Source organism: Mesocricetus auratus, unplaced genomic scaffold (genome assembly GCF_017639785.1).
Source record: "Mesocricetus auratus isolate SY011 unplaced genomic scaffold, BCM_Maur_2.0 Super-Scaffold_100028, whole genome shotgun sequence".
Taxonomy (NCBI): Eukaryota; Metazoa; Chordata; class Mammalia; order Rodentia; family Cricetidae; genus Mesocricetus; species Mesocricetus auratus.
The window spans coordinates 5,720,107-5,792,195 of record NW_024429209.1 but is presented as its reverse complement, the minus strand read 5'-3'; the positions used below and the strand labels follow the sequence as shown (position 1 = coordinate 5,792,195).

General features: G+C 40.4%; 1 long non-coding RNA gene across 2 annotated transcripts; it reads right to left on the bottom strand.

Annotated features, from left to right (window-relative positions):
• Positions 1-12,796: 12,796 nt before the first annotated feature.
• Positions 12,797-43,488, bottom strand: LOC110343264. Of its 2 annotated transcripts, none has more exons than XR_005871649.1 (4): positions 43,313-43,488; positions 21,214-21,393; positions 18,655-18,687; positions 12,797-13,137 (listed from the first exon to the last, which is right to left on the bottom strand). It is a non-coding gene; the product is annotated as an uncharacterized LOC110343264 (long non-coding RNA). The 2 variants fall into 2 exon arrangements; XR_005871648.1 differs by having other exon boundaries at positions 21,214-21,367; positions 43,313-43,478.
• Positions 43,489-72,089: the final 28,601 nt, after the last annotated feature.

The following is a 72,089-nucleotide window of genomic DNA, read 5'->3' as shown; positions in this document are numbered from 1 at the left end:
CAATGCTTCTATAGCCCACCCAAACTAGACAGTTCTGAGACTTACTAAACAAACCTTTGCTTATGGATGGTAGTAGCAGAGAGGGATGTGATGGACAATTCTGGTACAGAATTTCAAAAGACATTTAGTTTATTTGGATTGGTTGCTTGGTTTGGGTTGGGATTACATATTGTTCATGGGTGTGTGTGTGTGTGTGTGTGTGTGTGTGTGTGTGTGTTTGCACATGCAGCTGTGCTTGATGCAGGATACCAAGCCTTTGAAACTGTGTGGCTTGTGAAGGAGGCAAAGTGATGTGGTAGGTATTTCCCTGCTCCCTCCAATCACCACACAGTGGGAACTGTTCAATGTCACCTCCCAAAGCCCCTTCTCTCCAAGTGACTCAGCATGCCTGTCTTTCAGCTGTGAGGTGAAATACCCTCCCATCACCTCTCTGCTATGATGACACATTGACTAGTTTTCTAAGTAAACACCAAATGCACTGTGCAGAAAAAGGAATGGAGAGGGCTGGGGAAACTCTAGAACTGTGAAGATCAACTATAATTGTAGCAAGAGCTATTCAAAGGAAGAACTAAAAAATGGAGGGATTGAGATATGAATCAACTTCCTATGAAGCTCAGTTTTATAATTGTGAAATAGGCTTCCACCAATGGGACCAGCGCCTGGGAACCACCATTGAGCCTCCCTTCTTGGCAGGAGCCTAGGCACCCCAGATTCCTGGTCTTCTTTTCCACCAATGGGACCAGGTAAACCTGGTCCTGTAACTGGGCCTGCCTTCCAGTGCCTGGGGACTGCCTGGGGACAGCCACCAAGCCTCCACTCCAGGCAGGAGCCTACTCTCCCCAGTTTCCTGATCTTATCTAACCATGGGACTAGTGCCTGGGAACCACCATTGAGCCTCCTCTCTAAGCAGGAGCCAATGCACCCCAGTTTCCTGGTCTTCTTCTCTACCCACGGGACCAGGCAATTCAGGGTCTGTATCTAGGCCCATGTTCCAGTGCCTGGAGGATGCCACTGAATCTTCCCTTCAGTGGGAGCCTATGCAGCCCTGATTCATGTCTTCTCCACCCACGGCACCAGGACTAGGACCAGGAAGAGTAGAACTACCAGAGGACTGGACTTGCTTGCACCCATCAAAAGGGAACTCTCATCTCCAAACCACCAGGCCAGGAAGAGGCTCTTTCTGCACCCACTAGAAGAAGGTATGGGAAGGAGACAATGCAAAAACACACTCAGCAACAGAAAAACAAATATGACATCACCAGATTCTAGAGACTCCACATCAGCAAGACTCCAACATTCCAATGCAAATGAAGCAGAAGAGGATGGCCTTAAAAACAACTTCATGAAAATGATAGAGACCCTCAAAGAGGATATGGGAAAATCCCTCAAAGAAATGGAAGAAAAAAACAAACCAAAAAATTGAGAAATGGAAGAAAAAGCAAACCAAAAAAAATGCAAGAAATGGACAAAAAGACAAAGCAAAAAATGCAAGAAACAATTCAAACAGTGCAAGGGTTGAAAACTAAAATAGAGACAATAAAAAAACACAATCTGAAGGAAGGCTGAAAATAGAAAAGCTGGGCAAATGGTTAGGTACTACAGATGCAAGCATAACCAACAGAATACAAGAGATGAAAGAGAGAATCTCAGGTGTTGAAGATACACTAGGAGAAATTGATTCATCAACCAAAGAAAATCTTAAGTGCAACAAATCCCTAACACAAAATATCCAGAAAATATGGGACACTATGAGAAGACCAAACCTAAGAATAACAGGTGTAGAAGAAGGTGAAGAAAACCACCTCAAGAAAACCTCCTCAGTGAGGAGGCCTAGGTAATCTATTGAGCCTTGGGCAGTAGATCAGTATACATCCCGAGTATACACATGGACTTTGGACTCCCATCCAACAATGAACTCTCACCCTGAACTCTTGTGGGGAGGGTCTAGGCCCTGCCCTGGATGAAATGACAGACTATGGACATCCCCATGGAGGGCCTCACCCTCCCTGGGGAAATGAGGGGATAATGAGGGAGTTGGGGCGAGGGCACTTGAGGAGGGGAGGGAAAGGGAGAGGGACCTGGAACTGACTTGTGAACCAACCATGTTTCTAATCTAAATTTAAACTTAAAAAAATTAATAAAAAAAAGAAAACCACCTCAAAGGGGCAGAAAATATATTCAACAAAATCATAGAAGAAAACTTTCCCAACCTAAAGAAACACATGCCAATGAAGGTACAAGAAGCTTACAGAACACTAGAGTGGACCACAAAAAAAAGTTCCCTCGCCACATAATAATCAAGGTCCCAAATATACAGAAGAAAGAAAGAATATTAAGAGCAGCTAAGGAAAATGGTCAATAACATATAAAGGCAAACCTATAAGAATTATACCTGACTTCTCCATGGAAACTGAAAGCCAGAAGGTCATGGATAGATATTCTACCAACACTAAGAGACCATGGATGCCAGCACAGACTAATATACCCAGCAATGCTTTCAATCACTATAGATGGAGAAAACAAGATATTCCATGACAAAACTAGATTCAAACAATATATATCCACTAACCCAGCCCTACAGAAAGTTCTGGAAGGAAAACTACAACCCAAGGAAGTTAACTACAACCAGAGAAACACAGGCATTAGATAATCCCACCTTACCAACAGCCAAAAGTAAAAAGGGGTGGAATTCCACATGTAAATCCACCACCACTAACCATTCCAAATCAAAGAAGACTGAGAAATCAATAGTCATGAATATCCCTCAATATTAATGGCCTTAACTTTCCCATAAAAAGACACAGGCTAACAGAATGAATTTGAAGACAGAACCAATCCTTCTGCTGCATAAAAGAAACACACCTTAGCCTCAAAGACAGACATTACCTCATAATTAAAAGTTAGGAAAAGATGTTCCAATCAAATGGACCCAAGAAACAAGCAGGGGTAGCAATCCTAATATCTGACAAATAAGACTTTAAAATAAAATCAATCAAAACAGATGAAGGAGGTCATTTCATACTCATCACAGGAGAAATCCATCAAGATGAAGTTTCAATTATGAACATCTATGCCCCAAATACAAAGGCATCCATGTTTGTAACAGAAACATTACTAAAACTCAAAGCACATATAAAGCCCCACACACTTATAGTGGGAGAATTCAACACCCCACTCAACCTCTAGACAGAAATACCGGACAGAAACTTAACAAAGAAGCAAAGGAATTAATAAAAGTTATGATCCAATTGGGATTAACAGACATCTATAGAACATTCTGTCCAAATTAAAAAAATATACCTTCTTCTCAAAGCCACATGGAACCTTATCAAAAATCAACCACATACTTGGCAACATATCAAATCTCAACAGGTACAAAAAAAAAGGAATAACTCCATGCATCTTATCAGACCACCATGTGTTAAAATTAGAATTCAACAACAACACAAATTGCAGAAACCCTACAAACTCATGGAAATTGAATAATGCACAATTACACCATTCCTGGGTTAAAAAGAAATTAAAGACTTCCTGGAATTCAATAAGAATGAAGACACAGCATACCCAAACCCATGGGACACTTTGAAGCAGTGCCACAAGGGAAGTTCATAGCAATAAGTGCCCACATGAAGAAACTGAAGAATACTTATACTAGAGAATTAACAGCACAGCTGAAAGTTCTAGAACACAAAGAAGTAAGCTCACCTAGGAGGAGTAAACACCAGGAAATAATCAAAGTGAGGACTGAAATCAATAAAGTAGAAACTAGGAAAACAACACAAAGAATCAATGCAACGAAGAGTTGGTTCTTTGAGAAAATGAACAAAATAGACAAACCTTTATCCAAACTTACCAAACGGCAGAATGTGAACATGCAAATTAACAAAATCAGAAAAGAAAAGGGGGACATAACAACGGACATTGAGGAAATCTGGAGAAACATCAGGTCATACTTTGAAAACCTGTACTCCACAAAATTTGAAAATTTAAAGGAAATGGACAATTTTCTGGATAGCTATCACTTGCCAAAATTAAATCAAGAAAAGATAAGCAATTTAAATAGACCTATATCCCCTATGGAAATAGAAGCAGTCATCAAAAGTCTTTCAACCAAACGAAGCCCAGGTCCAGATGGCCCCAGTGCAGAATTCTACCATAAATTCAAAGAACAGCTTATACCAATTCTTCTCAAAGTATCCCATGCAATAGAAGCAGAAGGGTCTTTGCCAAACTCTTTCTACAAGGCTTCAATAACCTTGATACCCAAAGCCAAACAAGACAAAACTAAGAAATAGAACTTCAGACCAATAACCCTCATGAACATTGATGCAAAAATACTCAAAAAATACTGGCAAATTGGATCCAAGAACACATCAAAACAATATTCATCATGATCAAGTAGTTTTCATCCTAGTGATGCAGGGATGGTTCAACATATGAAAATCCATCAATGAAATCTTCCATATAAACAAGCTGAGAAATAAAAATCACATGACCATCTCACTTGATGCTGAAAAAGCCTTTGACAAAATCCAACACCCCTTCATGATAAAGGTCTTGGAGAGATGTGGGATAACGGGAATATACCTAAACATAATATAAGCAACATACAACAAACCAACAGCCAACATCAAACTAAATGTACAGAAACTCAATGCAATTCCGTTAAAATCAGGAACAAGACAAGGCTGTCCACTCTCTTATATCTTTTCAATATTGTACTTGAAGTTCTAGCTACAGCAATACAACAACAAAAGGCTATCAAGGGAATACAAATTGGAAAGGAAGAGGTCAAACTTTCACTATTTGCAGATGATATGATAGTTTACATAAATGATCCAAAAACTCTACCAGGGAACTCCTACAGCTGATAAATACTTTCATCAAAGTGGCAGGATACAAGATCAACTCAAGAAAATCAGTAGCCCTACAATATGCAGCCAATAAAAGGGCTGAGAAAGAAATCAGAGAAACATCGCCCTTTACAATTGCCAGAAATAACATAAAATATCTTAGGGATAATGATAACCAAACAAGTGAAAGATCTGTATCACAAGAACTTTAAGTCTTTAAAGAAAGAAATTAAAGAAGACATCAGAAAATGGAAAGATCTCCCATGCTCTTGGATAGGTAGGATCAATGTAGTAAAAATGGCAATCCTGCCAAAAACAATCTACGGATTCAATGCAATCCCTGTTAAAATACCAGCACAATTCTTCACAGACCTTGAAAGAACAATAATCAACTTTGTATGCAAAAACAAAAGACCCAGATAGCCAAAACAACCTTATTCAACAAAGAAACATCTAGAGGCATCACCATCCCTGACTTCAAGCTCTATTTTAGAGCTGTAGTCCTGAAAACAGCTTGGTATCGGCACAAAATTAGACAGGTATACCAATGGAATCGATTGAACACCCTGATATGAACCCATACATGCATGAACATCTGATCTTTGACAAATAAACTAAAAATATACAATGGAAGAAAGAAAGCATCTTCAACAAATGGTGCTGGCATAACTGCATGCTGTCATGTAGAAGAATGCGGATAGATCCATGTTTATCGCCATGCACAAAAGTTAAGTCCAAATGGATCAACCACCTCAATGTAAATCCAGCCCCACTGCACCTATTAGAAAAGAAAGTGGGTGGTACCCTTGAATGAATTGGTATAAGAAACTGCTTCCTGAACATAACACTAGTACCACTAGTAGGCACTGAGGTCAACATTTAATACATGGGACCTCCTGAAACTGAGAAGCTTCTGTAAGGCAAAGGACACAGTCAACAATACAAAAAGGCAGCCTACAGAATGGGAAAAGATATTCTCTAACCCCACATCTGACAGAGGGCTGATCTCCAAAATTTACAAAAAGCTCAAGAAGCAAGTCTACAAAACACCAAAGGATCCAATTAAAAAGTGGATCTAAATAGAGAATTCTCAATAGAGGCATCTAAAATGGCTGAGAGGCGCTTGAGAAAGTACTCAACATCCTTAGACATCAGGGAAATGCAAATAAAAACAACTCTGAGATACCATCTTACTCCTGTCAGAATGGCTAAAATCAAAAACACCAATGACAGTTTATGCTGGAGAGGATGTGGAGAAAGAGGAACACTCCTCCACTGCTGGTGAGAGTGCCAACTCATATACACCCACTTTGGAAATCAGTATGGAGATTCCTCAGAAAAATGGGAAACAGCCAACGACAAGACCCAGCAATTCCACTCTTAGGCATATATCCAAAAGATGAACATCATACAAAAAGGACATCTGTTCCACTATGTTCATAGCAGCATTATTTGTAATAGCCAGAACCTGGAAGCAACCTAGATGTCCTTCAGCTGAAGAGTGGTTAGAGAAATTATGGTACATTAACACAATGGAGTACTATTCAGCAGAAAAAAAAATGGAGTCCTGAAATTTGCAGGCAAATGGATGGCACTAGAAGAAAACATACTGAGTGAGGTAACCCAGTCACAAAAAGACAAACATGGTATGTACTCTCTCATATATGGATTTTAGACATAGGTCAGGGAAGTGCCAGTGTACAATCCCATGGCCAGAGTCTGGGAAACAGAACCTTCATCCAATGACTGATGGAAGCAGAGACAGACACCCACAGGTAAACACTGAGTTGAACTCAAGGAACCCAGTGACAGAGAAAGAGGCCTGATTAGCAAAGGGGTTAAGACTGGGCTGGTTTAACCCCCAGAAACAGCTGACCTGAACAAGGAGTAGCTCTTGAATCCCAGACTGATGGCTGGGAATCCAACATGAGACTGATAAAGATCCCCTGAATGTGGGTGTCAGTGAGGCGGCCTAGGCAATCTATGGGGCCTTAGTTAGTAGATCAGTATTTATCCCTGGCATACAAGTGGACTTTGCATGCCCATCCCACAATGAGAGATTCACTCTTACCCTGGACTCTTGTGGGAGGGTCTAGGTCCTTCCCTGGATGAAATGACAGACTATGGACACCCCCATGGAGGGCCTCACCCTCCCTGGAGAAAGAAAGAGGTATGGGGGGGTTGATGGGAAGGCATGGGAGGAGGAGAGGGAAAGGGAGAGGGACCTGGGATTGACATGTGAAGCAACCTTATTTCTAATTTAAATTTAATAATAGAAATAAAAAATGTGAAACAGAAGCAACATTAACCATATAGCAGCCTCCTCAAAACTTAAGGGACAGGTTCTAAGGCTCCGTTGAATGCCTGAAGCTTTGGCTGTACTTGGACTCCATATAATTCTTTATTTCCTGTATATAATTACTATGTTAAAGTTAAATTCATAAATTAAGACATGGTAAGAGACAAATGACAATAATAATATACATTACAACAATATGTGTACTTTAATAATATAGCCAACATTGCTATTTTTGTGATTTGAGGTCATTAAAATTAAGACAATCACAGAAGACTTGAACACAAGCACTGTTAAGCTGTGGTAGCTGATATGCTGGGAGAGTCACAATGGAAGATAATGTATACATCATGGACAGACTGGACAAGGGGGCAATTTCCATTCTGGGAAGGGCAGAGATTTCATTATACTACTCAGAACTGTGCATAACTTTAAAATTAAGAATTGGTTTGGGAATTTTCCATTTAATACTTGGGGACTATGGTTGAGTACAACTAACTAAATTAGGAAAAGCAAAATCATGAATAATGGGGCATTACTCACCTTCTTGTCTTCAAGTGATTCACAAGTTTGTTGTGAAGGAAAAAAAAGATAATTTGTGACCAAGTACTTGATAGATTGTGAAAGTTTTGAGCAGATGTAAGTTATTATATCACACCTAGAGTTCAGAATGACAATCAGGCACCTACATTAAACCATAGATCCAACTGTGATTAATGTATTCACTTTGGAAATGCTAGGAATTAATAACCATTTGCCATACATTCATTATTATCACATTAATCATTATAATTGATTGGTTAATTAGCTAATTATGGCTATAATGTAGATGTCATATGCATTTCCATAGGAATTCTTTGGTAATTCAACATTAATTAATGCCTGACCTTATCTTGATGCTAACCAGATCAAGGGAGTGACCTTCTAGCATTATTTTGATCAAAAGGCAACATGACAGAGAAGTACAGTGAAGCAGATACTGTGTTTGCCTGAACATTTGGCCTCAGCTTCACAGCAATAGGATTGCTTGAAGAGTAAAAAGCATGAAGCCTATCTTTTGAGTACTTTCAATCTGTATCATTCACTCTCTATGGGAGATTCCTGCAGGCCACAAGGTTCTAGCTCTACTGTCCATACTCTTTACAGTGATTTTTCTGCAAGAGGAAGAGCATGGGAGAGAAAGCCAGAACCCCGATAATGAACACCTACAGCTTCAGTAGAATTGTATTCTAGTTATCTGCTTCAGACATGAAGTAAAATGTGTGCTCTTCAGTTTAAAAAAAATAAACACCCAAACTATTCATCTGCCAGGATTCCCTGGATATAGAAACTTCAATAAAGTCTAGATGGCAAAGATAAAGATACTTGAATGAAAAAAAGCTATTTTGAAATGATCTGCTTTGTGGATGTGTATGTATAGCATAAAGATTTCTCTCATCCATTTATCTCCTTCTCTTAAAATATAAAATAAACCAGCGTTTACATTGGTACATATCACTATTCAAACACATGTGCATGTATACACACACACACACACACACACACACACATAAATAAATAAAACTAACTCCCTGGTTCCCTGCCCTATTTTGTGCATGGATGACAAGAATCACAAGAAAAAATATTGATTCCCTGCTCTTAAGAATCAATTATTTGGAGACCTCTAGAGTCACAAAAGTGCAGGGGGCATACCTCCATTGTAGAAAGAGGCAGCATGATCACCTAAAAGGTGCCAGGCAGAAAAAGAAAATAAATGGAGAAAAGCAAACAAACAAAAAGAGTTGTACAAGAAATGTCAATGTAATCAAGTATGTTCTCAGGAATATGTGAAGGAAAAGGTTTATCAACTTTGTTTTGCTACCTTGATAGACATCACTCTGGAGAGTAGCAGAAGGAAGTGGAGTTGGGAGTTGTTTCTTATGGTGAATTCAGCGAAACACTGTTCTTTGGAAACCCTCAAACATTTGAGGTTAGCTAGACTCAAAGTAATTGACAGCTCATAAGCACAGCAAATAAGGCAACTACATGTGTTTTATGGCTCCCTTGATTGATGCTTAATACCACTGGGTGTTTATTTTCCTTAAGTGAAACATCTTTAAAACACAGAAAATGTAACAGGGAGACACTTTAGTATTCTGGTTTTCCTAGAAGGGAAACTATCAGCTCAGGCTTCATTGAAACTCAAGACCCATAACATTTGGAACACATTACCAAAGCCTGAAATACGAAGTCACGGAGGATTAATGTCTAAAACTCTAACTGCTACTATCACAAAATCCAGTTTTTTAAAATAAGTTGAATGTGTCCATTAGTACATTTTTTTAAAAATCTCGCCTGAGCCAAAAGTGTAATTGTAGCAGGCATGTCAGAAAGGATCTGTGACCTTACTAAGCCGTCAGGTGATCCAAGGCATGTTGTTATCTTACTGCGTGCTGTCTAAAGAAAGGAGGGCATTCTTCTCCATTGATACATCTGGCATGATACATCTGGCATAGTCACAGTTAGCCTTGTAAGGAGGGTCACTCAGGGTAATAAAAGGGCAGAGGTCAAAATGCAGCAGCCCCTGGATCCTGGAAGCTCTGGACACAATGCAATAGGGCCAGGGTTTGTGTTCATTCCAGTCCTCCAAAAGGCATGTGCTAGCACTGGATTCTTAAAGAGTTGGAAGAGAGAGGGCTAGAGAAGGTGTAGAGGGCTTTCTAACTATGACACAGAGCTGGTCACTTCAAAGGGTCAGAGGAAGAAAGGAAGGTTAGGAAGTATGAAATTTGACTTAGCAGTTTGAAGATGATGTTGTCCATCCTAGGAAGCTATAAGGACAGGAGTCTTGTTCCAACACTCATTGGAAGGGCACTGTGTCTGTTCAGGATCATCTGTGAGTGTGATGATGTGTGGAATCCTACACTTGTGGAGCAGGCCCTCCCTAAGCCCATTCAGAATGATGACTGAGGCCCTGCAGCCAAAGAGGGTATCTCACAGTCAGTACGTCACCCCTTAACAAGGCTACTTGCTTAGCTCTCTAGCATAGAAAGGGCCACATGAAGCCAACTTGCTAACAAATGGCTGGGTTGTTCCCCCAAAATAATGTCATACTGGGTGTTAAATGTTGGTCACCTTTGTTGACAGGGGTGGGGGCATCCAGACTAACATAAGTAAGTGGAAGTCCATGCTGTGGTATGCATAGTAACTTCTAACTCTGCAGGATGGGCACTCATTCTAGTGTTCATCTTGTTACTGTGATGCTAACCATGGTAGCTGCCTGATATCAGCTAGATAGGTAGTGGAGTAGTCTCGGTTGCATGGTGCCTTCTCCATGGTTGATGCTTTCCAATGGAATGAGAGCGGAGTGCCTTTAAAAATAGTGAGGAGGCCCTGGCAATCTTTGGGCCTCGGGTACTAGATCAGTATTTATCCCTGGCATCTGAATGGACTTTGGGAGCCCATTCCACATGGAGAGATGCTCTCTCAACCTGGACACATGGGGGAGGGCCTAGGCCCTGCCCTGGATGATATGGGTAGACTCTGGAGATCCCCCATGGAGGGTCTCACCCTCCCTGGAGAGTAGAGTGGGGATTGGGTGGAAGGGCTGGGGGGGTTGGTGTGGGACAGGGGACTAAGGGATGAGGGGAGGATGTGGGAGCTGAGATTGACATGTGAAGCAAGCTTGTTTCTAATTTAAATTTAAATAAGAAAAAATAAAAATGAAAATCCACCCTCCTGCCGGACCCCAGACTCTCAAACTACCAAGTCAATTGCTGAATAGCTATCACAGCCTAAACTGTGTTCCCTCCAAATGCCTATGCTAAAGTTCTAATTCCCAGCTTCTCAGAACAGGGTCCTATTAGAGGTAAGGTTATAAAAGAGGGAATTAAAACAAGACCATTAGGGCAGATTCTAATATAACCATACCTTTGAGAGGAAATCTGAGCACAAAAGACACAGCGGAGCATGAAGAGAAGGAAAAGCCACGTGATGATACACAAATAGACGAAACAAGGAGAGAGGCCATACTCCATCTCAGAAGCATGGTATTCAGAACTCTTGGGATTTCTGCCATTTAAGCCACCAATGTATCACTTGCCTAGAAAATAAGCCAACTATTTCAGGCTCAAGTCCCTGTTTCCATTTTTATTTACTAAACTATTGTTTTTATTATTTTTTTAATTTCGGCATCATTCCATTGATGGTTTTCAAATGTATAAGTTATACTGCAAGTATTTTCCCTCTGTACCAGGTAACTATAGTATATGTATCCTACTATGTACCAGGGCTTATCTCTGTCCCCTCATGCCATTCAAGATGATATCCTCTGGGACACCTGGAAAACAAATGAGATTGTCTTCAAGCCCTATCAGATAGCTTAGAATCACTTTCATTTGTTTGGGTTGTCTGAGAAGGCAGAGTCTTATGCACAGTTATCTGTTTCACAGGGAATGACTGTGGAAAAATAAAAGGAGGGAAGGAGGAGAGGAAAGAAGGGACATGAGACAAAAGTTTAGACTATAGCACAGTCCTGAGAAAGTCTCAGTCAAACTACTTCACACACTGAAGGGCCCTCAGTCTTCTGTATGTAATTAGTATTTTCTGTGTATATGAATTAGTATTCTTTGCTGTATGCAGCTATCAGCATATCTGGGAAGCATAGCATAGGTCCCAGATTGCATGGCCAACACAGAGGCAGTCAAGACTATCAACAAGGTGTCACTTTTCAAATGACACTTACCATCAAGCCTCAGTGAGTTTGGGGGAATGGGCTGACTAACAGAGCAACAGGAAGAGGACAAGAATTGAATCTCTGAAATGCTGCTCCCTTTGTTCCTGTGGGCTCTGCTGAGTTGCTCCTCGGGAGTAAGGGAAAGAGAATGAATGAGAATGAACCATTGAACTCGCTCTCACCTAGCTTAGGGAAATGTTTTATCGGATTTGGTTCACTTTGATGCCTATTAAGCCCATGGGGTAGAGAGGGCCAGAGAGTGAGCATGTGGGCTGAGTGGAAAAATGTAGGGTCTCTCCATAGTTGCTACAGCCACGTTTGTAATTTATTATTAACTGTATTTTCTGGACCCTTCCTGGGGGCCAGTTCCTGGGGCCAAGACTTTGGTTCACCAAGGCAGATCAGACAGAACATTTTATTGGCTTATTTTTCCCCCTAAACCCAGCAAGTCTCTACCTGACTACCTGCAGAAAAAGTTAGCTTGATTTTGATTGAAACAGTGAACTTGGGGAGAATTCTGTGCTTAGTGTACATGCCATGACAACTTTCCTCATCATCTTAGAAGTTAGCAAGTACTTGATGAGACAGTCACTTCATAAGGATGCCAGGACCTTGATCTAAGAACTTAAATGAACATATTTAAAATGAAGGCTAGTTAAGCAGTCCTGACATAGGTATGTCCCCAAATTTGTTGATATTTCCTACATGGAGGGCCTTCTCTGTGAACAGTGATGTCCTTAGTACCTTGAGAGGTACTGAAAAGACATTCCCTCTATGTGACTAGAAAGCAAGCAGTGGCCAGTATTGGAAGTATCAAACTGAAGCTAAAACACTATCATTTCAGACCCTGTTACACACTAAGAGGATGATTTTTTAAAAAGGACAAGACTTGCTTTATATAAATAAATCCCAAATCAGTGAACTAAGCAGTTGTTAATGTTCTGTACTATTTATGAGGGAAGGGGCATCCAGGGGGGTTAATTTACGGAGTTCTATAGTTCTCACACGCCAAAGGAATAAACACAAACTTGGACTACCAGACACACCAAAATCAAGTAAAACCACCTCAGCTAGGCCTCTAGGAGCTCAGGAGAGGAATCTCTGCAAGAGCATTCCCATATGAGCTCCTCCAAACAAATGGCTGTCTTGTTGTTTGTGAAGGAGATCCTGCATGTCTGTTTCCATTTTGTGCAAGTTGCCCAGGGTTTTTCAGCTGTGACCAAACTTTATAAGTGGACTGAAGAGAGTGGTTGATTCTTGAGAAACACCAACTCCTGTAATAAGAAAGAGACAGGTCTTTATGCATTCCTTCCCTCTGTTTCTAAATATATGGAGGACACAGCTTGGTTTTAGACAAATACCACTGAACTACTGAACATTTGTAAATTTCTCTTGAAAAAAATCCGGGACTGGGAAATGATTCTGCAGTGAAGAGCACTGGCTGTTCTTGCAGAGTTCCCAGGTTGAATTTCCAGCACCCATACAGAGGCTCACAATTGTATGTAACTCCTGTTCCAGTGAATCCAGTGCCTTCTTCTGACCTACACTGGTACCAGGAATATACATAAAATTAAATAGATAAATCTTAAAAATTGCTATTTGTGTAACTGATATAGATTAAGCTTAAGAGATTTAAATCATTGATATGTTTGAAAACATGAATACATTTCTGAAACTCCCAAATCCCATAAAGTCCAAAATAAATACATACATCAGCCCAGAAGTCATTTTTGTCCTGATTCCTTCTTTTTGCAAACTTCAATCACCACTTCACATCCAAGCAACCTCAAGTTTGCTTTCACTCACTCTGAATTTGTTCAGATTTTCAAGAAGTTTATGGGTTTTATCTGTTTATTCTATTGGGAGGAGTTGCTTCTTTCCCTTAGCATTGTGATTTTGACATTTACACTAAGTTCCTCATCAATGGTGTATTCCTTATAATTGCCAAGCAGTATGCTTGGGGAGGAAAGAGGAAAGGGAGGAGTAGGGTGGATCAAGGGAAGCAAGGAGTGACAAAGATCTGAATTAACTTACTGAAATATTTAGGGTTCCATATCTCTATTTGTGAGCAAAGTTGCTGTGAGTCTCCTTTGGTGCCTGGCTTTGTGTGCCGAGTAGCACTGGCCTCACTGCTCTCACAGAATCATGGAGAAGCATTCTTTACTCTGCAGTGGTTTGGAGCAGGGTTCTTAAAAGTGTTCCCACAACTTGTGTGTGCTCTGTTCCCTTTGGATGGTCTCTGTTGCCATGTCTAAGTGTTCATTGTGGTTTCGTCTGCAGATACTCTCATTCAAAGTACTATCAATCCAACAGAGCTTTCTAATTATAGAATTCTCATTTGACTGGAAGAATAAAGCTCTCATAACTAGTGTATTTGCTTGGCACAGTGCTTGTGTCAGAACTGGACCGTTGTAAACTGATTGCTCTGCCCATCATAGTCACCCTTGGCTCATTTATAAGCCTGGTAATCTCTGATATGATTTAAAGCATTGCTGATTTTATCTTAGATGTTGTAGGTTTTTCTGATGTTGTAGATTTTATTCTTTCCCAAAACCATTAAATATTTGTTTATATATTTTGTATGTGTGTGGGAAGAGTTGCTTGTGTCAGTGTGCTCATGTGGAGGTCAGAGGTCATCTCTGTAAAATGTGATTCTCTCTTTCCATCCTATGGGTCCCAGGAATCAAACCCATTTTGTTCAGCTTGGCAGCCATAGTCTTTATGCACTGAGCCTTCTCACCAACTCCAAATTGTTATTTATTCTTATAAATATTCTTTAGTTCCAATCTAGGATTAGGTTAAGTTGTTTGAAACATGTGTGGACCTTTGAGGGTTTGTTCTGAGATGTGAGTTCCCATGCGTGTATTTTGCCTAATGACCTCTGAATCTTGAGATCTTCTAGCTGATTGGTGGGAACAGACCTTGTTTCAGCCTGTCTCAGTTTAGTATACTTTTAACTGGTTTCTTGATCACATCCATGGCTCATCCCTACCAGATGAATGCCTGAGGTCAGCCTTCTGAGGATTACCTGGGGATTTTTTCTCCTCTCTTCTCTTCTCCTCTCCTCTCCTCTGTTCTCTTTTTTCCTCCCCCTTTCTCTCCCCTCTTCCTCATTTTCACTTGTAGCAGGAAAAAAAAAGACCCAGAGATTGATACTGGGGTTCAAACTTCAAGATGAAGTTCAGCAAAGCAAATGTAGTGGGCTGATAGCTCTTACCACGACCTCAGGCTGAAAGGACTGATCCATGAGCTCTTCACCAGGCTTCAAACTGCTGCCTCTCCTCAGAGTGACTGCAGAATGAATGCCTGATACTGACTTATGAAGACCCTGCTTCTATCTTTTATACCCTTCTAGTGCTGGGATTATAGGTGTGTGATTCCAGGTGCTGAGATCATCTTTGTATGAGGTGTTTCTCTTTAGGACTGGATCAATCTTCTATTGATCCTTGATACTCAACTCTGTGTCTTCAGCTTGGAGAGTTCTCGGAACCCACCTGGACCCCTCCTTCCTATAATGCAGTACAGTGGTTTAGAAAATATATCTATAAATATTCTTCACCTTTGTTGTGGACTGAACCAAATTAGTTGGAAATGGCCTAGTCCTCTTTAACCTTGCTTCTTAGGTTTGTTGGGTTTGATCAGAGCAGCACTCACTGGAGGGTCAACTCTCCCCAAGGTAGGAAGCTGGGGCAACCTTAGAGGTTACCTCATTTGTTACAGCCTCTTAGAATACTGTCTTCTGGTGCCTCTTTCTTGTTCACATCTTGAAAACTATCACTTTATAGGTGTTGGAAATATTTTCCAATTGTTTCCATTTCTGAGATAAATACTCCCACCCCAGCTCCATCTCACATCTCAGCTCAAAGCAGAAATGTCCTCTTTGATCTATCTCTTTTTAAAAACAAAACAATGACAAAGTACATGCCAAATCTAAGCATACATATTTAGGGCTTAACAACTTTGCTGTCTATATTTGTATATTGATTTATAGTTAATGTATTTATAACAATCAATTCTACTCTTCTATTAATGAGAGTATCAGAAAGTTCCAAGGATTAAGTAAAATGCTAATAAAGTTAGAAGCCAGGGAAATGGCTCAGTCAGTCAAATGCTTGCCTCATAAGCATGAGTTTCTGAGTTTAATCTTGAGCACCCACTTAAAAAGCCAAGAGCAAGGGTCTGTGTCTGTTATCTCAGCTCTGGAGAGGCAGATAAGGAGGGTGCTTATAACCAGCTGGGCACCCACTCTAGGTGACTCAGGGAGCTCTAGGCTCAGTAAGAGACCCTATTTCATAAAACAAAATGTAAGGTAGAGACTAAATAAGGCATTTGGCATCATCATCTTGAATCCTCACACACACACACACACACACACACACACACACGCATGCGTGCGTGTGCGTGACTGCAGTAGCTCAATTTCAATAAAATAATAAAGAGAATGAGTGATTAAGAGAGAAAGAGCATGCCTGGAGTTAGGAGCACACCAGCCTGCTCAGATGAGTTCCTGATCTGACTCCCTCCAGTCTCCCCTATTTCACCTGGTGTGCATATATTCCTTCCTAGCTTTTGAATGTCCCTGTACATCAGGTTGATACCCATCTAGTGATTAGCTATCTCATGCAAATGTCACACCCTAGTGGACAATTTCTTCTGGGGCCATTTTCCTCCAAAGTTTGCTTATAGACCTATGACATCTATCTTGGCCCATAGCCACTAGCCACATCCAGTGTGTTTCTAGTCTGAGCTTAAATATGTCCTATGTATTAAATGAATACCACCTTTAGAGAACAGTACAAAAAATTATGTGAAATATCATTAATAATGTTCATACTAAATAATAGGTTTAAAGAATAGTTATGATATGTGGGATTATGTGAAATATTCCCTTGCAATTAACTTCATTACCTTCCTTCTCTTAAAGTGATATGACTACTAGAAGATTTGGAGTTATATGTGGCTAATATCTGTCATTTGCCTGCCATTTCTGTTGGATAGCCCTGCCACACATGTGTGATCTGCCTATGCACCCTAGCTCTCAGTGAAAAGCTTGACACACAACAGCAGTAGACCAATACTTTTGAATCTTAGCATTTGAAGGATTTCTGGGAAGAGTGTCTTTAACTAGTTTGGGAGTTGAAAGAGAAAATAGTGAAGGTCAGAAGACACCTCAGTTTCTTTATCTCCATGAAATAGCAGTCATAAGAACACATGTCCCATGTAGGCCAGGAGGAGGCAATTAGATAATCCATGGAAAACTCTTAACACTGATTCTGGCTCAGTAAGCATGCTCAAAATTATCTAAAGGAAATATCTTGATTTAGGCTCCTTCTAAAGGCCTTGTGAATCAAAGAGGAAAATCATTGATTCTTAGTGTGTTTTCTCGTGATTATTACGACATGACCTCCACATGCTCTGAGTGGCCCATGTGCAGGGACCCCAGTACTATGACTTCAACCCAACTCCTCCACATACACACTTATTGGTGTTCTAATACATTGATACTTATAAGCCACACTCTGTGTGTGTGTGTGTGTGTGTGTGTGTGTGTGTGTGTTCTTCCAGGTCTTATGGCTAAAAATAATATACTTGTAAATTGCTTTATAAATTATTTATCCTAAGAGTTTTCATCATTGAACAAGTGCTACAACATACTGTGAAAATGGGGGGCTGGGAGACTGGCAGAGAATGAGAGGGAGAAGAAGGCATTGGAATCACTTATAAATAATATATTCATTGGTCAAAGAAAGTTATCGTCTTTTATGAAGTGTTCAGAATTCATCTTGCATGCTAAGTGGGGTCCTCTCACTGACTTAGGGATGAGCTTCTGCAGCCTCCTTGTGACTCTGTCTCTGCAGTTGATGGTTGCGGTGCCATTTGTTTATTTGAGCTAAAGCTACAGTTGCCACATCCCATCACCTGAACACAAACAACAAACGGGACTGACTGGTACTGCTGAGGAAACACAAACATGTGTTGGCAACTCATGAGAGGGAAGACTGTGTCCCCGAGTTGGGCTGTGCATTTGGTATTCAGTGTGTAAGGGCAGAACCTAATGAAGGCATTTGGTATTCATGTGGGTGTCACATGTATTTCCCGAGACGAAGAGCTCTAATTTAACACGGGTTAATGGACACCTCTATTAAAAGTGTTATCGAAAGTTTGACATTCAAATAACCCAGTTTAAAAATCAGACAAATCTAGATGTTATATTTGAAGGGAAGGAAACAGAGGAGTCAAGTATATCAAGTCTATAAATGCCAGTCCTACACAGAAGCATTAATCTGCCTGTGAGCAGAACAAATGGCTGACCAAGTGCTTCTTGTTCTTTTGCCTTCACTAATCCCCCTGTGCCTAAGTTTCCACTGGATCCCTCATGTGGACCAGTATCTTACAGTAAGTGGAGGTGGACAGGAAGAGATGGAAAGGCAGAGATCATTCACTTTAAAAGAGAAATGTCACTTGTATCTGTAAGTCCCCCCCCCCAGCCCTTTGTCTTTCCTTTCTCTGTCAGAGGTACATTTTATTATCGCTACATAAAATAAAATTGCAAGTTCATGAAACTTAATTGATTTGTGAAGGCACATACCTCACTAGTATGATAAGAAAGGACTAGAACATTTATTACATTGATATTACTTTTCCACATTTATTAATGTAGCAGGCATTATTGCATATGTAAATTGTACCAAATGCACTTACTAGGTGGTTGATGATTGGAAGCTAAACAGACTCTTGCTGCAACTACTGTGAGAAAAGATCCAGCATTCTTAATTCAGGTATATACTTACTTTTTGACTGCAACTTCATTCCTGTGATTCTGCCTAAGACAAAGCAATATAATAAAACGTGATATAATGTTCATTCTATCATAATGGTCCTTTATTAGCAATAAACAAAAGACAAGATAAGTAAGCCCAAGAAGAAAATGTCATGGGATGTTCCTTATTTATAACACACATACACACACAAAGTGCAGACACACACACACACATACCACAGACATACACACACACACACAACACAGATATGCACATACACAACACAGGTATGCACACATGCACCACAGACACATATATACACACATGTACAACACACACACACATACACATGAACACAATAAATATAGTAAAAAAGATTGTTACTTGAACAGGGGTGTTTTTTCCCTGGGTGACCTTCTGAACATCTAGCAGGAATATAATAAATGTCAATGAAGCTAAAACACAGACAAGCAGCCGTGGGACTGCACATTCTGTTGAGTGCTGTGAACAGCAAGGGTAGCATAAGGTGCAGGAGATTCATCATTATTTTCATGGACGATCAAAAACACTTTCTCAGGGAAGTGATGTTTTGAAAAGCAGGTTATGACAGAGGAAAAGGAGGAAACCATGGAAAGTGTATCCATCTATATGGAAAAGCAGATCATACCCCAAAGAAAAGTTCCCTTGTATAACATCTCCATGGAGTTTGTCATAGACAGAGAACTGGAAGCTGGTCAGTGTGCTTGGGACACAGCTCGTACAAGAAAGGACCAGTGTGAAACTAATATAGAGAAGCAGGCAGGCCCTTGCTTTTTCCATTGTTTATATAGATTCTTCTACAATTCGGGGTTTCTTTTCTAATAATTTTATCTTATATTTGTGTTTTGATGTCTGTGAACCATGTGTGTTTGGTGTTCAAGGATGCCAGAAAAGGGCATCAGATTTCCTAATACTGGAGTTACAGACAGTTGTGAGCTGCCATATGGATGCTGGGAGCTGAGCCCTGGTTCTTTGAAAAGTGCGCATCTTAAATCCTGAGCCGTCCCTCCAGACAGCCTTTCAGTAACTTGCATCTGATGTGTCCCTAAAGGTCCCTGTAGGACTGGTCACCAGTTTGGGGCTATTAGAGGACTGGTCACCAGTTTGGGGCTATTAGGAAGTAGAAGAAACTTGGGTCAGAAATTGTGGTTCATCATCATGATATCATAGATGGGAGACAGGCTCATGAGGCTTCACCCCTCCCTCTGTATCTATTAGCTGGTAATGGCTGCTGAGAGAGGAAGAGTCAGTTCCTTCAGTAGCTCCTGGTGAGGCACCTGAGTTCAGCAAATAGCCATGCCACCCCCCCCCACACCCGCTTGTGTTCATGTAAGCAACCGTGATTAAACTCAGTGGGTTGTTAAAATAAGACTTGAAAATAGGATAGGGTCTTGTTGGGAAGAAGTGGGTGGTTAGAAAGGGATAACTAAGGGTAATGTGAGGCGAACATAATGAAAATACATTGTGTACATGCATAAAGTGTCAAAGAATAACTTTTCAAACACTTTTAAGAGGGTAAAAGTGGTGAGAAAGAAAAAAAGGAAGTGGACTTTAGTGGACTATTTCCTGATTTTTGAGGATAGGGTCTTGAAAGGTGTAGTGGGATCCCAGGCCTTTTCCTGTTCCTCACTTCCACACTTCCACATCCTGGTTATGAAGTGTGTTTGCTCCCTAAGACATTCCCACCATGATGTGCCACCAGAGCCAAACAATCATGGACTGAAATGTCCATAAATGTAAGATAAAAAATATAAACCTTGTTTGTTCACTCCTGAAAACAGATGAGCATGTCCCAAGTAAGGAGTATGTGTTGGTCCTCTTTGAGTTAATCACAACACTTCCAGAGGATTGATTGCCCTCACAGCAATGACACAAGTTACCATAATAATCTCTGATGCTTATATTTACTTGGTACCTACCAAACACAGTGTCAAGCATCTAAAAATTGGCTATTTAAACTTCATGCTTTCCCAAACCACAAGCTATCTAAATTTTGTTTCTTTAATTTATTAAAGAAGGGGTGGGGGAGTTGAAACAAGAAAGAAACAGAGACGAAAGACAAAAAACACTTTTATCCTTCTACCCAGTGGGTTCCAAGGATTAAACTCTGATCACAAGGCTGAAGAGGCAAATGCTTTTAATCCCAGAACTATCTTTCCATGACTACAAATATTTTAGGTAAATATATAAATATTCAGGGCTTCCAATTTATGTATGAGGAAAGTGTACTTAGCTCATTGAAGAAGGCTGAAGACCCGATCCAAAGTGGAACTGGGATTCAGGTCTGATCAAAGAAATGGGCTTATCACACAATTGAGAATACCTGGGAGAACAGGTTTTGCCTGCATATAGAGATCTCCATAAACCCACAATTGTCCTGTTGAAACCTGGAAAACTATCGATGTGCAGTGAGATTTTTTTCTTGTATTCATAATCACTAGCCTCTAAATGAGCAGCACTGAGTGGATATTCTAAAATAGACGAAACAATCAAAACATTACACAGAGACAGAGAAGCCATAGTAGGAGTCAAGACTGGACATTTCCTTACTGTCAAACTTGTGGAGACTACGCTGGTCACCATAGGACAGATGGACTCAATCTCCAATGCAGGTTGAGCCTGTTGCCTTTGAGTGCCTCCCAGTCCGGAGATCAGTCCTACATGTGGATATTCCAGCAGGTTGGCAGTATCTGTCTTCCCAGAACTGTATTAATGACATCTTCATTGACGCTGAATGCACATACAACATTTTTCATTTAAACCACATTCATCACTGGCCTCAAGAGAAAGGCTGGTGAGACTAGAGAGCTGGCTACACAGAAAAGGCTGCACCAGCAATGCAATCAGTTACTGCTCACGAGGCTAATTAACAAGACTCCCAAGAGTGGAATTGCTCTCTGAGACCTGTTAGTTTGTGATCCTATAATATGGGGTCTAAAATCAGGTAACCTAGATGAGCCGGGACCCATGGGTAGATCTTGGAGGATTCAGAGATTTCTCTGGATTTGGACATTTTAGATCACAGGCTCTAGATTCTAGGAGTTTAAAACAAATAGAGGAGAAAATGTTCATTTCCGCTCTTCATTACAAAATCCCTAAACCTCGGCCCCAAGGGCCAGCATGGTCTGTGATTACCATTCTCAAGATGTGGATAGATGTTTGCACTCTTCTCCTCTACCAATATCCTAACTATAAGTGGATCAGCAATGAGATGATTTGAGAGCTTGTTGTAAGCCAGACACTATGTTAAGTACTATATTATGTCATCTCCCTGAATCTGTGCACTGACTGCGAATTAGCTTTTACTACAGTCCAAGCTTATGTGTAAAGAGAGAGGTACTGAGTCATTTCCTCCATTCACATAATTATACTATGGAAGGAGTCATATTCAAATCTGCCCAACTCTGACTTTAAACCTTTTGGTTTTAAGTACTATAGCTTATGTGTGAACAAATAAATGAATGAATGACTGAATAGCATCTTCCATACAAGATTATGAAGTCAATAAACCTGACTGAAAAAATTAAGGAAAACAATAATCATAATAAAGCAAAAGAAAATTATTTTCTAAAAAACAAGTATTACAAAAACAAAAGAACCATGTACATATTTCTATGTGAAGATTCCTAATAACTGAGGTGAAGAATAAAAGAAAGAAAAGAGGACCCAGAAGTCATTTAGACTAGGTATTTTCATTTCCAGAGCTCTGAGCATCCTTAAGCCAGTTCCCATGTGTAATAAGCATCTTTAACCAAGGTACCAGCTGCAGATACAAGCAGCATTCAAGCCTAAAAATTATGAATCTGTCCATTTGCTCCATTAGACAGTCCTTCTAAATGATTGCGCTTTGAACATGAAATATACTATTTCTGATGTGTTTATCCTTGACATCAAAGGTCACTGAGCTAAATGATATAAAATTATCATTATATTGTCTAGAAAGGAAGCTGGCCTATGTTGAAGAGCAATTGTATTCATCTGTGTGACAAACCCTGGTGCTATAGTCCCATGTCCTTATGTCCATGCTGCTCAGATAAGAAAACCAACAGTCATTGATCCTACAGTGGAAATGACCTGGCTCTGAGTGTTATGCTGAATACTAATCACACTCTCCCATCTGTTCCATAGGTTTCAAAGCAGGCCTTAGCTGCTGCATCACAGCTCTTCCCAGCTGTGGTAGTTTGTGAGCTATCATCCACAGTCTCAGGCATTTGAACACTTGGCCTCCAGTTGGTAGCATCGTTAGGGAGGCTTAGGAAGTATTGTTTTGTTGTAGGAAATGTGTCACTAGAGGTGGCCTTTGAGAGCTTAAAGATAACTACAGTTTCACCCGTGCCTTCTCTGTTTCTTGTATGAAGTCCAAGATGTGAGCTCTCAGCTACGATACTCCAGCTTTCATGACTTCACTCCACTATCTTTGATTCTAACCCTCTGGAACCATGAGTTCAAATAAAATCTTTCTTCTGTAAGTCATCTTGGTCATAGTGTTTTATCACAGCAATTGTATTGTTATCAAGATATTAGCAATAAGTACTGCATCTATACTGCTATTCCAATAAGACAATATAATATCAGAGTTTTCTCATTATGCTAGAGAAATATTTACATAGTTAAAACAAAAACAATTTTATTCACATGCTGGAGAAATAAAACTGAGATTTAAATAATGAAAACTAATGTTCCAAGTTCACATAAATTGTAAGTGATAGATCTGAGTTTTAAACCCAAGCATGTCACATTCAAATCCCTTTCTACTGTACCATACTGTCTTCCTAATGAGGACAGTTGATGGCCCACTCTTTGCTCAGAGTCAGTATAGTGACAACCCGGTGTTATGTGTTGAGATTCACATTTTCCATGTGGTTTTAAGTATATATGAAAATGAAGAATTTGATCATTCCCTAAAATTCATGAGTCAGTTTGTGATTGCCTTCATTGTAGTCAGATTTCTCCTAAAGAATAATAAGGATACTTTCTTTTTGTGCCTTTATTAACATTATTGTGCTTTTGACAAAAGATGAAAGCTGCCACTCTAAAAGCTAGAATGTCTTGGTGTCCTGACATGCTGCAAACCTGGCCAAAGCCTCTGATTAAAAATGAATTGGTGGACTGTTCACTTACTTGTGATCCTTTACTTGGAAACCCCATTAGTAAAACATGGCTAAGGAAGGCTAGAGACTACCCAGCCTATTATATATTAATTCTTAATAGACTGGCAGTTCGTAATGATACCTGCATGATGAAAATGATGGGTAGACAGGATCCTGTCTATACCTAAGATTCAATCTGAATGAAAGCCAAGAAGCTAAAATGATACCCAGACATGTTAGGAGACATGAAATAGTCTATCTGTATAGGGCCCAGACATATCCAAGTGGGGGACACCCTGGCCATGTCTGATGGGCAATATGCTCCCACAGTATATGACTTAAAGTACCAGCCTGAATATCACTGTTACCAAACACTTCTGAAACTTTGTCTGGGCCTACAACTTTTATATCTGCCTCTGTCTGTCTTTTCAGCTCCTAGCACTTTATTGTCTGTCTTAGAGCCAAGCCTGACACCAGTTTCTATGTAGTCATGGAGGGTACTAAGACTGAATTCTAAAATATACTGTAGATGAGATAACCCAAACGCTCATCTGGGAAATTATTTTTTGTCCTCAGTGCCATTATTAATGGATTAGTCCTTCTATTTGGAAGTCTGTGTTGAGGACTCTGAAGTGATGTCTGAACCCAGTGGGAAGGAAGCTGTAATTGGTAAGTGATGTTTTCCACAGAGAGTATGGGAGTAAGAACAGAAGTGTGTCACATATTTGTGACATCTGAGAGAAGTTCTCTGCCTTTCTAATGTGGACAGGAATTTCTTGTCTATGTAATGAGATCCCATGCCTATGACAAAGCTCTGAATAAAGTGAAGTCTGTTTTAGGCAGTCAAGCCCTGAGGATATTCCATGAAAGAGGAAGGACGAGGGATCTTAGGAAGGAACTTGGAAATTCACTGTGATACATAGCCCTAAGAGGACCTGTGTGGCTCTGGACCACACTGCAATTCAGTGCTGTGATCCAAATCAGGGACATCCTATACTCTCCTATCAGTGCCCCGAACTCTTGCCTCCCAAAGCAGCGTTCTGTCCTGACTACTTTCTGTGCACCTTTAACATAATTCCTCAATATTCCCTGTCCTGTTCTTTCACAACATAGAAAATGCTCTTCATATACTATGTGATGGGCAGCAGTGGTCAGCACAGAAAGGAAGGAGGCATAGTTCCCTGCAATGAGGCTCATTAGAATGAAGTAGCTGCAAGACACCACTGGGCACTGAGGTGAGGAGGAACGTGTTAGACAGAAATAACGCAGCATGGAAATATGAACATGATGTGGCAGAGAACAGCCACCAAAACACCACTCCTAGCAAATCCCCCCACAGGGAATTCCTCTGGATTAAGTCCCCAGACAAAAGAAAGATCTGTTTTCAAATAGATAAATAAATAAATAAAAACTTTTCAGGGTGGTAGAAACCATCATAACCCATGATTTAGTTCAACATTACACCAGTGACAAACAGCACTGAGGAACTGTGTCCTATCCGTTGAGGGCTTTCAAATCATAGCACAGAGTGTGTCTGAACTGTGTTCCAAAGAGAGCTTTTAGAAGGTGTACCCTGATGCAGGTTGTGGGATCAGGCCTGAAGTCACCAGTCTGTGTTGTAACGGTTCATGGCTTCTTTGTTCCCCAGTCTTGACACAGTGAATAATGGCCCTTCATGTTTACCTATGTCAATCCATTTACTCTACAGAGGTGAAGTTTCAGATACAGAGAAGCCAAATTTTGACTTTGCAGAGACAATTCAGAGTTATAGCAGTTGAAGAGCTTTTTTGCTGACCTTTTGACTTCTTGGCCAAGGCTCTTCTTCCTGTTTGAAATATCTGCCTCCTAAAACCAGCTCCAAAAAGCAATGCCACCTATGCAAGCCAACATCTGGTGTTTTAGGTACATTATATATGTTCTGACAGGAATGGCTAGAGTGGGAACCCCTAGGTAAAAACCTAATTATATTCCATGGAGAAGTCTAATGCGAAACAACCATGTTTTAAATCACACACAATAAAAAACTCAAAAGATTATACAAGCCAGAACTTTGAAATGAAGAACTAATATTCATAAGAAATGATCCCTAGGCTTGTGCATCCTAAGATTTAATGCTGAAAGAAGGATGCTCAAAACATTTTAATTCTTTAGTGAATTGCTTGTGTAATTGTTCAAGGTCTCCCTGTATTGGCAAGAATAAGATGTATTTTCTCAACTGTGTATTCTCTACTCACAATCCCAAGTACCTTGAAACCAGACATGTGGATAGTGTCTGCAAATTCTATATGAAGAGGCAACACATGAATGATCTTTGGGAAGATGGGACATAGAGGACAACATCCAAGATTAGCTTGGAGGGTGATTACGGGATACCTACGACTTAGCAATGACCCTGCACTCTGTCTCTCAGCATGCAGAGTGTGATAGGAGCAAAAATGAATTCAGGAGCCATTGGGATCTCACCTTCAATGCAGACTCCAACAAGTTCCTTAATCTTCCTCCACTCAACTTCGTTGTCTGAAGAATGATCAGAGTGACAGTACCTGCCTCATGCAATTACACTAAGGACAGGCTGGTTCGATGTGTTAACATTTGGATTAATTAAACCAGTCCTTGGATTCTTCAGCCAAGCTATGAGAGGATATTTAACATGATTTGGCCCCAATGAGCAGTGGAGAAGATGTTGCTAGTTCAACAACAGAAAGGCAGTTATAGGGTGTTTAGCATCTTGTCTCCATTTTGGATTAATGGTTCTCATTTTGATTTGAGGACCCGCTGTCCCTCCCTAACTCCCACGCTCCAAGGGTTTAGACAAATGGGTGCTGGGGTAGATGACCCAAATGTCTGTTCTGGGATGAAGTTTAGAAGAGGCACGTATATGTCTTAATTCTGTCCAAGCATGAAAAAAATTCCAGACTCTGTGCCTATGAAGTCCTTATGCTCTTTTCCAGCTGAGGTAAGTTTGGAAAGAAAGGATAACGTTCACTTTAAAAGAGAAGCTGAGTCTACCTAAGAACAGAAAAAGCTCAGAGGATAAGCTATTTAAGACCAGAGACCAAAGAGTCCTTGATGACATCATTTTCCCCCTATAAAGAGCCACATCTGAAGGAAGATTACTAGTAGATTTGGCAATTATATGAGTCAATAAATTCCCTTTTTGCCTAAGTCAGTTTGGACTGGGTTTTCCCTGACTTACACCCAGAAAAGTCTCCCAGATACCTAAGAGTTCAAGCGGAATGTTTAAGAGAGTGAGGCCTTGGGTACAGCTTCAGAAGAGCAACTGTTACTTCATTCACTCCATGACAGTCCAGTTGTTTTAGGAAACTGTGAGTATAAAGTCTAACATAGAAGCCACTTTAAGAATTAAACAATATGAATATAAATATAATTGACACAGTGACTCTTTATTTTGATGTCTCAGTCAATGTTCAAGCTGGGAGCCAGGCATGTGGGGTGTTTATGTAAGAATTCATATGAGAATGTATTTATAGTTTGATTTGTAGTTACTTCAAGGAGAGCTATAAGTGGCATAATAACCACAGGGCATGCTGGCAATGGGGGTCACTTCACAAAGGGGGCAAATTTTCAAAGAGACAGAATGAACACTGTTTTCCTTCCAAGGAGCAGCAGAATAGTGCCATTATACAGGAGGTTCATGAAGCTTCATGTTCTGTGTGTGTTTGAGATGCAGGGCTCCATGCAGAGGCTAGAGGAAGATGTCACATGTCCTGCTCTATCGCTCAGCCCCTTAGTGCCTTGAAACAGGGTCTCTCTCTGACTCTGGAGCTCACTGTTTCAGTTAGGCAGGCTACTTACTGAGCTCTAGGAATCCGTTTGCCTTTGTTTCCCAATTCAGGGGTTATGTAGGGCTATGTTTACATGGTTGCTAGAGGTTTGAATTCAGGTCCACTGATCGATCTCCCTAGCCCCAATCTTTATACTCTTAAGGTATGTTGTTCAACCATCCCTTAGAAATGAGAACCCAGCCTGTCTCTGTTTGCTCCTGTGAGTCATTTTTAAGTCTGTAGCCATGCTACATTTTTGTTTACTATAAAACTTGAGAGTTTCTGTTCCTCAGAACTGGGCTGTGCCCCTACCCCAAGAACCATAGAATGTGCCATAAACTAACCTCCTGGACCCACCTGTTCTCAGAGATGTTCTATACCCATTGACCCACTTTCCTTAACTGCCTGGACTCACTGCGGTATGCATGCTTACATGCAAAAATCCCTCACCCTATGGTTTTGCCCTATTAAAAAGGTCTTGAGAAATTGGCCCTAGGCCAATCTCATGAACCCCACCTTAGAGGGTGACAGCTGCTGATCTGACTTTTCTGTGCACAGGAATGAAGCTTGCTTTAATTTGGCCATGATTTGGGTAGTTGGTCTTTCTCCTCAGTGGGAGTAACACTAAGAGTTGGGTAGTTTACTGGGTCACTATAATTACACAGAATCCACCTCAGGCCTGCTAGACTAAGATGGCTGAAGAACAAGTCTGAAACTCAGTATTTTATACTGAGCGACATTCAGACTAAGCCTGAAGTAAAGCTTTACAGCGTGTAAAATATATTGTGCACATGCTCAGTTTTCCTTTCCCTTGTATTCCTAATTAGCCAAAGTTGATTTCAGCAACTCAGAAAACAGGGAAGCAAGAGAGAAATGGAGAAACTCGGGCTGGTATCTGAAAGTACTTCAGAAGCAAACTTGTCTGTCTTTCTGAGGATAGAAATTCATGATCCTAACCTTTGACCTGTGTCCCTACTTCTCCACATTGAGGGAGCCATGACACAAGCTGTGCCAAAAGTCTTCCCTGCATTGATTTTTAAATGACAGAAACTGGAAGCCAGTCTCAAGCTGACAGCTGTATGAGGGCTGCTTTTGAGGTGACTTTAAGATGTCACCAGAAGTCTGTCCTATTTGGTACCTTGGGGTAACGCTAACCAAACAAGTGAAAGACCTGTATCGTAAGAACTTTGAATCTTTAAAGAAAGAAATTAAAGAAGCCCTCAGAAAATGGAAAGATCTCCCATGCTCTTGGATAGGTAGGATCAATGTAGTAAAAATGGCAATCCTGCCAAAAGCAATCTACAGATTCAATGCTATCCCCATTAAAATCCCAGCACAATTCTTCACAGACCTTGAAAGAACAATAATCAATTTTGTATGGAAAAACAAAAGACCCAGGATAGCCAAAACAACCCTGTTCAACAAGGCAACGTCCGGAGGCATCACTATCCCTGACCTCAAGCTCTATTATAGAGCTATAGTCCTGAAAACAGCTTGGTATTGGCACAAAAATAGACAGGCAGACCAATGGAATCGAATTGAAAATCCGGGTATTAACCCACACACGTACGAACATCTGATCTTCGACAAAGAAGCTAAAAATATACAATGGAATAAAGAAAGCATCTTCAACAAATGGTGCTGGCATAATTGGAGACTGGCATGATTCCCTGAGCTAGAGAAAATGTCATGGCTTGTGCTTCAATATACAGTGACTGGTGAGTGTTAGCAGGAGTAAGGCATGTTTAAATTAATCCTCAGATAATGAGAAACCAGCCTGTCTCCCTCCATTTTGTTCCTAGGAGCCATTGTAAGCCTACAGCAAAGTTAACATTATGTTCACTATAAAATTTAAGAGTTTCTGTTCCTCAGAGCTGAGCTATACCCTACCCTAGTAATCATAGAATGTACCATAAACTAATGTCCTTATGTTAAGGTCTTGCCTTAACTTAAGACAATTCTTGAAGGCCACCCCAAGCTCCAGTGTTCTTCCTGGGGTCAGCTAAGTTTTTATTGTAACTGCATGATAATTTCATTTCTTCCCCCAGTTTCCACAGGTTCGGACCATCAAAAGCACCTTGTCATGAATGCTTGCCAGCCAGTCTGTCTAAAAGCTTTCCTCCACTGTGATCCAACAGGATCAATCCTCTATTTCCCAGAAAAGGGAGACAGGAGCAGTATGCTATTGTAAGTCAGGACATTGGATGGTCTATGAAGAAATTATTAAAACTTCATGTAAGAAGATGACTGAGGAAAACAGGAATGAAATTTAAATAAGATGAAATAGATAAAATCAGAAGACAAAATCTCATGTAGGCCATAATGACTATTACATAAGATCTACCTATTAGGAAAGGCTGGGAAGGAATTTGCAAGCACTTAGGACTTATTTGGGCTTGGGGGAGGTGGGTTGTCTGTTTTTTCTTTGGAGAACATCATTATTATGACATCATTGCCACAGCACACAGAAAACCTTATTGGATGATAAGCTTGGTAGTAACCCAATAAAGAGCAGTTTCAACAAAAGCCAACTGTGCATATGAAGCTTAGAGAAAACACTTCCCAAGAAAGAAATTTCCAAGAAATTGCATTCCTGTGGCTTCCTGGGTAGAACTGCACAGGCAGGAGCTGACTCAGAATGTTAGACAGAAGAGCTCCACCCATGACTGTGGGAAATCAGAACGTCACTCACCTTGCTCACTTCTAGGCCCTAGAAAGACTCTCTCTTTCTCTATGTGTTCACAGTGTTAAGCAAGGTTCTCCATCAGCATATTATCTTCATCCCAAAATGTGAAGGGACCCAGGCTTCAAGTAATTCTTGTCTCCAGTTCCTTGTCCCAGAGACTATACTAAGTCAGGAAATTTAACTCAACAGGAGAAAGTCTCAAGAAGGGTTGGGAGTCTAACCATGAACTACCTACCACCTGGTCTAGCAGTGAAACTTCTGGGTCTACCGCATGGGAAAATCAGAAGCAGAGGAATGTTCAGACACTTGCACAGCCGTGTTCAAAACAGGACCATTCACAATTAGTAAAAGGTGAAAACACCTTTGAGTCCATTGACAGGGATGAACATATAAACAAGATGAGGTATAAAGATGCAGTGGTTTACTTGGCCTTAGAAAGGAAAGCATATCTGACACATGTCACCACATGCTATAAAGTGAAGGAACACTGAGGACAGTTCGCTAAGTGAAATAAGCCCACCAGGACAAATATTTTCTGATTACACTTACAAGGTATCCCCACAAAAGTCAGACACTTAGAGAAAGTATTAGAACATAGTTGTCAGCTGCTAGGGTAGAGGGGGGTGAGAAATTAATGTTTCTTGAGCACTGAATTTTAATTTAGTTCAGGAAGGTAAGAAGGTCCCGAGATAGCAGTAATGGCCGAACAACAGTGTGAATATGCTTAATGCCACTGAGCTGTACATTTAAAAAATGGTTAAAAAGGAAAACTGTATGTTAAATATATTTATCCACAACTTAATTTTTTTATGAAAGAGAGGGAGGTGTACACGCTCTCTCTGCTTCTGTGCCTCTGTTAGCTGGTGACCAAAAATAGAGCGGCGGCATTAGCATCCCGCCTGTCTTCTTGTTAATTGTCTTGTTTTAGATGCAGATGTTTTTCACTTACAGACAGTGTGTTTGGGGGAACAGGCATACAAAATGTGCTGGTTTGGCATTTCTGAACCCAGGAAAAACTTTGATTGGTGTGAGTTGTATCACTCTGTGGAGATAAACATCAAATCCAGGGAAGCTGTGGCCCCTTTGTGTTTCCACAAGCTCTCACTTATCAAGATCTCTTTTAAGCAAGAATGCCTGTGGAATCAAGCATTTTCTTTGTTCTCTGAAATACTATTTTTTTAATGCTTATGAGGGGTGGGTGAGTATGTATGTGTTCTTTCTCTCATTCCTTCTCATTTCTTTTTCCTTTTTAAAAAATGTGTTTTGCCTACCTAAGGTGAAAACACAGCAACAATCAGTGAGCTAGTTAGCTATTGGGCCAGCCTCAGAAGGGATAAGGAACAGGCCAGCCTCGCAAAATTTGTACCTAAGTAGGAAAAAAAGAGGAAACACCCCAGGGCTTGCTCTCTTGCTTTAACTCTTGCTCTTGATGGTAATTGGCGGTACTTCAAAGAATTTGTTGACCAATCAGAACCCAAAGAAAACCTAAACTGGAGGCCAGAGGATGTGGATCTTAGGAGACAGCTGAGTCTCTAAAATAGAAAACTCTGGCACTCACTCTCCTAGTTCTATCATCTTCATTGCTATCAACACCACCTTCATCATCATCGTTATTGCCATTGTTGTTGTGTTGTTATTAGCTGTGTGACTATGGTAACCGGTTAAGGGCAATCTCATCTGTACATTGGGTGTATTAAAGCTTGCACTCCTTAAATGATAAGAGACAACATAAACTTTTCTATGACTGCCTCCCTGCTGACATTGGGACATTTCTGTTGGGGACCCAAGAAAGCTGGAATGCTGGCCAAGGCCAGGAAGAGAGAGGAGTACAGGCTGTTTCACTTACTTTCTAGGCTCTGTGGGACCAACTGGTACTAGAGAAGTCCAGGCTCTGTTGGGGCACTTTATGAGGCTGGACCTTCTGGGGCTAGCCACTTGGCATCCCTCTGGGATGCAGTTTCTGAGGGAACACCCGGGACTTGGGGCAGTGGTTGCTCTTGGGTTGTCACACGGTACAGCATTTAGTCTTCCGTTATCATACAGAGCAGCATCAGCCTTATGTCAAGCCCAGAATGTATGAAAGATTTTACATGCAGAGAAAGAACTTGGGAATATTGACCTACCTTGACCTAGGCAGAGTAAAGCAATCAACATAACAGTGTCCACAGTTTGAGCAGAGCCCTGGTATCAGGAAAAGGCATGGGGCAGTTTAGTCCATTGGTTAGCATTATCACAACCTATGTGGCTTTGTCAGTGTCCCATTGTCGTCTTAGGAGACCTTAGGGTTACCAATAGGAGCTGGCATTTCTGCTTATCATGGGAAACTGTTTTATTAAACATCTCAGGTGACATATTGAGCAGATATCTGAGGAGATTGAGGACCATCTATTAAGTATAACTGAGTTAAACAAGCTTTACTGTTTTTAGTTCCTTGCTTTGGAACTTTGAAAAAAACATTAATTTGTATATCTTAACTACCTTTAATAGCTTATAACAAGTTGGTAGCTTATATGAGACTAGGATTTCATAGCTTTATCCCTGTTAAGTTTGAGCCTTAAAAATTTGAGTTGAAGATTTAATTGGAGATCCTTTATCAAGACAAAACTTTAAACTATAAATAAAGTCTATAGGGAGACTGGGAAACTTCCTAATCCTTTTTATGGTATACAATTATAGGCTATTATTGTTTCTTGTATAACTCAGTTTAGTTATCTAAATCACTAAAATTTAACAAGTGATCAAAGACAAAGTGGTTAGACATATATTATTGTGAATCTGATTAGACCTTAGGAATTTATAAACCTTATTTATCAAACATATCAAACATATGTTGTCCCTTATTTAAGATTTTAGAAGCTTGGAATTGAGCATTTAGTAAGGATGTAAGTAGTTAGGCATACATCTCTAAGTCAGTTTTTGCTAACCTGGGTATATTTTTATAATGTTGGGAATTAATAAACCTTACAAAATTCATTTTAATCTAAAATATTTTGGAAACCACCTGTTGTCTCCTCAGAAAAGTCAATATAATGATAAATGGAGAGATCATTCGGACTAAAATAGTTTTATAGTTGATTTATGCCACATGGTCATCTTTAGATTGTGATGATGCCACATGATATGTACTCGTTAACCTTAGTAAAGACGGCTACTAGTCACATGTCTGCTTCCATCTTGATGGGATTGTCAGCAAAGATGGAGGCAAGTTACATGGTTACTGTTTAAAACATCTATTTCTTTCTAGTAGATCTATTTTTAAATCCAATTTTTATATACATAAAGCAAGAAGTGAAGCATATATAATATTCTGTAACAAATTAAGATGATCTATGCTTAGATTTTAATTACCAACTTTTTGTTACAAGTTTTAAGCTGACTTCATGTTATATGTTTTATAGATTATTTTAAAAAGTTATAACCAATGAACTTACATATCCTGGGATAAAGTTTAGAACATAGTCATAAGAGATTATTTTGAGAACAGAGTCCAAGAAATGAAAGAGATAAAAGATTATTGAGTGGGAAATAGAGAACCCTTAGGGATAAGAGATTTTGGAAGTGCAGAGCAGGACAAGTTTCAGTATAACAGATTTGGGGTCATTTGCTTGCGCATGCAGATGTTGTTACCATATGAGAGAATGTGAAAATCAAGTGTGCCAACCTTGGGCCATTGATCTGTGTTGAGGCCAAGCTGTTTGTAGCAATATAGCAAGGCTTTAATAAAACCCCAGAGTCCATGGGGGAAAAAAGAAAGGTTAGCAAAATGGAACAAAGGAAGCACCAAGGTGTGTGTGTGTGTGTGTGTGTGTGTGTGTGTGTGTGTGTGTGTGTGTCTAGGTCTATGCATGTGTGTGTTTGTGTGTGTGCATGTGTCTGTGTATGTGGGTTTGTCTGTGTGTGTCTGTGTGTATGTGGAGGGAGTATCTGTGTGTGTGTCTGTGTGGGGTGTGTGTGTCTGTCTGTGTGTGGGGGTGGGGGTGTGCATGTGTCTGTCTGTGTGTGCAAGTGTGTGTGTCTCTGTGTGTCTGTGTGGGGTGTGTCTTGTGGGGTGTGTGTGTGTGTGTGTGTGTGTGTGTGTGTGTATGTGTGTAGGGGTTACTATAAGCTCCATGAGGGAACTGAGAAAGAATGGAGGTGACCCACTTGGGCCTAAGGAGGTTGCAGGCCTTTTTGGAGGGAGCTGGGAGACAGAGAACTGCACCATGGAGTATGAGAGCTCCACCTCAGGGAGGAAAAGCCTAGGAGGACTATGGAAGAGACAGAGCAGGCAACTTCAAGGTGGGAGAGGAAACTTTAGGAAGGAACTGAGAGAAGAAGCTTCAGAGCTGCAGGCAGGAGCCAAGAGCTAGATAACATCATGGCCCAAATCCTGCAGGAAGGAGCCAAGAGCTAGCATTGTGGTCCAAATGGACTTAAGGAAGTGGCGAAACTACAGGAAGCTCCTGTGAGAGAAAATTCACATTGTAGACTGATAAGTGTCTTTAGTAGAAAGATGTGTCAATGTTGGCATAACTGTGCCGGGTGAATCAGGCCAAAGCACAAAGAGTGGAGACCAGTGACCAGTGGGTGACTTGGGAAGGCATAGACGGCTCTAGGAGTCCAAGAGAGTGAGAGGTAAATGGTCAGAACAGGCCAAGAGAAGCAGCAGCTGAAGAACAGGACTCTAGAATCAAATTGGTGGGTGGCAAAAGCCAGCAGAACCAATGACCTACAAACCTTAGGAGAGTCAGATCACAGCTGAGCCCTGAGCAGCTGAGCCTCTGGGAAGGGAACCCATTTCTGCCACCCACTGTGCACCAGGTGAACGGAAAACAAATAAAAAGGAGGACATAACTGCTCCTAATGAGGTTTTCATTATGGATATAAGGGAGAACATAGGCAGAGGCAGAGACATTTGGAAGAATCCAGAGTGAACATGGCCGGACTGAGTCAGGCCATGGGAAGAGAGAAGGGGAGGGAGAGCAAGTGAGGAGCTGCTGAACATGAGAGGGGTGGCCTGGACCAAGAGACTTGCCAAGAGACCAAAAAACCGGCTATGTAACCAAAATGGCTGCGTTATGTAAGAATCTGAGAAGCTGGGCGAAGGGCTGGAGAAGTGCAGAGCAGCAGGCACGGCATGCCAACCTGGAGCAACCTGTAACAGATAGGAACTGAGGGATGCAGGAGAACCTGATGGCCAGACAAGTTTTGATATGTTAATAGTCACCTTAGTTCGCCCTTTGCTCCAGGTTTGAAACATAACACAGTCCTCAGTGGAGTCTCAATGATAAAAATGAGATGGCCGTTAGAAAGCGTGCAACAGAGTCTAGCATGTGTGAAGGGAGCAGTGAAGTTCAGGTTCTCTGATATAAATTAAAGCTCAGTGCACATTAGCAGGTCTGCACTGTGCCGGGGAACAGCGAGGTAGGTCCCCGGCAAAGGATCTGTACACCTTAAAGTGTACAAACCTCCAAACCCCAAACCATACTGCAGGCTACCAAAGGTATGCGCAGGAGAGCCCAAAGAGGTATATCTTGTTTTCCAAAGGCTTATCTCATCCCGGGTTGAGCAGTAGTGATTTTCCACACACAGGAAAGAATTTTATAGACTCCTCTTAATAGCGATGTGCCAGGACCAGTAACAATGACAATATATTGTCTCATGACTCCAAATTCAACTCTCTCTAAACGTACTGGAGCAGACTGCCAGCTAAGTGTGGAATTTACTGATTTAGCTGTAGAGGAAAGAAATTCTGCAGATCGGATCAATACAGCCAGTAAAAACAAACTGCAGAATCCCTGTTTCCTATCTGGGGCCTGTAAGTGAAGGCCTTAGACGAGGCACCTGAGTTATTCTGAGCACTTCATCTCCAGTGTCTGGAAACGATGCTCTGAAACAATTATGGGCACAGACTGTGATGTTAGGCCACTGTGATTAAATTAAATGTCCTGGGCAGAAACTTAGAGTTAACGTTTTTTCAGACCAAAAATTAGATACCAAAAGAAATGAGTTTTTATAATCAGAAAGCTGGGATAAAAACTCAAACCTCAAGAGAATTCCTTGAATGATTTTATAGGCAGCCCCATTCCTGCAATAAAAAGATATAAACTTATATTATCAGAGGTTTTTCAGTCATTGGCAGCCATATTGGAAGCCATAAAAGCAATTTTACTGTTATCATCATTGTTATCATCATTACCATCATATTTCCACTAATCGCAATACTTCAGCACAACAGCACTTCTGCTTTTATCTGCCTTTGGAACTTGCCAGTTTGAAGATCATCCACGGACAAATATTAAGGAACCTGGTGATATCACAGAGGCCTCCAAACAGCACTGACATTGTAATACACATCTACATTTGTGCCAACCCAAAAGTACAATCATGAAGTAACTCTGAGAAAAGCCTCTTACACATGTTCAAAATGAGAATACCCTGGAAGGTTCAGTAAAGCCTGAATCCAGGTCAGGTATGTAGTCTGGAAGTGACTAAATAAAACTCATCCAGAAAGGTTAAATTTGTTCAAAAATTAAGACAAATAAGATCAACATAAACAAAGGGACATGAAAAGAGTGTCCAGTCTGTCCTTATGGTGGTTGGTAGTTACAAAGAGAATCAGATAATCACCAGAAAGTAGCTAGCCCAGGGCAGACGCACAGGAAGACTGAGCGTCTTTAACAACCAGCTCTCTGAAGGAAAGAGGGAGAGCCCACCCTGCTGGCACTGTTTGCTGCTTATTGTCTATGGTGTAAATATGCAAGAAATGATCAATTTCAGGCTACTGGTAAGATTTATGTGGGGCTGGGAAGAAGACTCCCTTGTAAACCAGTACTTTCAACTCCAGCACACCATGGTTTCTAAATTGAAAAGTGGGTACAGAAAGTACCAGGGCAATTTGTAGCATGTGACACAAAGCTAAAGTATCCCACTGCACATTCATTTCTGTGGACCCATGAATTTAAAATTGGTGAGTAGGAGACATATGAGCATAGGAGGGTAGCAGAGACTTGTCAAGTGGTAAATTTTAGCTTGTATAACTTAAACTGTTATATGAAAAAACTATATTCAAAGTATTATCATACAACTTCAAAAGGGTAATGATTATTATATGTGACAGGACTTGGAAGATGCTATGGAGTTTAGCAAATTAGTCTGAGGTAGGTTTAAACGTAGATAGCTAAGAGATAGATAGATAGATAGATAGATAGATAGATAGATGGATGGATGGATGGATGGATGGATGGATGGATAGATAGATGGATGGATAGATGGGGGAAGTCCTTCTGTGTCTTATTGGTTGATTAAATAGAACACTGTTGCCCAACAGGGAAGCAAGATAAGTGTGACTAGGAGTCCAGGAGGATTCTGGGAACCAGAGGCACAATCAGTCACAATATAGGACACCAGAGGAGTAAGAGGTCCGGACCCTTTCTCCGGTAAGAGAAGACCACATGGAAATATTCAGATTAGCAGTTATAGGTTAATAATTAAGTCAGAGCTAACTGATAAGAAACCAAGCAAATGGCCAATAGCTTCATAATTAATAAAGTGTTTCGTGTTTTATTTTGGGGCTGAGACAGCTGTGGGACCCAAGCAGCTGGTAGAACGACTACATGTTACAGACAGACAGATAGATGATAGATATAAAAGAATAATTTTAGGCGCAAGAAAATAGATAGAAAGAAGTGTGGACTCCATTGGTGATATTTGTGATATTTCAGGTGTGTTCAGATATGGCTGATGTTTGATGGAGACACAAGATAAAACAATGAGGATGAGGATGGGAGGAGACTGTGGATAGAGAAAAGCATTGCAGATGAGAACATAGGTAAAAACCTAGGTAAGGAGAGTAGTTTTTTGTTTTTGTTTTTTTCCTATCAGCCTGAATAAAGAATAGAAGCGACATAAGGAAGGAGTGGCATAAGGTGATGCTATTGAACAAGTGGGCACAGTAGACTTGGTACTGCACCACCCATGCCCCACCTAGCTAGCACACTCATTTACCAGATGTCAGGGGTGATACTGCTGAGAACTCACACTTCAATGTGCATTTGGATGAAGAAAGTTGCCTGTCCCGTTACCATGACCCTCCTATCACAAAAGACTATCTGATAATAGGCAGTAAAGGGCCGAGGGGACAAATCTTGGGCCTGCACATCAGTTGGGGATGTTTCTGAGGTCCTTTCTGGTGAGACTGGCTCAAGTGCTGTTGCAACTAAGTGTCATTCAACTCCTCCACAGCCTCAGTTCTGTGGTCTTAACTTCCTTGTAGTCACAAGGCTCAAGATCTCTCATACAAACTCTCAGAGGCTGTTTCCCAGAAGTCACAACCTGCCCTAGTGAGTGGCCAGGTATTGAGGTTTCCCAAGTGAGGTATAGAAGCAATGTTTCCACCGCAGCATCTTGTGAAGGACACTCCAGATTTAGAACCACAGTTTAGAGAAGAATAGGCTTTGGGGGGAACATAGCTACTCAAAGCTGAAGGCATAGTACCTTTGAGTCATGTGGGAATGCCAACTGGGCAATTTGATAGAAAGAGAAAAGTCACTGTTATTTTCTCAGAAAAAATGGATTATCTTCTAATGTTTAGATGTTAAAGTCACAGGGAGAGTGCATTTGATAAGGGACAAAGTCTTAAAATAACCTTTGAACAACTATTGTGTCTGATGGGGAAGCCAAGAGGGGTTTGTACAGACACAGAGAAGATGTTTCATAAGCATTAGGAAAACCGAGGGGATGTACACACATTGCCAAAGTCAAGGGACAGGCCTTTCCAGAGAAAAGAGGTATTATATAGAGTTGACTTCCATGAAGACATCCAGGGATACAATGACAGATAACGGTCTGTTGGATTTATCAACTTGCAAAGGTCATCCTGACTTTTTTGTTGAGTGATGAGAACAAAAACCAGATTAGTATGGACTGAGAAAAGGGAAGAGTGGAGTCATCAGGTGTGTACATGTCCTCAGAAAAACTGACAGTAAAGAGAGTTATGGAGATGGGATAGAAACAGATTCAGTAAGTGTGGGACTTGCTGCCAAGTGTTCAATTTTAAAGATTCAGTAGGGAAGTTCTAGGTAGAGTTGTAGACTGCATTACAAGAAGGAAGAGATGAGAGTCTGTAAAGTCCTGGCTAGGATAGGAAGGGTCAGAACCACAGCTGCCCTACCATGGCTGGCAGGAGAACAGCAACACATTGGCAAGCCTTGACTGGTGTGTTCTCCACCTGGACAGAATGGAGAGCTTATCCAATTCTGCCAATGCCACTTGTAGTCAAGAGCCAAGGTCTCTGGTAAGAAGTTAGGATACAAGGTCTGGGGAAAGTAAAAAGAATTGATATATCCCTTGAATGATGAGACTATGAACTGGTCCACCAGATGATTGTGGAGCAATATTAAGTGTCATTATGAGTTAAGGGAATGGGATTTTAAATTGAAACCAACTTTATCTGTTATACAACCTTCAACTTGAGAACCTGGGAGCTGACATGAAGGCAGGAATCAGGAGGCTAATTAGGCAGAAGACTCTAGTTTACCAAGCCCATCTCCATTCACATTGCGGCTGGGGTGTCATTTACAACATATGGACAATGGTTTGTTTCAACATCTGCAAAAGGGGCTTGATAGCACATAGACTGCTCTGTTCTTGAGCTATGAGAAAACCAGAAGACAGAGCTGGGAGAAAATCTCTTGGTGAGCTATAAATGAGCATCTTAGAGGATCCAGACCCAGGCCACATCTCCATCTCTGAAGTTCCAATAAATCTCAGCAGGAAATAAGAAGGGTCAGTCGATAATGGAAGTTAGCTAAATGAACACGACCCAGTCCACACCCAGGGCAGGAGGAATTCCCGACAAGTAGTCTTCCGAGAAGTGTTTGACCTCATTGAAAGGCACCAGAGAAGCAGATGCTTCGGAGCTCTGGGGGAGGAGCACTGACCTCAGACTATCACACTGGCCAGCAGAAGTCAAGGTCATGCGTGTTTGAACATCAAGTCTGAGGGAAGTGGCTCAGGATTCTCACTTTCACTCTCAGTGAGCTGCGATAGACTTCTAGCTTCTGTCTGTGCTCACTCTAAATCATCACAATGATTAATACCTACCATGAAATGTCTAGAATCTTCTATGGTACCTTGTTTTATTTGTGGTGATCATTCAGTCTGACCTCAAATAGGAAGGGTGTTCTATAGCCAAAAACCACTGTTCAATATGCAACACAGAAGTACGCATGCATGCACACACACACACACACACACACACACACACACACACAGAGAGAGAGAGAGAGAGAGAGAGAGAGAGAGAGAGAGAGAGAGAGAGAGAGAGAGAAAGAGAGAGAGAATCTTTAGGTATACTTCTAATATATCTAACTTTTTCTATACCAGTCCTTTACATTTAGTGCAATGTCAGCCTACAGTGTCCTTCCTCCTACAAACTTTCTTGGTACTAATTCATTCCCACCCTTAGCTCCATCTGAAGAGTGCAACATTTGAGGGATTATGTATGTAGTTCAGTTACATGTGAAGCCTAGAATTTGACAGGTGTTCAGCATTGGTCGAAAGAGTTAGGCATCATCCTAAAAGCAAGAGGAAATGTGTGACAGATTTTTATTTTTATATAGTTATGGGGATTGTGCCTGGCTACAATCTCTGTACCCCAAAGATACTGTCCAGACATGTTTGTGCCAGCTTCTTCACCAGCAGCTAGACTTGTTTGAATCATATTTTTAGAAAAATAGTCATCATAGTGATTTGGAGATACAAGATGGAAAGTCACACGCCAATTATGAGATCATAGCAAATGCTGAAGCAGTACATAAAGAGGGTTCAGGGTGATCATGAAGAAAATTGATAGATGCGAGACATGAGTCAATAGATGAAGGGATCATGAACGCACACACACACATATGCACACACACATGAGCATGCATACACATGCATGTGCCTCAAGTATGAACCATGCTGGATATAATCACAATGAGTAAAGATGCATGTAACATTGCATGAGGAGACCCAATCAAGTTTCATTTGGGCTTTTTCATGTTAGGTTCACAGAGTAGGAGTGGGAATGGTGCAGAAGGAAATCCCTTCAATCTGCAGATGGAGAAGTCAGGCTTGCATCTGAAAATCAGCTCATTATTGATCTTAGCCTTGTTAATATTCATGAAACTCTATCAAGAGGTAGAAGATTTTAACACAGTAGCCCCCACACCCTGAATCAATTCTCATTGATTTCAATCTGCTTCTTTCCTCCAAGCATTGATGTTGCCCCCCACCACTACCCATGAATACCTTCTTCCAAGGTCCTTTGAAACACACATGTTATGTGGAAACTAGTCAGGCCTGCCTGCCATTGTTTGGACCTTGTTTACACTGAAACGGGTGTTCATACAGCATATACTCCTGCGGTGGCATGGATCTGGCTCACTCCTAAATCTATTTACCCACAAAGTCACTCTCCTACCAGGTTCCAGCTGTTGTGAAGAAAAGCAGAGCCCTTGTCACCCTTAGCCATACATCAATCTCAGGACAAAGTTGATTTTCCAAACGCTTAACTACCATCTGTCTATACAGGCCTCTAACAAGCTCAGACAACAAATCGCTCTGCCCTCAAATAAAGTTCATCACAGAGTAGGCACCTAAATGCCCACAGGGACTTGAGCTCAGCACACAGACTTCTCCCTGAACAGCCCAAGGACCAGCCCTGAGGCTCAGTCTTCCTTCATAATAAAAGGCTGAGGGTTGAGACTGAATTTAGTTGGATTTCTTTTGTTATTTCTCTCTTCTATTGTCTCATATAATTTATTTTAAATTTTCATATTTTTCTTTTATTAATGAATTTATTTACCCTATCCATCAGTATAACTGTTGCCTGTAGGGAAGCATTAGCTCCTAAGTCTTCCTCAAGCAAGAAGAGTTTAAATGCTCACTGAGATGCCTGTGAGCAGCACTTTCAAACACATTTATTTTGGTGCTGCACACAGGGGAAAATCCAAGATATCCCAGGGCCAGGCAGAAGCAGTGACATTATTGTGTTCATGTCTGTTTGGTGGCACTCAAACTTGCCAAGAATAAGACAACAACCTGGGTACATTCACATCATATCTGTTTCTGACTAACTTTGGGTGTTTAACTCATTCCTGTTTCCAAACACACACAAAAAGACATGAACAAGACTGGGCCCTGAGTACCTCATGAGGAAGCAAGCACAGGGACTTGATTCAGGCCTATCTGACTTAGCAAAACCTCATTGTGCACCTTCCCACACTCTATTTTTTGTTTTCTTTGAATCAGGGTTTTAATCCATAGTTTGGGCTAGCCTGGAACTCATTATGTAGCCCAGCCTGGTGTTGAATTCTCAATCATCCTGCCACAGCCTCGCCAGTTGTGAGGATACAGACACATGCCACCATGGCACTCTCCTTATTTTTTTATTCAACATGTTTATTTACTGAGGAACTACATTAAGCAAGGTACTATTCTGAGAACTGGGGATTCTGTGAAAACATAAGCGAAAGACTCTCTATGCTTGCCTCAGCTGATCTCCACGTCCTCAGCTGGCCTCCATGACCTGCATTTATTGACGTTCATGTGCTGTTCCATTATATCTGCTTGAGTGTGGGCACAGTTTTCTTTGTGTGAGAGGGGGACACTGCATAGAGGGGAGAGGACAATATCCAGTATGTAGAGTGAAGGGGACAATATCCAGTCTCGATCTTCATCTTCCACTTTGCCTGAGGCAGGCTGACCTGTGGGACTCTAGCAGACTCTCATCTCCATCTCTATGACCCAGGGGAGGTGAGCTGGGCTGCTGTGTGTGGCTTTTACGTGAGTTTGGGGATCCGAACTCAGGTCATCAGGCTTGCGCAGCAAGTACTTTACCCACTGAGCCATCTCCTCGGCATTGGTAATTTGCTTTTAACCAATCAAAGACTATAGCCCATCTTATTGATTCTCCCTGTCCTGAGCAGTCCTATGGAGAAGTGGCCAACAGCCAGCAAACAAAACAATCCCCTGCCACTCACAGATACATGAGCAGTTGATGCTGCAACGATAACCGGCACACTTACTGAAAGTATAAGTAAGTATTTATTGTAGTAATTACTCACAAGAGACAAACAAGTAATCCAGATGAGCTGAGTAGTTTTCCATCGCCAAACTGGAAGCCTGAAAGCCAGAAAGAGTAGCGAGACGTCTGCTGTTTAGTCTTTTATACCTTCCTCAGTAACACCCCTAGCCATGCCCAAAAGTGGGCCTGGCTAATGACGTAGTTCACCGCCTATGTCCATATACGTCTTTAGTCATGTCTAAAGTGGGTGTGGTTAGTGGTGTGGTAAACCTCTCTTTTATTACCTCATCTGTATGTGCCGCTAATATGACACATAGCTAATGGCAGAGTACTAAATTTCCCCCTACAATTCCCCTTTTAGTCTAAAAAGGATATTTAAACTTAAAGCAACTAACTTGTGTCAATGAACAAAATGCCCTAAACATCTATCCCATCTAAACCTAAGCTTATCTGAAAGAAACACCCAAGTCTGAACACCTCCTTCCAGTCCCAACTCTTAAATAATTGAAAACTAACACTAACAGGTGTAAACTATCCTATAATATCAAGAGTAGGGAGAGGGGGCGTGGAATTCTCAAAACTACTTCCTGCTGAGATGGGATGATGACAATCTCATGGGAACCTGTGAGAAGAAAAATGTTAGTCTAACAAAATCTTCAGTAGATCAGACAGTCTCTGTTTGGCATGAGATGCTTGACTGAAGTTCCAGACTGGAGTTCTAGTGTTGAGTGAAGCTCTCATCTGAAGCTCTGGCCAGATTGTAAAAAGTGTGCTGTTTCAGTTCGTTGGTCTGGTGTTGTGTCAAGTGATGTAGTTTCAAGCCAGGTTCAGGATGGTGCTTGTCAGGTGGAGTTGATGATGTGGGGCAGTTCAGATGCATCCAGTCGAATCAGGTGGAGTCAAGGAAGTGGATCCTCATTCTCTTTTTGAAGCAGTTGAAGATTGCTGCCAGGAAATCCCTTGTTCTCTGGAAAACTCAAACATTAATGTTAACAAAGAAATATTTTAACTTTTATATGTATGCATACTGGAAGAGGTGACAATAGGGAAGATGGCAAACATGAAGGAAATTAGACTTTGCAGAAGAAATCCACAAGTAACAGTCCCTAATTTTATTTTCTTCTGTCTTATATCAATGGCTCTTTGATATAATACAGAAATTTTGAAGTTTATTTAAATAATATGCTTGAATTTTCAGTAGGAGAGCCAATCCATCTCCAAAGCCAGCTTCAGTTAAATGAATGGGGACTAAAGTATATGAAGAAACAAAGATTAAAGGTTATTATAAAAAACAATATAAAGAAATTTAGACTTTGATACCACACAGTGAGTTACTGTTTGTTTGATGGTCCTCAGGATAGCTATTCATTCTTCTTCAGGAATCCATACATCCAGTATTCTTTGCTGAGTATACCTGTGAAGACAAAAAAACAAAACATTTCTCTTTCCTTTTATGAGGTCACTTTACCCATGATAGAATATGATTTTGTAGATGAGCTGTTATCTTTCCTCCTCCTGAGATGTCTTCTGTTCTGATCAAATCTAAATTAATTTCGATGGAACCCAAAGTTTTTCTTCTCCTGTAGAAATGAAAGCAAAACCCCTTCCCCAATGTAACACATATCCTGGTTTCCAGACTGAAGTCATAATAGTAATAATAGATAAATAAATAATCCACTTAAAGATGGATACTGTATGCTATTATGTTTTTCAGTTTTTTGATCGCTAAGGAAGGAACAATTACTAAAGTACACTTGATTATAAATGCTGCTGAATTAATCCAGTTTATATCTTTTAAAAATGCCTTGACTTCAAAATTTAAGTATAAGGATATGTTACTTTGGAAAAGAGTTTTTGTTTATGTTTCCACGGACAATGAAAAGCTGAGGATTCTTTCCAGGCTTCTGTGGTTTGATGAACCAAGACCCCCGGAAGCAATGGCCCAAGTGATTCAACATCTAAAACAGCTAAGATGACGCTGCCTTACAGACCATGAAAATAAGGACTTATACAGGTTTCTGAGTTTTGTCATGATCCCCATGAACAGCGCCAACACAAAGCAGTTTGGAATAAGCGATGTCCAAATCCCCATATTGTTTATAAATCTTTGTTTTCATTTGAATGGGGTTGCTTATAATTGGTTAATGATCACAACCAATCTCTTTTTAAAGGAAAAAGGGGATTATGGTATAGAAATGATTACTTTGTATTGGTATGGATTTTCATTTATTGATACAAATTCAAGGTCAATTTTATGATATGTATATTTCTCCTCTTGATTAAGTATTGTGTTTATACTAATCTTTTAAAACATAATGCATAATTAAATACAGACTATAGATAGTTACTTATAATAGATAAGTAACTATATATAAGATAGATCTTATAGTTAGGTAAGTTAGGTTTTCTAGATATACAGAGATATATTTGAGATAGATACTCTTCAAACCTTTCAAAGACCTTCAGAAAATGGCATTTAAAATGGGTTAGGGTTTTTCTTGACAATGGGAAATGTCTGCTCCTGGCATCACCAATTATGTCTGAGAGGAAGATGGGCATCAAAGAAACTTGTTATGGAGTTGCTTTCAACATGGCAAGATTAGCCACTTGGACAAGAAACTGCTCTTGCCTGGACTGCTTGACTGTTGTTTTATAATCTGGACATGCAGTACCCACAGGGAAGTAACTGCTGAACTCAAACAGTCCTATAGGGTTCCTACTTCATGGAAGAGTCTATGAGACTTTCTGCAGGACACAGAAAAATGACTGACAGACTGCCAATGCAGATGGACAGTTTGAAATTTCCTGCTTTGTTTAGAAAGCTTCTGGAAACATTGTGGCCTATGGGCTGAAGATGGATGCCCCAACGTTACAAAAGAACTTCGGGTGACTGTCCAGGCAGTAAGATGTCTCTGTCAATCCTAGTGTTTATGTATTATTCTTCTGTGGTCTTTGATGGAGTTGAAGAAAAATAGTTATCATCATAGTTTTCATTAATTATGATAAAAGATAAGCTGCATATAGAACTTTGAACTCACAAGGATGGAATGGATGATATTTTCTTTAAATCTTGCTAAATGTTGACAGACAAAATGTTGTAACTGTGCTCTTGCTTGATAGCTGTTCTATTATATATAATTTGACTATGTTAAAGTTAAGACCTTTCTTTTTTTTAGACAGAAAAGAGGAGATGATGGGGAAGTCCTGTGTATATGTCAATAAAACACTTTTGGCCAATAGGGAAGCAAGATAGGTGTGACTAGGAGTCCAGAAGGACTCTGGGTAGGAGAAACACAGGGAGTCAGTCATCATGTAGCCTGCCAGAGAATTAAGATGTCCGTCCGGTAAGAGAAATACTTAAATGGGTTAAATACTTAAGTCAGAGCTAGCCAGTAAGAAACAAGCAAGGCCAACAGCTCCATAATTAATACAGTGTCTTGTGTGTTATTTGGGGACTACAATGTGGCAGAGCCTAGGTGACTGGTGGGGAAAAACCAAAGCAGCTGGCCAGGAAAAGGCTTCTCTCTACAAGCAGTTCTTTCTCTAAATGGAGTTTCTGTTCCACCTGGTCCTGCCACCCTTCAGGCCCAAATAAACACACTGCGACTTATATTAACTATAAACTATCAGATGGCTTAGGCTTCTTACTGGCTAGCATTTTCTCAATTATTAACCCATAACTACCAATCTATGTATTTCTACATGGACTTATCTTACCGGAGAATTCTCAGTGTACTCTTCCAGGTAGCTACACGGCATCTTCCTGGTGGCTCCTCTCTGCCTTCCTCTCCCCAACATTCTTCTCATCTTGTAGCCCCACCTATACTTCCTGCCTGGCTACTGGAATTCAGTGTTTTATTCATCAACCTATAAGAGAAACATATATACAGAAGGACATTCCCCATCATCTCCTCTTTTCTGTCTAAATAAAAAGGAAGGTTTTAACTTTAACATAGTAAAATTATATATAACAAAACAGTTATCAAGCAAGAATTATAGTTAACAATATTTAGTCCATTAACATTTGGCAAAATTTAAAGAAAATATTCTATCTTCTATCCTATCTTTTTGAGTCTAAAGTTTTATGTGTAACTTAACTTTTATCATAGCTAAATAAAACCATACCCATAACTATGTCTTAAACTCCATCAAAGACCACAGAATAATAATATACAAACTCTAGAATTGGCAGAGACATCTTATTGCCTGGACAGTCACCCAAAGTTCTTCTGTAATGTTGGGGCATCCATCTTCAGCCTATAGGCCTACAGTGTCTGGCAGAGTTCTCAGCAAAACAGGAAATTTGAAACTGGCTTGCCTATATTGACAGTTTGTCATTCATGAGTCTCTGTGCCCTGCAGAATTTCTGGCAGACTCTAACATGAATCAGGAACCATGAAGGACTCTCCCATTTTGTTTTGGCAAGTTCAGCATTCACTTTCCTGTGGGTCCTGCATGTCCAGTTTGACAACAAACTGTCAAGCAATCCAGACAAGAGCAGTTTCTTGTCCAATAGGCCAGTTTTGCCACACTGAAAGCAAACTCCATAACTAGTTTCTTTGATACCCATCTTCCTCTCTGATGTAATTAGTGTTACCAAGAGTAGTTTTATGTTATTGTCATGAAAACCCCCAATAAACTATTTTAAATGCAATATTCTGCAAGTCTTTGAAAGGTTGGAAGAATATCCATCTCAAATATATCTCTGTATATCTAGGAAACTTAAGTTTTGACTGTTATGAGTGATATATGTATATATAAAATCTGTATTTAATTATATATTACATTTTAAATGAGCTGTATAAACATAATAGCTAGACAAGAATAGAAATATACCTATAACAAAATTAACCTTAAATTTGTGTCAACAAATCAAAATCCATACCAATACAAAGTATTCATTTCTATATCATCAGGCACCTACATTTGATGGGGCTGGAATTTAACCTGGATGAGTTAACTTCAAATCCAGTTTTATTTGCTTCTACTAGTGCTTCTTTGCTCAGTACAGAAGGATAACCCAAGAATAGCCCAAGGAGAGACCAAGTCTCCTGTTTATTCTAAAACACCCTTCCAAGTTCTGCTTTCATTTGTTCTATCATGTATTAGGGATTGTGTCTTTCTGAGAGGTATGTAGAATCTAGAAATACAGAGAAGGCCTTAAGATAGCACAGTTGTCCATAGCCCACTGCAAACTGTAAGACAATTAGCTGTGTCCAAAGACATAGCTATGCTATCTTCCTTTTTAGTTCTGTCACTAACCGCAAAGCCTAGAACTCAACAGATCCTTCCTAATGTTTTAGTTAAGACCTTCTTTTGTCCTTGTTCTTGACAGTTGCTTCCTTAAAACAACAAGGTTACTCCCTAAACATACCATGCATTTTCACACCTCTATGCCTTTGTCTGTGGCCACTTTCAGTCTGAAATGTCCCATTTCAGCTGGCAACTCCTGCTCAGGCTATGGAATTGTTGTTATATTCCATATGGCTTTTGAGTGTCTTTCTTCCACCAGCTTGTGAAAAACTTTGTCAGCTTAGCTCCCAGATCAGCACAGAGCACCTGGTCAAGTATAGGCCTGGTCAAAGTCAATCTACTCATTTCACAGATACTTATTAACCATATTCTACACACCAGGCATTTTCTTGACTTAGGAAATTTGGTTGTGAAAAAAAGACAAAGTTTCCATGCCCTGGTGGAACTTATATTATATTGCTTCCACATAAAATGTCTGTTTCTGTTGGATCACTCTGATCAACTTTAATTAATTTCCTTCACACTGTCTCTCATTTTGATGCCAAGTCCCAGTTGCATGATATGCGCTTTATCCTTGGAAGCCAGTTTTACAACTATCTCTCCAAGTCCTGGGCAATCCTGGTGAAGTCCCCCAAACTGAAAAGACAATGTTGTTAACAGATGCAGTAAAAATCTATCCCAGGGAAGTTGTATACCCTGAGCAGTTACTACAAGGAGCCACATCCCTTCTCCCAGGAACTGCCAAAGTTTGACCCATTTTGGAATCCTATTTGAATACTGAAGGTGGAGTTTATGGCATATCCCTGAACAGACTCCAGGGGTAGAAACATTCCTTTCCAGGGCTTCATTTGCCCACAGAGATGCTAAGTAGTATTTCCCAAAGAAGCAAATGATTTTACAGATATGATGGTGTAGGAACAGGAAGCAAAAGAACCACAGATGCGTTCATGTGTCTTAACTATGCAGTAACCTCACCTTCTTAAAGCTGTCTGCATAGATGACGCTGTGACCTTTGTCCTGATTGGTGACTATGTTTCCTTTAGGTGTGTGGATGGAAATGAGAAGATAAGGAAGAGAGTGACATTTCCACCCTCACCCCAGAAGCAAGAAGTAGAAATATAGCTGACTGAGAGCCCCTTTGACTTAGCAGCTACACTTCCGTTCACTTGGGAGGAAGTATCACATCATCCCCACAGGGTATTTATGTCCACAGTCTACCATTCTAACCTTCACGCTCTCCCAAGACCAGCAAGGTGGGCAGCTCACACATAATTACCCTCGAATCCTGCATATAGATCAACAGAGATCAATGATTGAATCCCCTCTGAGGTAAAACTTTCCTCTTCCTCTGCTTGGATATAGTGTTAAAAATCAAAGCAAATGCCTAGAATTGTTAAACATGATTTCTATGTTGGAGCTATGCTTTCTTATATCTCCTAAATAAGAAAGATCTTGTTAGAAAAATATTTGCATAATGGATAGAGCTAAAGGATAATCTACAAACTGTAATAATCTGATATACTATACCACATACTCCTTTCTCTCTCTCTCTCTCTCTCTCTCTCTCTCTCTCTCTCTCTGTCTCTCTCTCTCTCACTGTGTGTGTGTGTGTGTGTGTGTAACCTAAGAGAAGTTGACCTGAATATAGAGTGGGGGTTACTACAGGAAAGGAAGGGAGTCAGGAAAGTAGATAAATGATATTTATTGGTGTGTACTATATGCATATATTAAAATATCATGCTGAATAACATCAATGTGTACAATCAATACATGTTAATCAAAAATAAATTAATGGGGCAGGAGAGATGGCTCAGCAGTTAACAATGCTTGGGGCTCTTCTGGTTTTGTCTTGTTTTGAGCAGACATATTGGGAAGTCCACAACTGGCTATCCCTCCAGATCCAGGGGATCCTATATCCTCTTAAAGCCTGTGAGAAAACATGTGCTCATTGTGCCCAAACATCAATCCCCACAGATATACATACATAAAAATAATAAACCTTATAATCAGAAAAGGCACTGCTGATCTTATTATCCAATGAAACAAATCTAAGAGGTCATTAAAAGTCTTCATGAAGTACTTGTCCCTTGTACTTTTAGTGAGGGTTCCCACTTGAATCATTAATTAAGAAAATGTCCCACAGGCCTACCTAAACCCAATCTTATGGAGACATTTTCTCAATTGAGGATCTCTCTTCTCTGATTACTTTAGCTTGTGTCAAGTTAACATAAAAAAAACTAGCCAAAACACCCCTCTTGGGCATATTATTTAGTGCTTTCTTCTTCATTCATTTTCTATATCCATAAACCATGAACAACAATAACATATTTAATAACTTATAAGTGTTAACAAAAAAAAGTGAGTAGAGAACAAAATACACTTAGCACCCTAGTCACTGGTAATTTCTCAATAAATGTCACTTGCCATTTTTGCTGATAAAAAATAACATTATTAAAAACCATAACCTGCAGCTGGAAAGATGGTTTAGCGTTTAAGAGCACTGGCTGTTTTTGCAGAGGACTCGGGCCCAGTTACTAGCACCCACATGGTAGCTCACAACCATTAACTCCAGTTTCAGGGAATCCAACATCCTCCTCCAGCCTCGGTGGGCACTGTGAACAGAGGGGCACACACATTCATGTAAACAGATATTCATACATATAAAATGAAAATATATACACATTAAAAAAAACATAACTGGCTAGAGCAATGAGAGGATAAAGAGAAGTCAAAGACATGGGTGGATGGGGCTCTCTGATGGAGAAAACGCAGAGTAGCTATTGCATGCAGGTGAACAAGGAGGCAGTTATTACATACAGCTGAACAAGGGGGCTAATCTTGGTAGAAGCAGTCTCTGTAGCAGAGCAGTTGTCAGACCATAAACATTGGGAAGGAGAAAGTTATGGTGGGCATTTCTACACTCACCATCAATATTCACCACTGAGGAAGGCTATGCCATATCCCCAAATCCCACCTGAGGAAGGGTTTACCACTCCATGGAGATAAGAAATTGGAATCTTTGACATGGCTGTGACCATGTTAAAAGCATGTAAACAGAATGTCATTCACTCGGGGCTTCCATACATTGTATCCATCTCCCACTGATTATCAGGAAAGGTATATCCACATTCCCACACCTGTAACAGCCCTCCAATGACTATTTCTGCACATTGAAGAGGTAATGTTGAGGACAACTCCATGGCGATCAGCAAGCTATGTTGTGAAGTATGTGCATCTTACAGTTTTCTTTTATACACTAAATTGACTTCCATAAAAAAAGTGACCCCAAATTGTAATCACTCTGGTATTGTGTGACAGTAACTTTTCTCCACATACTCAGTAAAGACTGGCATTGCATATTGGGAAGGCAACAGTGTCTCATTTTAATTTGCATATCTTTGAGTGTGTTGGCGATATCATTTCCACAGTCCAAGCTTCCTTTGTGCAGAACTTCTAACCCTTTTTTTTTGTTGTGATATCTGTCTGTTATTGATCTGCTTTATATATTCCTTTCATTGGTTATTGGTGTGGTGTAAGTTGTTAGGTGAGAGACTTTGTTTTATTGGCCCACCTTTATCAGGCTCACCTTCTCCATTTTGTGTTTTTGTTTGTTTAATATTAAAAACTCAGGCAATCTTTCTATTTCAATGTCACAAAGGCATTTTCTTGTAAATTTCCTATCATTTCGGTGTTGATTCTATCTGGATTTGTTTCCTTTTCTCTAGAAGAATAGCCATTTCTCCTGCTTCCACTGTCTTTACCACCTCTCCTGGTGGTCCACCTACACCACTGACCAAGTTTCCATGTATTATAAAGGCTCTTTCTGCCTTGTTAATCCCCTTTCTTTGAGTTACTTGCCTGCCTCTAGACCTGATTTACACTGTTTTAATTACCATCTATTTGAACTCAGTCTTGCGATACAGAAGAACAAGACTCCTCTGCCTCTTCCTCATGTGTTTCTTAGCTAACCTGCCCCTCCTTTCATGAATATTTCAGGTTGAATTTTATCAAGTTCCACCAAATAGAAACTAACACAGACCTGTATGGGTTTTGAGTAACTTAATGTCAAGTGAATACATTGCTCATCAGAGGATAAAGGTGCTGTTAGGTTAAAAAGGGAAAAATAGCTGGGAAGACCCTGTGGCATCCTCAGGTTTTGGTGACACTTGGCTTCGGAGTTTTCTTTGGCTTTCAATGCTTACTCAGTAGGTAATACACTCTTGCAGACCCAAAGAGAGCGATGCCTCTCAAAGACAATGTTCAGACACTCCAAAATTCACAGATCTCAGTAATGTCAATGGCCTAAATACCAGTGTGACGTGGCCACAATTTTATATTTCACCCAATCAGCTTCAGTGGTCCAGCACCTCTCAAGTACACAGCAAGCTCAGACTTGACCTCCAGTGTGACAGTCCCTATCCCCCAAGCAAAGGCATGGAATCCATTAAATACCTCCAGTCCTTGCAGAGCTTACATCCTCACCCTTATATTAATGCCTTCTTCCTTTCCAAAACTGGAGATACTCCAGCCACTCATCTCCTTAAACACACAGCTGCCAGTTTATTAAAATATGGTCATGGCGTCTCTCTGCAGATGATGCTATGACTCATGAGAGCTATCATGTCTAATACAGCAGCCTCTACACAAATGGGAATTTGAACTTATATTTCAATCAGTTAAAATCTACCATAAAAATTTACCTCTCCGGTCACATCAATCATACTTGAAAGGTTCAATTGCCGAGTGGTCAAATGTGGTTGCCATCTTAGGTGTAGTTCTATCACTTTGGAAGGTTGCCATGAACTGGATGGCAGTATCACAGAGCCTCTGACATTGCTTCATTCTCCATAGACTAATTAATAGTCACTACATCTAAGGTGACACCCGTACTTCCCACATCACAGCCCTGACGAGTCTGCCTCTTTCCGCCATCTTCTCACCTCCCACCCAACACGTTCCAATCAGGGCATTCTCCGAATCTCCTTCCCACAAGCCTTTGCGACACCCTGTAATATTCAGCTTATGTCTCTCCTTGTCCAGCCTCCCTGTGCTCCAATGTTTTCCTTCCCTCACAGCTCTGCTGAAATCCTTCCCAGTCACTCTTTGAGAGCACTCTCAGCCCACAGTCTGCTTCTTTACCATACTCAAACTCTCACCATGTATTCTAGCCACAAGATCCCCTTGTAAACTAAATCACTCAGTGCAATGCGGGCTTCAGAGACAGCTCATGATTCCCTCTCTCTCTCCTCAGTGTCTGGTACCTAGACATTGTCAGTACATAATAATAGAGCCTCCTGAAATACAAACTTTCTCCCTGTGTTAATCGGATGCCTTCCAGCACCACTCTGCCTTATTATTTAACCTCAACTTGCCCTCCCCCTTCCTCCTCACCTCCCCCACATTTAATTACATTCTCATCAGATGTGCAAAATGCTCTACTTGGCTCCCTGTGTAGTTTAAAGTGTTTGTGTAAACAGCAGAGAGATCCTGTTAATTATAAGGACTTCCTCACATTCAATGCAGCCAGTTCCGGTCTCCTGTGATGGTAAAGGAGATAGACCCAGTCATTTGGAGACAGGAAGGAGTTTATTGAAAGGGTAACATTAGCCTTAAAGAGAAAGCAGTAGCCACATGCATGTACACACACACACACACACACACACGCGCGCACACGCACACACACACACACACACAGAGGTGCATGTAACTCAGGATTCACTTCTCCTAGTCTGAGAAGAGATTCAGAAGGAAGGATGGAGAGGAGAGACAGAAAGAAGAGCAAAAGGAGACACAGGGCAAAGCAAAGACAAACACATGGAGAAAGCTGGGGCAGAGCAAAGGGAGAGAAGAGAAGGGAGAAAGTGGACGGATCTAGAGCATTGTCTGTGGCTAGGATTCAGGGTAGAGATGTGTCAGCTGCTCCTCCATCACAGCACACAGCATGCCTGACCTGCTTGGCCACAGGGCACAGCTGACAACATAAATGAACAATACTGGCATGCAGAAATCTAGAACAGCATCAAATGAACAAACGGAAACCAGCTCAACCTCAGCCGCTGGAATCTTGAATGTTACATACATTTATCTTAGTCTGCCTCATGGAGAATTTGGAGAAGGAAAAGCTTGGAAAGGCAGAGTACATGCCACCCTGTGAGCTACGGATACTTTGGAACACCTGGGCTCCAATGGCACCGAGCTGGGGCTCATTGGAGCAGGTAAAGCATGAGTCAGACTGCCAAACTCAGTACATACGGAGTTTTCAGTTTGGCATGTGCCAGACATGTCACTTGAAGAGGGGTCATTTTTTGGATGACGGCAAAAGGATGCTTTCGAATTGTGTAAAATCTTGATTCAAATATCCTTCAAATACTTACCAAATTGTTTTTGCAGTTGCCTTTGAATAGATGCTAGGGTGGCAGAAATGCTCCTTGAAGCCAGGGTGCTCAGGAAATAGAGTGAGCAACCAAACCCTAATTCAAGAATTGAAGATACATATTAGGGTCCCAAATGCAGGCAACTATTTATTTGTTTTATGTGTATGGGTATTCTGCCTGTATGAGTACCTGGTGCCTGAAGAGGCCAGAAAAATTTGTTGGATCCCCCTGGAACTGGAATTAAAGATAGTTGTGAGCTACCATGTATGTGCTGAGATGTCAGGTCCTCTGTAGGAGCAACAAATATTCTTAACCACTTAAGCCATCTCTCTAGCCTCAGGTGAAAAAAAATTAAAAGAACATGGTGGCCTCAAAGAATTAATATAGGGACTCCACAAAATATTATACATAAATATCTATAACAGAATCATTTGGCATAACTTAAAGAAAAACCAGCGTGCACACCTATCTGTGAATAGATGGATTAATTATAGTATGTACAAGCAAGAGAATATTCAGCCTGAAAAATGCAAGAAGTATGTAGAAATACTACAAAAGTGAATCCCCCAAACATGCTAAGTGAAAGAAGTAAGACATAAAACGTGACATATTATGTTATTCTGTTCATATGAAATATCCAGAATAGGCAAATCTTTAGAGATCTACCTAGGCTGACTGACAGGAGTGAGCAATGCAGTATACTTACTTAATGGGCACATTTCCCTTTAGGTGATGAACTGTTTTAGAAAAAAGATGAAGGTGGGGGGTTACAAATTATTGCAGAGGCATTAGATGCCACTGAATCGTTCACTTTAAAAAGTAAATGTTATGGTACGTGAACTTTCTTTTTTTTTTTAAAGAGCACGTTCCAAAACTATGGAATATTACTGGATAGCTTACATTACTTCCGGTAGAGGAGCCTGGGAAAGGTAACCCTAAGGAAGCATAATGTGTAGGAACTGGAAATATGACTAGAAGTAAGTAATAAAAGAGGAGAGGGCAGCAGGCTCCAGACAGAGTGACTAATGAAAAGACAACAAGGTGAGAAAGAGCTTGGCACATATGCGAATGGGAAGGAAGTCCATACTGGAGCAGAGACAGTAAAGGAAGCTGTGGTCTGAGATAAGACTGCTCAGGTAGGCGGGAACAGGCTTTTATAGGCATTTTCTATTTATTTATTTGTCTATCAATCTATTTATTTATTTACTCTGGCATTGATGGGCATCAGGAAGAGAAGTAACACCATCAGGCTTACACTGTAAGAGCAGGCTGGTTGCTTTGAGAAGAATGGATCAGAGGTTAAAAAATAATAGTTTATCAGATCCCAAGTGCTTAACCCTGTATGCAAGTAAGTACATTCAAGCAACACTAAATGGTAGGGTGTGTGTGTGTATGAAAGAGAGAAAGAGAGAGACAGAGACAGAGACAGAGACAGAGAGAGACAGAGAGGGGTAAATAAAGCTCTCATACATAAAATTCTCAAAACCTGAAAAATTAAATGAAAAAATTGTTGTTATCTAAACACTAACTTAAGCCTTCTATCTCTCCCTCCTCTTCTTCCCCTCCATCCCCCTTATCTTCCTTTATCTTCCATTTATGGTGGAATTTTTTTTAGAATTTCATATGCGAGTGCTGCATTTGCCTCATTTCCACTCCTCCCTCTCCTCTTCTAACTCCTACCAAGCCCCTGGATTCATGGCTTTTTTCCCTTAATTATTATTGCTGCATATCTATATATTTATACATATAGATATACAGAGAGATATCTATATATCTATACATATAGATACATATGTAAAAACTAACACACACACATGCTTATACATACCTATCCAACCTACTGAATCCATGCGCTGTTGTTCATTTTGTGTTTGGGTTTAGAGCCAAATACTTGGGGGTTAGAATAACTATCAGGAAAAAACAGTCAGGGCAATAAAGGACCCAATTAAAAGAATGAACCGTGACTCTGAATAGAGAGTTACCTGAAGAAGAAACAAAAATGTTCAGCATCCTTAGAAATTAGAAAAGTGCAAATTAAAAGCTACTTGGAAATTTCATTTTACCCCAATCAGAAAGGCTAAAAATCTAAAGCCAACAAAACAAACCTTCCTCCTGACCCCTCCTTCTTTCTCTCTCCTCATCACTCCCTCCTTCCGTCCCTCCCTCTGCAGTAGACTTAGGAGGAAAATGAAGTATTATTCAGACCTTGAAGAAAAGACATTATCAGAAACCACAGTGTAATTCTAGAAATCACCCCTATTCTTCAAAGTTTGACTGGGGGCCATGATGAATGTAACAAGGCACAGAAACAGCAAAAGCAGTGTGGGACAGGAAAGCAAGGGGCAAATTTGTCATTATTTGTGGACGATACAGTAGTACACACGAATTTTTCATGAAAATCTGTAGGCCAAGTATGAATGTCATTAAGATAATTCATTACAGATTTTGGAGACCACCACCAGTAAATAATCTGAATATATGCCAGCAAAGTTATATGACAGAAAAATTACACAGAGATTAAATTACAAAATACAGCATTCATGGTTTTAACCAATAATCACACATTTATCAGGAACCTGACAAAGATATGGAAAAGTCTTATGAAATGAAATTATTATTATAAAACAAAAATAATAACCAAACAAATTCAGAGATATTTCCTGAGATGACTCAGTGTCACAAACACATCTCTAATTTGATATTTTGTGCAAAGCAATCCTGACCTAAAGCCCACAAATCAATTTTTAGTTGAAACTTCATGGGCCAATTCTTAAATAGCCATGACAATTTGGAAACAAATTGAGGGATGACTCTTTACACCATATACCCATATTTATCCTAATGCTTTACTGATTTTTTTGAGAGCAATGAAAAAATACCTAAAGAAGAAATTATATGGACATCATAACATCAGATCCATACTCAATGAACCTTGGCAGTCAAGATAGCATTAAAATCACTTGGAAAAAAAGGAAACTCAATAAACTAGGCCAAGTCAGCTGTAGCGTGGCTATCCAGAATTCTTACCTCACAGTCAAACCCTAACAGGAAGTAAATTTACTTGTATGAAGAAATACTTTACTTAACCGTTGCATATCTGAGAAATTCTCCCATCTTCCTTCTCCCCCTCTCCCTCTCTCCCTCTCTCGCTATTCTTCTTCTTCTTCTTCTTCTTCTTCTTCTTCTTCTTCTTCTTCTTCTTCTTCTTCTTCTTCTTCTTCTTCTTCTTCTTCTTCTTCTTCTTCTTCTTCTTCTTCTTCTTTTTCTTTCTTTTTTTTTTTTTGGTTTTTACGAGACAGGGTTTTTCTGTATTGTTTTGGAGGCTGTCGGTCCAGCCTGGCCTCGAACTCACAGAGATCTGCCTGCCTCTGCCTCCTGAGTGCTGGGATTAAAGGTGTGAGCCACCACCACCCGGCTCTCGCTACTCTTCTACATGAACAGAATTGAGAGTTTTCCAGCCACAAAGCATGTTGCTGCTAGTTCTATAGAAGCTGGTCCATGTTTGCTAACATTTTCATGGCTTGAGAAGAGTCTGCAGCTAGATGAGTATCTTATTCCCCTTAGCAGCTTCCTCTGCATTTCAGGTTTGCCATGCTTTTTCCTTTCTTCCGTCTCACACACACACACACACACACACACACACACACACACACACACACACACACACACACACTAAGGTAACAGTAGATGCTGCTTTGTTTTTGTGAATGCTCTGGAACTCTAGAACTTGCCTCCCTCCCCCACAGCAACCAGCAGTGCTTGTCCTGTTATGTCTGATCACATCTCCTTATGCCTTCTTTAGATCTGTCCTCTCTTCCTTCCTGCCTTGCACTCCTAGCATCCTTCGCATGTCACTATTGTGTTTCTGGTTGCTCATCTCTTCTCCAGGTATCTGCGATTGACTTGTACCCTCTTCATCATTTGACTCTTACTGATTGTCCTTCCTCTCAGGACTTCTACAACTGTTTATGATTTTTTTCTCTACACTCCTTTTTCTTGTGGGACTCAACTCAGTTTAAAATCACTTTTATTTCATTTGGGGGCTTGGAGAGGTGACTCAGCAGTGGAGAATGCATAACACTCTCTCAGGGGTTCAGGTCTTCGCTCCCACATATTGCCTTACACCTAACGTGGAACTCCAGTTCCAGAGGAACAGCTGCTTGTTTCTAGCACCTCACACATGAGGGGCACAAAAACTCATGCAGGAAAAATACCCATACAAGTAAGAAGACAAAGAAATATTTTAAGTAATTCTTTTTTTAAAAAAATTATCCTTTGAAAATATCATACTTGGCCAATGTATTTGGCTTGCTTGCTTTTGAAACTACCTACTTACCTTTCTTAAACCATACTACCCAGTTCTCATTAGAATATCCAATTTCATGAATAATATTGAAAACACAGCAGTGTTTTTTTCCTTTTTTACTACTGTTGTTTCCTTCACATATTGTACGCATTTCCCCTATATTTCGTAATTTGGAATTTTTCATACAGCTGAATTTGATGCTGTTTTTGTTTGTCATCTTTAAGGGATGAGACATGTAAGCAGGACTGGTATTTTTCCATAAACATTTTGAGTAAATTGTCTCTGCTTCCCCTTCTGGTTCCCCTTGGTTGTTCTTGGCTTCTCAGATCTCAGATAGGAGGGCTTCTTTGGTGTAAATTTACAACACTCATTGTTATTGAGCAGCCAGAGGGGAGTTGGGAGGAAGCCTGAGCCCTGAGTAGCATTCACAGGAACATTTATCTCTGTGGCAATTCTTCCCATGCCTGGTGGACTGTTGTTCTTTGCTCAGTGTTTTAATTCACATCTACTTGGCACAGTCTCTACTCCCGGATAAACTTGGGTTCTACTCAGACTCCGTCCTGGTGCTATGGCTTGACACATGGAGGAAATAACTCCACAACCCCACGAGGTCATTCTTTGAAGTAGTCCCTCCTTGAATCCTATGTCTTCCCATTACCACTGTTTCCAGAAGCTTCTGATAATTTGGCATTGTAAGTCACGGGACACAGCACCAACTGAGAATGAGAATGTGTCCCTCCTCTTCAACACTCCCTGGTTCAAGTTAGGAAAACTTAGTGGCTACCTACAATTTGTCATTCACATTCACTTCTTCATCTACAAACCCTCATTATTTTGACCTCTCTCTTGTGGCCTTGTTTCTAGTCCTGGGTCTGAAAGTGCAGCTGTAATAAATGATGATAACTCCTGAGTCAAGTTAAGACAAACACATCAGATTGCTCTCTGTCATAGGTCTTACTATTCAGTTCTGACCTCTCCAGATGAATACATGATAATCTATATTTCACTCTACACAGTAAGTCTCTTTCTTAGGAAAGAGACTGGATTGAACTGTAGGTGTTGTCCTCCACCTGAGCATCCTACACTGTGCTACCTGGGTATTGTCCTCAATTTGAGCCTCCTGAGCTATGCCTAGCAAAACTTCTTCAACCTTTACTAATTGCAATGATCAATTCTTCTCTGCTTACTCCACAATTTTGCTCCTTTTTAGGTGGGACTTTTGCTAAGAAAGAGGGAGCTTTAATGACGAGATGAAAGTCTGTGCTCACATGAACATCTGACCCAAACATCTGGCTGCTGGCTTCATTAGACACACTCTGCTGGAGTTTGGTATGTGCCATTTTCTTACAGGTACCAGAGTTAGTAGATGAAGGTCTGTGTCAAGAATAAGGCCTAAGTCAATAATATTTAGTGTTTTTAGAACATTCCCAGTAGAATTTCCTGAGAGCACAAATGTCACAAAAGCCATGGAGGGCTTGCTGGAGAAATGGCTCAGTGGGTAAAAGTGCTTGTCATGCAAGCATGGAGATCTGAGTTCCAATGGCCAGAACCCATATAAAAAGCCACACAAGGCAGCATGTGCATTGTATCTCAGCTCTCCTGAAGCATGGAAGGCTGCAAGGAAATCTCTCAAGTAGAAGGGCTCACTAGCCTGACCCTATACATAATGCAGAACAAGAGATCCTGCTTCACAGAGATGGGAAGTGAGGACTGAGGGCAGAGATCTCCTCTGACCCCCACATGGACTCTCATGTCATGTGGGCACCGAAACTCCACACATAACACACACTCACACACACACACAAACACACACACCATATGTACACACACACACATTTGGATCATCTACAGGGAATTAGTCTTACTGTTTGCTGTAAATTAGGTATCTTCTAAATGAAGTTTCACTATTTAAAAGTTTCAGTATTTATTGCTCTTAAAAGAACCTGTTCAGATGTTTATTAAACTAAAACCTAAGGTGACAAATGACTGAACATCTCTATTTTCTTCCTGTGTTCTTTCTTTCTTCACCAGTAACAGCACGGCACCAGAGACCAACACCTAAATTAACTTTCCTTGCCAGGGTGGTTTAAAATTTTCCTACTACAAAAAACACATGGAAATTTAATAAAATATGAAACATAGAAGAAAAAATGGAAGAGAACCTATTGCTCCTGTACCAGGATGACCAGATGCTGGTAAACAAGGAAGAGATAAGCTCCCTCCCCGCACCAAGGCTAATTATTCAGCCTGATCTCATTGCATCTCTTTCCTTGTGTATATTAATCATAGAAATAAGAAATGTGAGACCCAGTGAAACAGTCCTTGCCAATCTTTGCTCCCCAGGAATCTAGAGACAGTCAACCTCACAGAAACACCAGAGAGCTAAAACATGAATAAATGAAATCTTCACAGGGACTAGCCTGACCTCCACAACCTACAGAGTCACAGAGTCCTCCTCAGGGGTCATTTATTAAAAGACAGACTTTGCCATCAGATCCTTGCTCTTGGCCTTCACTGCTAGTTAGATGTTGAAAAGACCAAGTGTAGGTATTTCTTCTAGGCAAAAGTTGTATTGCAACAGGATGAATGCTGGGAGAAATAGCTGAGTTGTCTTTCACATGGCTGATGCGATATGACTCGTGTGTATACACATTGATTATACTGAGGCCAGTGGCAAAAACATTAATGGTACTTTTATTTTCTCTAAAGGAGAGCTATGATATGAAGACATTATCAAAAAGCATTCATGTTACAAACTTCTATACTGATGCCTTGCTGGGTTTTGTTGCTGTCGTTGGTTTAATCTATTTGACTTCCTCCAAGCCCCAAATGGGCAAATGTCAGAGTGCTGAATTAGTTTCTCCAGAAACACGTGGCTTCCTCCCTGCTGCTTCATTGCAAACCCTTCTTGTTTTGGAAAGTGTCTGCTGCTGTGCTGTTAGGAAAATCATCACTATTTCATTTCTTCCTTCCCAGCCTGGACCATGAGGAGCTAGTACAGAGAGGAGGCCAGTCCTGTCCACCTCCCATCAGGCAAACAGCTCTGGGACGATTATTTATTTACAACAGCTAATACAATTGGTAGTAACGACTTCATAGGCAACCTCTAAGTGCAGGCAAGATGAAAAATTTACTAAATTGGAGAATAAAAATGCATAAGAAAATGTACAGAATCAATATTTCATGGCCTTTGCTTTACCTTGCTGTACACAAATCTATTCCTGTGCTTGCATTAAAATTTAAAGGAACATCGTGCGACAAGTTCAAGCCCTGGGTTATTTCACGGTAGTTCAGCTTTGGAGGAGTTTTGTTGTTGCTCGCTTCATAAAGTCAGGGGGCTCTTCAGAGGGAGAGACAGTTAGAAAACCATTTAGCTGAGTGACTCTGCTTTTCCCTTCTTTTTTTCCAGTCCCCAGGATGGAGACAAAGTTGTGTTTGACACACACAGGAAGGTTGGTTCCGTTATTCTCCTCTGAACTAGTCAGGTGTTAGTCATCTTTGTGTCGCAGCATTTTCCAGATTCAGATGGTTGTATTTAAAACTATTCTTTTTATAAGAAATCAAGCAATTGTTTAGTACATTGACATAATACACATTACACTGATCAAATGTCTTTTGCTGTTTAAGCTTGTTAGAGGCAGACTCTGGGAGCAAGGAGGCTCCCCCTTGCCCCAGACATCTGTCTGTTTATTTTAAGTGTCCTCCAAAGTAGCCTGTCCTAGAGCAGGCTGACCCCTTCAACTTTCTGGCAGGGAAAATGGTAAACAGCAAGCAGCTAAGGGTCCTAAATATATTGCATTTTTGGGAACAGCTAGAAAATAAATAATTTTTAACAGAGATAACTATTGTTTGTTCCATGATATAAAAATGATTTCAGTAGGGACAAGAAGTTGGAAACTCATGCATGGAGAAAAAGCACTGAGTCAAGAATTCCAGCTGTCTGTCTCAATGGGGACTCCCCTGTCAATTTCTGCCAGCTATTATAAGCCCCGGATTTGATGGTGTTGCATTTGTTTGCTCCCCCAGTCAAGCTGCTCCAGCTCTGTTGGATTTTACACATACCTGATTTTATGATGTTCTGCCCTCTCTCTGCTGCTTCCATCTCCTTGATACTTGTTATTTCTTCTTTTCCTTTTACTTGCTACATGATTAATAAAGGCACTCACTTGGAACTAAAAGTACAGCTGCTGTAGATCATTCTTCAGGCCATACAGAACAGTTAAGGACCGAGGAACATATGTGAAACTGTTAATTCTCGAATTCTCTGTTTACATGCATTTGTGAAATTCATAACCAGTGGAGAATAGAGAGCTAGAACAACAGATGTATACCTCATGTATATGGCTGTATTGGGAAGAAGCTTTCTTAATTGTGTGAGTCTGTGTAAATGCAGACAGAAAGACTGGAAATCAGTGGCTTCCTTCCTGATACTTTGCCAATATCTTAAAGGGTTCTTCAGACAAAAGGATAGACAATTCATAGAAATATATACAAAGCATAGCTATTGTAACCATACTCAACATTTTTATTCTGCTAATTTGTTTGTTTGCTTGTTTTCATCAGCCAATAAGGAATTAAGAATTTACTTGACACCCATCATTTCAACTATTTACCTTTATGCTAAATTAACTAAACTGTCCTGATTTGTGATTCGTTAGGACATGTTTGGATTAGACGTAATATACAGTTAGAATGAAAGAAAGGGACACATTTGCCGTCACAGAGAGATCTAGTTACTTCCCAGAAACCCCTTCCTGGAGGAGTTTTGTTCTTTCAGCAAATGAAGATCTGTGAAGCTTTTAAGGCTAATGTCAAAGGATCAGTTCACACATGGACATGTTGCATACTGTTGAGAAACTCAGCGCTGTCCAGGGCACTGAAAAATATCTCTTAGGGAGACTCCAAGGCAGTCAACAGCTTTTCTTTTGGGGTTCTACATTACTTCTAATACCTCATCAGTCAAAAAGTATTCCTTAGAGTCTGTGTCACCCTCTCAAGTTTACGTCCATCCAAGCACAGCTGCAAATGGTTGCATTAGGTATCAGATATGAATCTGGTTGAAGCTTTAACATGAGGTATAACAGTCCCAAGGAAGGTTCATATGCACTTTCAGGTAAAGCACAAGCCGATATCATAATGGAAAAGGGAGTGGTAGTGCTTGTAAGGTCACCCCCAAAACAACAAAAACACTTTGAAGAGTTTTTTCATGCTTGAGCTCTAAACATTGAACAAGTTTATATTGGGCCAGAAGTACTCACATCACAGGGAGTTTATGTGAGGACTTGTGGTGCACATGTCACAGCAAGTTCCTTTCTGAAGAACTTGCTTTTCTTGGCAGATCAGAACAAAGATTTGTTTCCTGCCAGTGGAGAAAGTGAAGACAGTATTTGGGAGCCATGGTCTTTAGCATGTGATCTGTGGACTGCCAGTCTATATAACAAGTGAGATTCTATGCAATCATGCTTGCCTAGTCAGACGTCAAAGCCAGAAAATGTTCCCTAACCCTTCCCTTATCGGCTAAGAAACATTTTATATATAAGAAACCATACCCATTTAAGGGGAAAATGTTGATGGATTTGGATCATTATCTGTCTTCATTAAAGTTTTCATTGGTGTGATAAAATATTATAACCAAAGCAAGTTGGGGAAGAAAGGGTTACTTCAACTGACAATTTTCAAGTCATATTCCATCACTGAGGGAAGTTAGGGAAGGAACTCAAGCAGGGCAGGACCGGGAGCAGGATCTGAAGCAGAGGTTATGGAGGACTGATGTTTACTGGTTTGCTCTCCATGACTTGCTCAAAAAGCTTTCTTGTATCCTCAAAGACCACCTGCCCAGGGGTGACACTGCCCACAATAGGCTGGATCATCTTACATCAATCATTAATCCAGCCAGTACTCCATAGATTTACCTACAGGCTAATCTGACAGAGGCAGGTTCTCAATTAAGACTGCCTCTTCTCAGATATGTATAGGCTTGCAGTGAGTTCACAAAATCGAGCCAGCACAGCATCCATGAAACCACCACAACAATCAAGACACCTTGCTCCCATTTGTAGTTTTCCTCTCTGTCCCTGTCAGGAAACATCTGCTTTCTGTTGCTCTAGATTACTTATTTTCTTTCTTCTTTTTTTTTTTTTAGTTGTGGAGAGTAAACCCAGGGCTTCTGCCACTGTTACCACCAAGGTCCATCATCAGCCACTATTCTTTTGGTTGTTAGGTACTGTTCCATTGTAACCAGATACTTGCATCTGCATGGCTCAGCTGATGGCTATATGGAAAGTCTCCAGCTTTTAACTGCTATGAATCTAGTGTCTAAACACATTCATATCTGAGTCTTTGTAAGGACATAGTTCATGTGGGGGGGCATCTCCACATGGTATACCCACACCAGGTACGAGGTATATACCTAACTTTTAAATAAATTGTCACCAGTTTCCCCCAAATGGTTTTACTATTCTACGTTCTGATCAGGAGCATGTGTGAGTTCAAGTTGATCTACAACCTAGCACTTGGTATCAGACTTTTTCATTTAAATATTTCCATGATGTATGATGGCAACTCTTTGAGGCTTGGACATTTTCTTGATGGCTAATGATGTCCACAGCATCTGTATTTTAACGAGATTCCTACTTTTTAATAGACATAGTAAATTCAATAAGAATAGATGTAAAGAAATGGTGGAAATGAAAAACCCGCCAGGAACTCTGAGCTCAGTGGTGGACAATACCCATGTATGGGAGTGACTCCAATCCACAATTGTGTACCTTCTATAGCAACATAAGACCAGGTCCAGCTCACAGTAGGCACTCACTATTGATCTTTATTTTAATAAACTAGCATTTCTTGTCTTATTTTAGGAATCAGACATAGCCTAAAAAGGAAGAAAACTAAAGGCTCTCATGAATCTATTGTAGTCAATATGATCTCTTTTGCTTCATTAATTAACTGCTGTTGCTCTAACAAATTACCATAAATCAACTCGCAATATTATACTTGTGAAGGCCAGAAGTCTGAAAATGGACCTAAGGGTCAATAGTCAAGGCACTGGCCAGGCTTATTTCCTTCTGCACACTACAGGGAGAATCCACACCTGAGATTTTCCTACTGCTGTGGTCTTCCCATGATCCTTGTCTCTTGATTCTCTTATATTTGATATCCTCCTAACTTTGACTTACTTCTCCACCACATCTCTTTTTTTCTCATTTATGGGGACTCCAGATGACACTCCATCTGCCATTTTAAGATCTGTAACTTGCTCTAGCTGTGAAGGCCCTCCTGACTTTGAAGGGAGCATGCTCACAGTGTTTTGATATTCTGATGTAAGCTTCTGTGGGATTATCGTTCAACCTATCAGGGTATTTCTGTTCAGACATTTCCCTATATATTATGATGAGGTTTAAATACATAAGTTACAATCATCTTCAAACCACCCCCCTTTCTTATTATAGAAAGGCTATTACTGTGAGTAGAATGGAATTTGAAGAAGCCAAGAAAAGTCCAGTGAACTCACTGAAAGACAATAAAAAATGGTCAATATTTACAGTACTCTGTGTCTTACCAGTTCATCACTTGGTCTTCAGAGGATACTGGGAGATGACATCCCAGGTTATGGGGTTGGAACAGAGACACGACACCAGGAGACTTAGAAATTCAACCATGATTATACAGTGAGGCAATTTCAAAGGCAGGCTTCAGACACAGGCTTTGAGGTTCAAGTGCTTATTTTCTCACACACTAGGAGACACATGGGTCTAATTGAAGAAGAGACAGAGATAGAGGTGAGGGAAGACAGAACAACTTGGTAAGCAAGAAGAGAGATTCATGAATAGATTTATTAGTTAGAATACTTTAGGATGATGAAAAAGACCAAAGTAATGAATGGGACAGCCAAATACTGGAGAGAGTTAGGCTTTGGGAGAAAGTAATCAGAAGGTCTTTCAGGAATTTTTCATGTTTGATAATTAGTGAAACTCTTGTCCTGATATCTAACCATTCTTATTCATCTTTTATGCAACTGCACTTGCTCTTTAGTGCATTCAGAATCTGTTGGCTCTTCCTCTTGTTTCCCTCATAACACTGTTTTGCTGAGGCGAGTCTTGAGGTGGGAGGAAGGAAGGTTCATTTGACTCCTAATTGTCACTGCTGCTTCTGATTTGCTTCCTGCTCCCCCCACCTTTTAAAATGCTACATCATGAGCATCTTCCTGTAATAAAAATATTTTTCAAAACATGACTTGAATGGCTGCCTGACATTTGTCATCTGAATGCCCCATAACTGTTTGTGTAAGCGACAGTAATTGTGTGGGGCTGGGATGAATGGCCTCATTGAAGAGCAGAGCTGTCCTTGGGAACCAAGGAGGTATTTGCACTCCCCATTCCCAGCTGAGAGAGGCCTCCTTGCCTTACAGTGTGTGTTTGGATCAAGGAATTGGCAAACAAAGTACATGAGAACTAGTGACTGCCACGATCCAGTCACAGAACATTTCCTTCATTTTCTATAAGGAAAAAAGAGGGCTTTCCTCTCTCAGAACCATGATGGGAAGGTTGTATGAGGTGACTACACCACCAGGAAAGACATACAGAGCCTCTGCATGGAGTTTGTGCATCCTTCAGGACAATTTTAACGGGACTAACTACTTCTAGGAAGGAAAAGCCATGAAATGTGTGGTCCTCAACTTAGAAACAAAAATAAAGTGACCTCTTCCTCATCAACTATCTATCTGTAGGTGTGTGCGTGTGTGTGCGTGTGTATGATCAACATAATCACAATATCATCATCTAATCATCATCATCATCATTGTTATTTCATCCTAATTATAATGGTATTTATTGGATATGTGTTATTTGGTAAGTATATTTCATGCTTTAAATAATGACTCTCCCTATCTCCTGTCCTTTGTCTTTCAGGGGTGCTGAAGGTTGAACCCAAGTTACTGTGTGCATGCCAAGCACAAGTTCTACCACTCATTTGCACCTTCATTATTTTCTTATCTCCCCCAGAAACTTTAGAAGGCTGAATTCTTCCCATTTCCCAGACAAAGAAACCAAGATTCTAGTTATTATTTTCCTAAACTCAAAGGTGCCTATATGATAATTAGAGCCTTGAGCTGCAGGCTGCTTGATTGCAAACTGCATGCCCTCATCTGCTTCATGAAGATCTTCTTTGGGTACAGAGTGACTTCCATTGGGCCTGATCTGAATGTCACCCACAATGACTTATGACATGTAGAGACTTCTCCGGAGGTCTGCACTGTCCAGGCCTGGCTTGTGTTTCTTGCCCACTAACACCAGACACCATTTCCAGGCACTCCCTTACTGCTATCTGAATGTCCTGCCATGAACTGAAGCCTCATTTGACATTAATTGGCATTCCATGAGTCATGCTGCCCAGGACTCTTTTAATCATCCCAGGCTCATGGAATACTGTTAAGTATCAAAGCCTAAAGGCATAGATCTGGGATTTGTGCTATCTCCCAGAAGGGCTAAAATAATACTGAAGGGCAGATCCCAGACCAGGCTCCTCCAACTTTCCCATTGTGTTTTGGATGCAGTGTCCTGCAAACCATGACTTTAGGTTTCTGGTTTCCATGCCAACATCAACAACATACTCATTAGTTCACATGCCAGTTTGTGAATATACTCTCTGTCCTTGTATTTAGAAAGTATTTCATGGGTAATATTTTAACACTTCCCACCTTATTTTAAAGTAAATTAATTCTATTACTCACATGTTTCCTAGCTGTGTACATTTTTGTATTTTTCTTATATTAAAAATTGACATTAACATTTTATTCTTTATTGCTAAATGAGATAACTAATGTTTATTAAGAACATCTCCAGCTATTATAACTATATCATAAATAGGAAGAAAAATCCACTATTCTTGTTCTAGAAGCCCAAAGTGCAAGGATCTTAGGAAAAAAGTGGTAATCTTTTATCACTTATTATAATTCATTAAGCTTGTAGAAAATATTTAGATACTTAATTGGCATTTAACAAGATAGCTGTAGAGAGTAAATGAGACATTAAATTCTCTTCTTAAATGCCCATTAGGTTTGCTTTAGAAATTAATTGATATCTAATTCATTTGTGATCAACTATTTTATCCATTGCTGGGAAATTCAACATATCAATAATAAATAGAAGCAGAGGCTTAAATAAACTGAGCTCCCTATCAGCTTAATTTAAAAGGTACAGGTCCTTGTGTTGCCTTCATCCCATCAAAGTGTCACTGTCAATTTGTTTGGAGAGAGAAGGGTTTTGATCTCAGGCACAATTAGACCTATGCAGTTGGATTAGCATGAGAGACTTCTCTAAGTATGGATCTTTGTGTTCTCACACTAAATGTGCTCGAATGGTATACAAGTGTGTTTATAAATGAAATGGGACAGTTAAGGAAGCTGTTTAAAAATACCATAGTCTCTGACCTAAAAGCCTCCTTCTTGTGGACTAGCCTTCATGGTCTACCAGAAGATGCCATACATTCTTTTAAAGGAGGGAATAAACCAATAGTCCTACCCAGATATGATGCCTAGAACAATGATAAAGGCCAACAAAACAGGAAGACCCTAATGGTATAGTAGTGGCATGCATACCTTGACAGTAACCAACAGCTCTCTAATTGGGCTTAAGAACTGCTCAACAAGAGAGAAATCATGACTGATACAAGGCAATTATTCAGGGCTAGTGAAGTTATTAATCTTGGAGAAGAATCTATAACCACTCCTTTAATAAGCCAGAACAATCCCTAACTACATGCTAAGTGTTTGTCCTTATACTCACAGATATACTCACCTCATCAATGTTACTTGTCTTTACAACAGAAAACCAATCAAATCAAACTGCAGAGTAATGGAGGCCAGCCTCAACCGATACATCTACAAAACAACTCTGGCACCTAACTAAGGATCAGGGAATCATTGCAGAAAAGAGTCTGGAAAGACTGTGAAATCAGAGGACCAGGGATTTTCTGTAAGATTGTGTTTTATAATAAGGTCTCAAGCTACACCTATAAAAATTCACCATCATGACTGTGTAAACATGTGCCGAACAAGGACAACAATAATAGACAAATAACATGAACAGAGCAAAAGCCCATGTAGCCTCAGCCCCACATCAAGAACTACATGTGCCAGTTTCTTGGATGAGCCACAGTTGAATAATGAATGAGAGGTGTAGTAGTATCAACTAACTACAGAACCACTACATTGTATCACATCTGCACCCTCTACATGCTACTACTTTCTACTCTTTCTTGCCATGGGTGTGGATAAACACACCCTGAATGACCTCACCATCTGCACCTGGAGAGTATACTTGTGATACCTAGACAAGGTTGGAGATATTCAAGCCTACAGCAAATGCTATCTTGGCTCCCACTTCTTTATAATATGCTACCAACTTGCTTAGAAGTCATCCACATGTGCTCCTAGGGACATGATATTTCCTGAGCATTCTTGGTAACCGAGGCAGGACTTCAGCTTGTTTGTAACTCTCCCACTGTCTGTTGTCATTGTCACTTCTCCTCAAACTTATCTACTTAGAGTAACATTTTCTCCCATAGCAGACATTGTCAGAGGATTACCTAGTGAGTTTGTTCTTTCTAGGAGAACAAGGTTGTACATTCCAATCTTCTTTTCAGAAAGAAAATTGAATGGAGAGTGGCAGTAGGTACACTCTCTAGTTCTCACTGTATCCCAAATGCACAGCTCTCCTTATAGATAGGCTTCTCCATGTCTACACTAAGATGGCTATGAGACTGAAAATCAACAAAATCCCAGGACTCAGAATGATCACACAGTAAACCTCCTTCAGGTCAGTGAAATCTCTATTTGAAGGGAGTTGACTTCTGTTGTCTTGAATAACAGAAAGTTGATGGTTTTCCATTTCAATAGTCAGTTGTGGTTACACTTCTACCTGCCACTCCTGGCACTGAAGATACTTGCAGGGGCTAGGAATCATCCCATGTTCCCCATACAGAGAAAGCAGAAGGCAATAATAAGAATGTGGAATGAAAATGTCTCCTGCTTCTGTGCCCTTGTTTCATTCACTGGAATTAAAAGTGATGCTGATGACACACTAACAGAGAATCTAGGATGGACCAGCTCTTCATAGTTGGAAGCAGACATTCCTCTCCATGGATGATGGCCCAGGAAACAAAGAGCTTCAACAGCATTTAACACTCAGGATGCCCCCTTACCCTCTGGTGAATGCATTTGGGCTTATTTCATGTGTACTATGCCTAACTCTCTTCCTTAATCTTGAGGGTTCCTGTCTACAAACCCTACAATTAACAGTGATCATCTTCGTTTACCACTGTACCCTCAGCATCTGAAACAGTTCCTGGTTCACAGGTGATGTGCAGTGACATCTATTAAATGAAAAGTAAATTTATGGAATTTCAGCTAAGAGAAAGCTAGTGTATATCCTACATCATAGCTAGTCTTGGGAAAGAAAATACCAAACACAGCTTGTAAGGTTGATAACCTTGAGAAGCCAGCTTTTGCATACTCACCTCTTACAGTCATCAACCTGATTGACATCTGCAATGGTCTCCTATTATTGTGGTGCTGGGAATTGAAACTAGAGTCTTATACCTACTAGGCAATTGCTTCACAACCTCCTCAGTTAGTGGTTACATTCAGGGGATCAACTTGGTTATGCGTGGTTCCCAGGTATTCGGTTAAACATGATTCTGTATGTTTATGTGATTTGTTTTATTTTTGATATTAGGATTTAAATCAACACATTTTGAGTTGACTTCTATAATGTGATGGGCCCCACCCAATCAGTTAAGACCTTAAGGAGTAAGTCTGACATTTCCTGAAGAGGGGATTCTGCCAGCAAACTGGCTTTGGCTTCTGACTTCAGCTATTATGTGTT